Source organism: Athene noctua, chromosome 24, assembly GCF_965140245.1.
Source record: "Athene noctua chromosome 24, bAthNoc1.hap1.1, whole genome shotgun sequence".
In the NCBI taxonomy this organism is placed as follows: Eukaryota; Metazoa; Chordata; class Aves; order Strigiformes; family Strigidae; genus Athene; species Athene noctua.
In genome coordinates, this window is record NC_134060.1 from 3,596,238 (window position 1) to 3,667,108 (window position 70,871).

Consider the following 70,871-nt stretch of genomic DNA (forward strand, 5'->3'; position numbering starts at 1 on the left):
TAAAAGTGAGGGGAATTCAGACTGATGTGTTCCTTAATGTGTTGGATCTGGGACCATTTCACTGGCAAAAAAAAAAAAAAATGAGGAACACCTGCTCTCTCTCCTTCACTGCTCACTATTTATTAATTCATGTAAAGCTGCAACAGCTAATAACATTAATGTTATTAGCATCTCACTGATGCCTGAAAACAGCTGAATGCTTGTATTCTTCGGGGGGTTCCTTAATTCCTTATACACAGATTGGAAAGGTGGGCGAGCGTTGCTGTGTGTTCTTGCTGCTGTTGACATTCTGGCTAAAACCCTCCCATATGCTCCAATAAGGGATTAAGATCTTGATGTTCTGGGTCACAGATAATTGGAATTTTTAGAGGTGTCATTCCTCAGTTCATTAGATATTTGAAACTACTAGTAGTAGACTAGTAGTGAACACCTACTTATTTTCTCTTGTGTAGGCAGTATCGTTAACACTTGTGAAATTGTTTGCTCTGTGTCGATCTCGGAATATAGGAGGGTGCAGGAAGCTGGGTGCTTGATGGCTTTGTTAATCTGATGTAATGACCCTTGTGATCAATCTGTAATTAAGAGCTAGAGCATAGTTGCAGCATACGTAATAATGTATGAGATTAAGTATGACTATACAAATGTAGACCATTCTAATTACGGATCTTGTCAAACAATTTTATGCAAAACAGATTAGAATTCAAAGATCTTTATCTGTTTTGCAACAGACTAAATTCACCTACTGCCTATTGTGTAAATACACATTTAATTAGGCAACCATGGCATTTGAAGACTGGCATTGTTACAGTTCATAAAAGAATGTTGTCTTTTGGAACAAACTCTACCAATAAGACGTGTAACCCATTGGCTTGGAGAACAACAGCCAACATACTTGAAATCAAATCGCGGTTTATGTAGATGAGCTTCTTTGCGTTTTCATTACTGTCATTTTTTCTTCTATCCAGTCATTTCATCTGAATTGCTTTACCAAAAAATAGGAATGTTTTACCTCACAAAACACCAATCTTCCTCTCCTTTAAAACTCGAGGAAGGTATGTGTTTGATTAAAATTGCCCCTCTCCGAAGTCTGTTGTAAACCTTGCAGAGCAGAAAATAGCTTGGTTTGTGTATAATTTTAATCCAGATAGCTGCAGTTTAGCAACAGCTGTAATTTTTCTCTCTATTTCAAGAAATAAGTCATTTTGGATTTCAGATTATAACTAAAAGCTGTGTTGAGGGGTACAGTTTCACACTGTTTAATCTGATCCAGTTCGGACTGCTGCTGACCGCAGTTCTGGTCCTCCTGGCAGAGCTGGACATTCCCAGTTCCTTGCCTTGGATCTAGCAATCGTGTCACTGCGTGATGACGGAGAGGTGGTTTTGCTGGATTAGTCCCCTGGTGGGTGGGTCAGTAACCTGGTCTGGCTCATTAGGTGATCACTAGGTTCAGTGCAAGGGAAATGGAGGAAATGAGCTCTCGGGAGAAGAAAGTGGGAGAGAGCTGAGCTTCCTCTTTGCCTACAAGATGTGAATAGAGCAGGTTAAGCAGAATGCGAGATTGTCTCGTGACTGCTGTGGTGGGCTCTGGGGATTACAGTAAAATGATGAGTTGTCTCACTCTTTAGGAAGACGAGTATATTTTTTTCCCATCTTCTAATAGAATTTCATTTTGAAATGCATGAACAAAATGATTTTGTGTAGTGACAGCAGAAGAACAAAAGAAACCCTCATGGCTCAATTGCAACTTTTCTGAGATATCCCTTTATCTCTTTAGTAGGAGGAGGAGAAGTCCATCGCCCCCCCCAGCGAGGCGGCGGCGCTCTCCTTCGCCTGCCCCTCCTCCCAGGCGGCGGCGGTCACCTTCCTTACCTCGGCGAAGGTAGGGTAGTGTATTTTTGGTATGAAGTGGTTGCGTTTGGTTTGTTGACTTCCAGCTACAACATGTAAAAAGAAACACCTTGATACCACTTCCTTGATTCACAGCTTACTGAGGGGAGGGCGGTTTTGCTCGTGAGATTTTGGGGTGGTGGGTGTGTGGCCCCAATATCAATTGATTGCTGTGTCAAATACTGCATAACACCCATTCAGCTGATGGTCACTTTGGTGTTAAATGAAGTTTTAAAGCATTTTTAGAGGAGTTTTTTCCCTCCTTTGGGTGAATTGCAGGACACTTGTGACTGTTTTCTTTGTAGGTCTCCATCACCACCCCCGCGCAGACGCTCCCCTTCTCCACGGAGATACTCTCCGCCGATTCAGAGACGATATTCTCCTTCCCCACCACCGAAGAGAAGAACAGCTTCTCCTCCTCCCCCACCTAAACGAAGGGCATCCCCTTCTCCGCAGTCGAAGCGCAGAGTCTCCCACTCACCACCTCCAAAACAGAGGAGCTCGCCCACCGCCAAAAGGCGTTCGCCTTCGATATCTTCCAAGCACCGGAAGGGATCTCCTCCCAGTAGGTCCAATCGGGAAACACGTTCACCACCACAGAACAAAAGGCATTCACCTTCACCACGGCCTAGAGCTTCTCATACCTCTGCAAGCCCACCACCACCACGAAGGGGAGCTTCAGCTTCACCCCAGCGAAGACAGTCTCCGTCTCCGAGCACTAGACCCATCAGGAGGGTGTCGAGAACGCCAGAACCTAAGAAGACAAAGTAAAAAAATCCATCTTTGTTGGTGGGGGTTTTGTGAGGGGGATTTTGTTTGGTTTGTTTTACTGCAGTGGGTATTATAGGTAGGGAATCACATTAGAATGATTCTCGTATCTTGAGATTGCTCAAGTGTTGGTGGCTCTGTTTGGCTGCCGCCATCACAACATTGATTTTCAGAAGTTTATTAGATTGGAAGAATCTGTTAAAGTGCAACACGGGGAGAAGCTTTAAAGAGGCTTTATATGTAGAGTTTGTGGGGTCTTACAAGAGCACAACAAAGCACTGGGACTGAGCAGGTGAAAAGAACTTTGAGAGAAGTTTTGTTACTACCTTTGTTTAAAGAAAAATCAGCTTTTATTTTAAAGCTAACTGTGGAGGGGAACCAACACTTTTCATTAGCTCATAAATCATTTCATATGTGGTCATCCAAGATAAAGTGCTAAAATTCCAAATGTTTTTTTTAGTGTGATGCTGCTTTTCTGAGCAGTCAGTCAAAAGTATGGTGCTGGCTTGTTAATTTTTTCAGAAGGAAACTGTAGCTGAGTGTAATGTCTTGCACTCTTTCTTCATTGGATAATAACACAGCATTGCTATTCTCTTGACTTTTAATGTGTTTATAAATTAGTCATATCAGAAGAAAGGGAGCAATCCTTTCTGACCAACAGTAGCAGTATTGTTTAACAAGCTATCACGTTGCAATATCCTTTTGCATTACGGATCCACGGTGGTGTTAGATTGTTTTGCCTTTTGTAACATACGCCAGCAAAGTAACTAATCATTTTTTAAGTGGCAGCTGAAACAAGTTATAGCATATCTGTTCATCTGGCTTTTTTGTTTTTACTTTCTTGTTTTGACTCTTAACTGTGGCTCTTCTGTTTTTCAGGGCTTCCACACCAAGTCCACGATCTGCAAGACGGGTGTCTTCATCACGGTCTGCATCAGGATCACCCGAGCCAGCACCGAAAAAACACCAAGGACCTCCCTCTCCCACTCGGTCTCGTTCTCCTTCTGCAAACTGGTCACCTGCAAAAAAGGCTAAAAGCCCAACTCAGAGCCCGTCACCTGCAAGGGTACTTGTTTCCTAATAAAAACAATGCTACTTTGGGTTAGATGGCAAGTTATTTTCATTAAGTGTTAGCTGCTGAAAAGCTCTAAGCTTATTCACATGGGAAAAAAAATATCTTGGTAGTGATTTTTCACAGTTAAAAACTTCATAACGAATTTTTCAAACTTAATATCTCTGAGTCTGGAAAAAAAAGTGCTAGTGTATATAAATTTTAGCTTCTGGAAGAAGAAAAGGCTTTCCCAGTTCATGAGTCTACAAAGTGAGGTGATCTTATTTATGCTTAGCAGTCTCACATGCAAACTCAGGCTGTTCCTAATAGGAAGAGAAGAGATTGTTTGGTGTCCTTATCTGTTCTCGGAAGGTGTTTCCTAGGGACACTGCCACTCTTTGCCAGAGGAGTGTTTACGGAGTTAGGCTCCACCTGCAGCATTAATTTTAATGAAGAGGTTTGTGTGTCTCTGCTGTGACCAGCTTGGCGAGTTTGCGTGGTGGTGTGTTCTGTTCTCAACAGGCCCAGCACAGCCAGGTGTTACAGTATCTGTCTTCCAGGAGGACTTCTGTCAGTTGATGGGAATGCGATTTTCCCCCAGTTCTGACAGTGTTTGCTGAATTTCACATGTGCCTCGGTCCATTCAAATTCCCCAGGGTGGTTGTGGGTTTGTTTTTTAACATTTTGAAGCCTTAGGAATGAGCTGTAATATCTTTTGAATTGTTTGTTACAGAATTCAGATCAAGAAGGGGGTGGAAAGAAGAAGAAGAAAAAGAAGGATAAGAAGCATAAAAAGGATAAAAAGCACAAGAAACACAAAAAGCATAAGAAGGAGAAGGCTGCGGCGGCTGCAGCAGCTGCTGCTGTGGCTGCAGCAGATACCACCTCAGCACAGGAAGACCAGGAAGCAGAGACAGAACCCAAGAAGGTAGGAATTTGGTACCTGGGCTTCACTTTTTAAAGAGTCCAATATAAGAACTTATAAATACGCGTATATACCGATATACTCGGGATGCTCTAAACAGTTTTCGGAAATGCAGCTGAGTGTGTCGTGATTTTTACCTGGTGATTTGCAGTACTGGGAGGGCTGCAGCCTGCCTCAGCATTCGGTGTTTGAAGAAATGCTTTCTCTTTCTTTGAAGGAGACAGAAAGTGAACCCGAAGACAACCTTGATGATCTAGAAAAGCACCTGCGAGAGAAGGCACTGAGGTCGATGAGGAAGGCGCAAGTGTCACCACCATCCTAGGCTGAATCCTTTGATATAATGTACATTTTATTTGGTTTGTACTCAGAATTCAATTTCAAATTGCTAAATGTGTTTGAGCTTTAGAATATAACATTTGTTGTAATAATTGCTAGGTTGAGGTTCACCATGTACAAAGGGCATGGATTTACATTACAAAAGGTGTCCACAGTGTACTAGTGACATTCTTTCATTGACAGTCAACATAATTTCATTTAGAGCGAGACTTTTTAGAAGCAGTAGGAATTTGTTTTGAAGGTTTTAAACATGACCGCCAATTCCCTAGTTTCTTTGAAATTCAACAAAGCCTTTAGCATAATTTGTGAGGGTCTCATTTGACTTCTTTTGTATCCACTTACATTATGCTACTAACCTTTGTGGTTTGTAAGCTTGCCCAGAAGTAAAACCACTGCAGAATTAGGAGGAAGTACATATATTTTAATGCTTTCTACTGTTGCCTGTATAGTCTCCATTAAAGCGAATCGAGAGTAGCAGTTTAGAATGGTACATAAATGAAAGCATGTTGTTTACCAGGACACTGTGGGTTTATATTGATGTAACATGTTGATTTGGAACACTGGAATTTCATTTGTATTTTTATGTTCTTTTTTTAAAGGGCAGTTTCCATGATCAGCAGTCCCAGAAAAAAAAAAAAAAAATTTCCTTCAGTTACATAAATTTTGTTTGTGAGATGTCGTTGCCCCATTCATAAATCTTGTCTCGTTACGGTTCTTCTGAATGGTATAAGCAACTTTCAGAGATGTGGTCTTTGAAAGTTTGAGGAACCCGAACTTTGGATATTGTCATGTTTTCACTGTTTTTTGTTTTTGTTTTTTTAACTAAAGCTATATAAAGCTTGTGGATTAAACAAAATAAATTTCTAAATTTAAACAGATGTTGGCTATTTTTGTATGAACATTTACATTTGCTAATCAGCTTTCTTTTGTACAGGGTTAATGAATACACAGATACAAAATGTATTTGATCCAGTATGCTGGCTTCTGAAAAATTGGGGCTTTTGTTTTTAACTGTCCTGGGGTAGCAGAAATAGCCCTTTGTTAACTCAGTGATGCTCCTGTTGTGTCTGGATCGGTGTTCTTGCAAAGCAAGAGTAAAACAGTCTACCTGGTCAGCACTCTGTCAGGATGGATCAGCTTAAAACAAACACACACAACATTTGCTGGTGAAAATTGCTTGTCTTAGCAAGTAAAATGTTTCGAGGTCCTGCAAAAAAAAAAAAAAAAGAATGGCAGGTTTGCATTAACTTAGTTACAAGCTTTAGTCATGGAAACACTGGTTGGAATGCTCAGCTAAAGAATCCTGGTGGCTCGCTGCCTTTTTCATGATCATATTTGAAACTTGCTGGATTGCTACTGTCGAATTTTTTTAAAAAATCAAGCTCTGTTTCTGAAGTCTGAGGTTCCTCTGGAAGGAGGAATAGAACATGCTTTTGAAAATTTTTGTCCTGCATCTGAAGTAGATGTGATGTGCACAATTAAGTGTAGATATTCGATTAGTCTTTTTACTTGACATCGTGTAGGGGTTTTGAAATAAAACAGGTATTATGTAGATACTGGATGGAAGGGGATATCTTTAAAGTAGCTTCCTCCTGCACTTCCTTATATGCTGAATCTTTTGTTTCTTAGCATAAGTATACATTGTATGCTAAAGTGCTTGTAAACTTAGTTCAACAACACTTGAATGTTGAGTATCATCTGTTATTAAATGTGTATAATAAATTCCAAGAACTTTCTGGACAAACACCTTTTATAAAGTACATCTGAGTGAATTTGGTGCTTATGAAACTGTAGAACCTAACGACATATTGTGCTAATCTCTTTGCCTTGTTAATTTTTTTTTCTTTTCCTGTGATATTCCTCGGCAACACAAATGATTCTGAAATTCAATCTTTAAAAACCTGTACGTGTGCAGTCTTCACTCGGGAGTTACTGCCTCGGTCTTTATAATCTGAATCTTGCTTTCATCTGGGTTTTCTGACCTCTGTGTGCCTTTTAATCTTAGGACTAATAGAAGTTCTTTAAATACATTCAGTACCTGAGTCACTGACTGCTTATCTTCCCTCATACCTGTTTTTCATCTCCTGTCTCCAGGACTGTGCTTTGATAAAGGACTTCACCGTGGATTGTGGGCAGGGAGGAAGGCCAGACCTTCCCAAAACTCTCAGGTCTTACCCCATCTTTTTTTTTATGTTGGGAGTTTCTATTGTTAGGTGTTTCCTCCTTTTTTTTTTTTTTTAAGATCTATCGATAAAGCATGGTTTAACTTTCAAAGGAGCAATTAAATACCCGCTTTCAGAAGATTATTAGTATTTTAATTCCTTCTGATTTAGCCACTCTTTCAGACACTAACATGGCCTCTGGACCAGTGCAGTGACAGCCAGCTGCCTCTCACCTTCCCGGGAGCCCCTGGCTGCCCTTGCAGAGCTGCTGCGAGCCCCCGTCCCTCCGCCGCGCCGAGACCTTCAGCGCTCGTGTCTGCACTGAAACTCTGGCCTGGTGTTGACTCACATCACTGAATTCCTCTCCTGATCCTCTGTAATTGAGCTCCTGTCATCCAAACCCAAACTTGTCTGAGCTGTTCACCACTCGATCTTCTCGGTTAACCTCCTCTCTCTCTGTTCTCAACCCTGTTATTTGTAGTTGAGCTGCTGGAGTGGGGACAGTAACCGCGTAGGACGCTTTGTGCAACCTGGGGTGCGTGAATCGTGCTCGTGCTTCTTGTTCTGAATCTGCTCGTGCTCTATGTTTGCTGTTAATCAAGGCTCCCTTCCTGAACTGACAGGTACCTGGGCTTAGATAAGTGACTTGCTGGAATAACTCTATCTAACTACACAAAAAGAAATTTAATAAATTCAAATTTAATTGGGCTCTATAATTTAGATGAAAATGAGCCCACGGGAGTGAATGTAATGACGAAGTGAGTCACTGGCAGGTTGATATCTGTAGTTCCTAATAAAGAAAGATGTGTTTGTTGTGTCAACAGATGGGACAATAGCAGGTGTGTGTGCAGTAGTTTGAAGTTTATAGAAACTCTGTGTTGGATTATTAAATTTTTCCACTTGTGTGACTTTGGAAATTTGCACAGGGAGTTCTGTGGACCAGCTTCCTGAGCTTCACCACCATCGTTTTACACCCTGAAACTAATTTATGAATTAATTGTCTTAATGTTCAGGACAAAGACTCTTCTGCTGGTTTAGAGAATGTCTAGTAGTCCCCGAACGCTGACGCAACGTGACCGCTGATGCACAGCACCAAGGCAGAGCCCTGACTAAAGCTTCGACCGTTGCAGCTCACACGTGCTCAGCTCTGTGTTGTCTGACACAAATCGATCGAAGCAGAGGCCCAGACCTGGAGGACTGGCTCGTGCAGGCGATGGGAGGTGGCTTAACTTGGAGGAGCAGCTTAAACATCACCTGCATTTCTTAATTTTTAACTTCCTTCCTCAAACATCAAATCTACTACTGGGTGTGTGTTGGTATAACGAGGGCTGTTGGAAGAGCAGGGCCTTGAACTGTATTTTGATTGATTTTTCATTTCAGCTGTCGTGTGATAATTTATGTTTCAGTATAGGATCATCTGCTCATAAAACCTTGAATCCTCTGCTTAAAGCCTGTTGCTGCACGTCCCGTAAGCGCCCAGCCGGGCACTCACAGCGCTGACAGGACTCGATTCACTTCTCAGCCAGAGTCCCAAACCCTGGCAGAGACTGTGCTGGTGAGGGAGAGCTGCTGCTCCCTAGGGCGCTGTCTTCCATGTGGCATCCCAGCATCCTTCACTTGGCTGAATAGCAACTTGGTGTCACTCTTGTACAATATTTTTTCTTCCCCTGTCATATTCACAGACCTTTCCAGTGAAACTGTTTGTCTCTCTTGGTCAGGTCTCAGTCACTGTAATAAGTTACTGTAAAAGTGGTGTATCTCTTTAAGGATAAGAACAAGATTATGAAATCCAAGAACAATGGCATAGGTAGTTGTCTATTTCCAGACCTAAATCAACAGTTTAACTTTTGAACTTTACTTCCGCTCTCCTAGAACGGGTTCAGAGAGACGAGTCCGTTCACGACGGCGCGAAGCAGGAAGATGAAGCTCATTCCCCACCCTGCTGGCGGGCCGTAGGTGATGTCCTGTAACAGTGACTCTTCCCAGTGTTCTTTCTGTCACAGAAATCCATCAGCTGCCGAAAGTACAACAAAAACATTGCCTCCCTCCTGCTGTATTACCCTCTCGAATGCTTAACATACATAAACTGTTTATCTTGTAGCCCTGTCTTTGTTTCAGGCCAGGCTCTGGTTGAGAGCAGCAGATGGATTTACGTTTCTCTTGCTCAGGTTTAGTTCTGACTCGACTCAGTCCCGTTCCCTCCCCGTCAGAGCGAGCTGACATCCATCACGCCTTGCAGATCTTATGGTCCATTTGTGATAATTTCTGTTTGCTTCCTTGGTTGCCTGGCAGCAATCAGCATGCAAATACGTGGGCAGGTTGTTTATATACCCCATCCTGCGTGTGGATTAAGCCTTGGGAAGATGGCTGGGCAGAGTGGGATTTCATTTAATTGACCTTAAAGTAGTAGAAGCAACCGGTCCCCAGCTAGAGGTGCTCTGTGTTGTTGAGAGGGGTGGCCCTCGGTTATCTCCCGTGGATTTATCATGAACACGTTGGGCTCTTTGCAGGGGTGGGTGAAGGGAGCCAACACACACGGGGAGTTCTGTCGGACGCTCTGTGTGCCCTACAGACTAAGAGCTGAAGATGCTTCCAAGGAGGTGGGTTCACCTTGGGAAATCCATGTGTTTTTACCTTGAAAGGGAAGTATTTTAGGGTTTTTGCCTCAAATGCAAGCTGCGGTTATTGCCGGGCTGGTGCCTTTTGGGATCCCCTTGAAGAGGCAGAGAGGAGCTGCTCCCCCCCAGCCGCACTCTGCCGGGCCTGGATGCACCCGCAAGCGCCTCTCGCCAGGTGGGGCTGGGAGCAGGGCAGGGCTGCGCGGCGGGAAGGGCCACCTCGCCACCTGGATTCTGCCACCTAAATAGAAATTAAACATGTTTCAAGAAGAATCGCTGTTTAAAATTCTATCTGTTAAAGTCTAATTTATAGTTACCTGTTAAAAAGTTCAGTAACTTTCAGAAAAGGGCACTAGAAGATTGGCACGAAACCTCATTTTTAAGAACATCAGTGCAGAACTTGAGTCCGTGACCCAAACATCCAAAGATTTGGGTGCTGGATGAGAGAAAAGCATTGTTAGCATTGTAAAATAGTCTTTAAGAAGCAGTGGTTCTTCACTAAGAAAATTTTAATAGGGAATAGTGCTGGACTCACTTGCCCTGTTCACTAAAGCATCAGCTCTTGGTGACCGCTAATGAAGAACAGATGCGTAGCGTGGCAAAGCGCAGTAAACGTGTTTTTCAAAGAAAAATATAGAAAATAAACTAAACTTTACCAAAACTGTTTCAAACTCTGCATGCGTTGAAGGAAGAAGCATGCTTTCTGCTGTCTCAAACTTGGAAAGAGCCTCAAGAAAGTAAAAATGTAAAATTCCTCAGACTGATTCAATTCCAGGCAGTGAAGAAGCAGCCAGACTGAGCTTGTCCACAAACCTACCAAAGTAGCCTGGGAACTGCTCAGCTTTTGAAGAGGCAAAGGGCTGTTAAAATCATCAGCTGTTGCAAAAGAGCCAACAAAAAATATTCTCATGTTTCTTGTGTTTTAATTAACTTTCACCTAAAGGTCATTTGGCAAAAAGTAAAAATTGTGGTAGTCGAAAAAACCCAAACCCCAAAGAAAAGGACGTATTTAACAAAATCTGAACGCGTATATGTTAACTATGTGTGGCAACAGTTTAAGAGTATACAGGGGTGGTGTATCCAGTTCACAAAAATCAGCCTCAAATCTGGAGTCAAGAGATTATAGAAGGGTAAATCACACCCTTGAAGGTTCTACCGATTACCTTCCTTAAGAAAAATGAGACTACAAACGCAAAATAGGATAGAACTGACTAGTTGAAAAGATGCTCCCTGTCCGCTAATTTAAGCAAGGATTAGTGATTTAAATTAATTCAAGCAGGCTAATAAGAACCATTGGTTCCACACACCCCCCCTTTCTGGAGCAAGATAAAGCCAGGAGCTCTCGGCCTCCTGCTCGAACAGAGCCTGGTGTCTTCACGGCTGCTGCTGCTGGGGGGGACGCAGCAGATGATGGAGAGGGTAATTTCTGCATCTGGACTAGCAAAGCCAACCCTGGCCCGGCGCAGAGTGGGCCAGTGAATTGGATTTTATGTCTTCTCTTCTCTGCAAGCGGTTTCGCCTGTATTTCACCAGTTGGGATGAACTGCAAGCTGTTGCCTAAGGGAGAAGGATCACAACCAGTTTGTCATGGAGCTAAAAGTACTACTGGAAAGGAGGTTTTCTGGTTTTGGGGTTTTGTTTTTTGGATTTGTTTTTTCCAAGCTCGCGTTTACAAACACGAGCTGCGATGTGCTTCCTACGAGGTTTGCTGGTGTCTTGTATAGCTGAGAGGGGGCTGTGCCTGAGCAGCAAACAGGTATTGTGTGGAGCCAGCCCCAGTGTCCTGGGGAGGGGAAATGCTGTGAAAATGCTTCCTTAGCTGGGAGTGTCGTATTTTATAATGGGACGTGACCGACTCCCGGGGCAGGTGAGTCAGCGCTTGACGCCCTCATTTGCCTGGGTGAAACTGGGATTAGAGCACAGAGTGACTCACGCTGACAGCACCCGCCTTGTGCCATCCCTGCCCGTTGGTTCAGGAACGGTTCCTTCTGTTTTCTGCTAAAATTGTCCTGGATGACCCCAAAGATCAGGGCTACCAGAAAAAGCACCCTGGCTCCCAAACTGGGACCAGTGTCCGTGCTGGGAGTGAAGCTCCCCAGAGGCTCGGGGAGGATTTGCCACAGAGGGGGATGATTCTGAGCCTTCAGTGCAAGGTGTTTTAATTGCAGACTAATTATCTCTGGGAGTTCATATTGTGGCAGACTCTTCAAGAATGGTGTTTTTTCTCATCTGGGATCAATCCCTCGGGGGTCGCCCGGTTGCTGCAGCCGGTGGTGAAGGACTTGACCTCCAGGCCATGAGCAGGGACTGGGGGGGATGTTGCACAGCCCGGGGCTGGGGACAGGGGGATCATTTTTAACTCCCACATCTGTTTCCCCAGCCGGGGCACGCTGCGATGCACGAGGTAACGAGTTAAGCAGCAGAAGGGATGTGGGGTCCGGCTGCGTCCTTCCTCCTATACAAAGGCAGGATGCGGTTGCCCCTCGGGCAGAGCGCTGTAGGTAGCCATCGCTCACGGAATCAACGCTGCTTTTGCGTGTGGCACAGAGCCCACGGCTGCACCAGCATGAACAGGCATCGTGTGAGAGAAGGGAGATGAGCCGGGAGCCAGCAGGAGCTGGCGGCGTGGCCACGAGGGCTGCGGCACCGACAGCGATCCGGGCGGGTGACACAGCCTGTTTGGAGACAGGTCTTGTGCTTGCATTCGGGTAATAAATCCGGGGTGTAGGAGGTGCCTGTGGAGAAATGGAGACGGATGTTATCGAGCAGATACTTGAGTGCTCAGGTTGCTCTTTCCAGCTGCGGGAGAGGAATAGGGCTGGTCCAGCGCTCCTGAGCCGCGTCTGCTAATCCCAGGCAGGTGTGGGTGATGCTCTGAATGCCCAGCCTGGGAAGCTCTGAATCCTTCTGTTTCACTTAAAAGAAAACACGGAAAACGGCTCTCTTGGGAAAGTGACTCTCGGGGGGAAGAATTGTTCAATTCCTCCACAAAAGCTTTGTGTTAAACGCAGGGGCAGAGCTGCAGCTTCTGTAAATTGTTGTGGCTACACTGAAATAAATGGAGTTTTGGCTGCTGACGTCAGCCCGGGGAGGGCCCCTGGAGAGACGTTTCAGCTCGTGCAGCCAGACTCACAAAAGCACGTGCATCACTTATCTGCTCGGCCAGATCTTCCTTTGCTCTCTCTTCCCACCCTTGACCTGTGCTGATGCCATGTCCTGCTCCAAGCTGTCGCCAGGAGCACAAACCTCGGCTGCCTCCGTGGCGCCCACCGGCACGTGCAGTGGGAGAATCAAACGTGGTTGGGGCCTGGGCTCCTGGCGCTGCACAGAAACCTCACAGAAGGGTATTTTCCTGGGACGGCAGCGGCTTTTTGTGATTCCTCATTCAGGTTTTACATATAATTGGCTACATGCTTCAAAGAAAACTGAAGCCAGTGGAGCGGTTGTGAAAAATTTCAATCCCTTTTGTGAATAACCCCCACGTGCTTCCTTTCTCCAGGAGAGGGGAAGGTCCCATTAAAAATTGATAGTCTCTCTGTCAGCTGGATTTTAATTCAGTGAGTAGATTTGACTACTGATGTGAAAAAATTACCTTTGTCACTGCGATGATATTTTTTTAATGAGACAGAAATGGTTTGGCACCTTTCCAGCTTATTAAAATCTTTGCGAGTCCACATGCACTGGCACAAGGGAACAAGAAGGGAAAATTACATTAAGTGCATGATTGGCAAAACAAAATTGAGCTCTTTCTTATTTATTTATTTTTAATCTATTACAAGCATGTGAATGAATCCTTGCATTATTTATGTGGGAGGCTAAAGGGAGCTGTTCTCAGAGCTTCGGGAGGAGGCAGACTCCGCTTTCAGCTTCAACTCTTCTTTCCAGATGAGGAAAGTGGACACCTCACTGTTATCCAGGACAGAGATAAGTGAAGGTGGTTGTGTTAAAAGGGAGTAATTTGCATGTTTTGTGGGAGAACGGGGCATTACCCAGGAGGAGATCATCTCTACGGGCGCAGGGCTCGTGTCAGCGGTCTGTGGGTTCCCCAGGCCACTGCAGGGTAAATCTCACTGCTGAAAAAAAACCTTTCACCCCCCCCAAGGGCGATCAGGCTATTTCAGCTGGCACATCCTAGGAGCCAAGTCACCCAAGCGTCTCCTTACGGCTCTGGACTGACTGTCGGGGTTGCTCCAGCCATGGGCCTGAGCTGGAAGTGCTGCTCTCCATCTCCAAGGCTTTGCTACGGCACTCGCCCAAATTACACTCAGAGCACCTTGTCTCAAGGTCGGCCGCGTTGCCAGCGGGGACTTGGCCCTTCTCCAGCTGCTGCTTCCTTCCTCCCTGCCCTGAGCACAGTGTTCAGTGTCTTGCACTGCCTGCGCGGCAGCGCGGAGAAACTGCAGCAAATGTTAATCTAATTTACTGCTCGGTGTCCTTTTCTGGGTGTTTTTTGCTGGGGGAGGAGGAGGGAGATAATGCTGACTCACTGTGGAAAGCTGAGCAACTCATGGGATCTCTCCCTCCTGCCTCAGTTTCCCCGTCAGTACAGTGGGTTTAGCATTGCCTGGTGGAATAATGAAGGCTCATGTTGATGAAATTCTTGGCGATGCTCATGTGATTAACATCATTTTCTGATCACTGGGACCCTTGTGGCAGTTAAAGAGGTGATGTTGTTGCAGTGAGGCCAAGGAGCAGTACCCGTTTGTACTGTGGCAGGAATACCCCAGCACTTTGGGGTGCATTTACTCATGTGATGTTTATCCTAAAGCTCCCTGAGGCGGCTGGTGCTGGGGTCCCCCATGGCCAGATCCCAGCTCTGGTTGAAGTTCAGAGTGGAGCGGGAACAGAGGAGGGAAATGGAGCTTTATAGTTGAAGTGATTAAGAGCAAATGGAAATAAAAATACCCTCCTGGCTGTGCCATTCACTCCAAAACCAGCATGTGGCACGTGTGTGTGGGATGGGCTCGGGCTGGCTGGAGTCACTGCAGCTCCCAGCCATTGCCATGGGCCTTGGCAGCTCCCTTTGCCCACCTTGGCCTTGCTTTGTCACCGGTGCTGTGCCAGCTCTGCCAGGACCTTCCCTGCGCTGCTGTGGCAGGACCGTGGCTCTGAATGCCACTATTGTGAGCCTCGTGGCCACCTGGGAAGGGGCCTTGGCTCCCCAGCTTTTTGGGTAAGCTGTAATGATGCTGCGTATTAAAATTCCAGGGATGAGCTAATGAAGCCGAGTCCTGCATCCTTGGAGTCCTGGTGCTCACACCAGGCACCCTGCCACAGCATCCTGCCCCGAAGGTAAAGGTCTGCTCTCCAGGTTTTGGATTATCAGACATGAATAAAAGGTCCAAGTCCCCCCTGCTCCTTCCTGCACCCACTGCGGTGGCCATGGCTCGCCTTCGCTGTGGATGTGTTACACCCACCTGCCATCAACCACAAACCTCCTGATTTTTGTAAAAAAATTAACATCTATTGCTGGAAATGAGGCCCCTGAAGGAAAAAAAAAACGTTCTGAAGTTCCTGTCCATGTGAGCCTGATTTGTTTGCAGTAATTTTCCCCCCGTACTTTGCTGTCGTGGCTGAGAGGTTTTCCAGTGCTGCAGCTGGTGCAGCAGGAGCGCTAGGGGGGTGTCTGGGCTCTGGGACCCCACTTCTGCCTGTGCTGGTCACCAGTTTTCCAACTGGCTGAGCAGGTGGCCAGATCCTGGCGTGATGCCGTGGGTCTCCTCCGTACCAGGGAAGAATCAAGGTGGTGTTTGGATGCAACCAGCAGCGCCGGTTTGTCTTGGCCGATTGCAGGTGGAATTTGCCTGCGGAGCCCGGATGGCACCAGCCCCTTCTCCAGCTCCTCCCGTGGTGGCCTCTGGGCTGCATGTTGCTACCTTGGCCCATCAGTGTCCCCCCGTGGCAGCCACCCGTGGCTCCCTGCTCGTGCACTTCCCGGAGATGGAGACATCAAGGATGCAAAAGGGAAGGAGCTGAGTTCCCCCGCGCCCGGCGTGGGGGCCCCCGCGGTGACGTGCCATGTGTTGGACCTTGGGTGCTGGGACTGAGGATGGGTGAGCTGCCACCACCCTGCCTTGGGGTGGGCTTGCTGCTCTGGCTTTCTGTGGCATGTAGGAGCTGAGATGGAGCTGTGCTAACAGCCAGCAAGGAAATAACTTCTTGGAGCCTTGTGCTTGGTGGGATGGGGCCTCTTTGGGAGTGCCGAGAGCCGGGGGTTAAGTGGAAATCAGCAGGTCTGGATGTAACCAAAGCGTGCACAGGTTTGCTGTGCTAGAAAGAGGGACTTGCCCTGCTGGGCTGAAGCCTGAGCAGTTGTACACGTTGAGTTCTCCCCCAGATCGTGCCCATCGATGCAGAGCAAGGTGTCTTCTGACGTGACGAGTAGATTAGCAGCATGATGCCAAGGCAGATGGTGTGGCACGGGGTGGATGCAGCGGGGACCTTCCCTACAAAGAGGTGGGGGGGTTGCTAAGATGTTCAGGGAGCCTTAAATCTGTCTGTCCCCAGGGCGAGTCCCCTGGAGGCAGCCTGGTGGGGCTGGACGCACGGCCCCATCCTCCTGGCAGAAGGGGTGTGAATTCTGCCCGCTGCCAACAGAGGATTTGGGTTTATTGTCTTGAACTGCACATCCCTGCTATTAATGAGCAGCCAGGGTGTCATTTGAATTTAAATGACATCACAGATGCAGCCCTGCTAATTGCTCATTTGCTTACCAGAGTTAAGTGTTAAATCAGTAAAAGAAACCTGAATGATACAAACCTCTTGTGCATCTAATTAGGACGTTTGTAGAAAAGCAGCCCATGTGTCAGCCACCTCGGTGGCAACGCGTGCCCGCTGCCGTGCGCGGCTCCGTTTCGGTCCCATTCCTGACCTCGCAGTGGTGAGCAGCCAGGGGAGAGATGCAGATCACCTAGAAATACTGCGACTGCCAGCTAGGGCAGATGCAAAGGATTTGAAAGGGGAAAATCTCAACAGTGTTGATGCTCAGAGAGCTGCCGTGTGGAGGCTGGGTGGGCTCAGGCAGCCTTTGTGCTGGGCTGGGCTGTGGGGCAGAGGGATGGCTCCAGCCCTCGAATATCTGCCCAGTTTTGTGCCTAAACTTTTGGCTCTAAATGGCTGTTATCATAACATAGTAGGAGCCTGAAGAATGTCTTACAGTGATTGTTACATAGAAAAAACACTGGGTTAAAGAGGTGTTTATTAAAATTGCAAAATCAAAATACCCGGTGTTCAGAAATACCAGAATTTCAGCCTGAGCAGGTAGAGCGTGTGCTGCAGATAACCAGCTCTTGTGATGGGAAGATTTGGGAAACCCTTGCTCTGGTCCTGCCCTGCAGGATTGTTGTTCTCCCCGTCTGCAGGGCAAAAGTGGCTTCGACACAGATTGCAGCTGCTCCTGCGAGCTTTGAAGCTGTGACTCAGGAGGTTTATGTTCGGGTCCCTGTCCTGCTGTGGGCATCTCGGGGCTTTGGGGTGTCATTCCCTTGGCACCGCTGTGCTGCCTCAGGCTGCAAGGTTTAAAGAAGGTGGAGGAGTTTCTGTCGCTGTGTTTAGAGAGCTGTCAGCTCTATATGTGCTGCTTGCAATGCAAATAATTTTATCAAAAAGATTATTTCTGAGTCCTGGTAGAAGGGCAAGATCTTGGCCTCTTGTACTGATTAAGTTTCCTTTTCTTTCTCGAGGCCTTTGACGAAAAATCTGGCTCCTTCCACCGTGACTCAGATAGAGGGAAATAAAATCCACATTCATCATGTCCCCGCTTGAGTCAGATCAGTGTTTACGCCATTAGTCTGGAGCAGGTTGGCTGCGTGATGGGTGTTTGCTTTGTTCCTTGTGATGAAGGTAATTCAGGTGTGGACTTTGCCCAAAGAACCGCCTGGAAAGCTCGGGGGAATTCGGGTGCCTCTTTCGCAGGTCACAGCTTCACCCCATCGAGGGGGAGGTCAGTGCGGGGCTGAGCTGGGAGAGCAGCAACCTGCAAAGGCCTCGTGGTTCTGCGGGAGTAAGGTGGTGTCCCCGCTCAGCGATCACAGCGGGGCTCCCTGCGAGGCCTCATCCCGGCACGGTCCTGCCCCCGTTACCGCTGGTTTGGCTGGGATTTGTAGCCCTGCGGCAGCCCTCCGCAGGGCTCCAGTAACCCCCTGGCCTTACGTGATAAAAAGATAATTAAAGTATCACATCGGGATCTTGCTGCCTGCCAGGCTTGAGGTGCAGATGCACCCAGGGAAGCAATTTGGGTCCCTCACTGCTGCTGAGAGCTGCCCAATCTGCGGAGGGATTTAGACGGCGCTTGTCTGATGTTGGAGGCTTAGTGCTGCGGGAACAGCCAGAGCCTGCTGCCTGGGGGGAGGACGGGGAGAGGTGGCTGCCGAAAGGGCATCGCACCACAAAGGGTTTCTGTGCCGATGGCATGAGGGTGTTTACCTCGGCGCCACGTTCAGTTCTGAGGCTCATAGCGGGGCGAAGAGGAGGGCACTGATGTTTTCCTTACCTGGGGCAGGACATGAGTGATGGGGACACATCTCCAGCCGGGCTGGAGCAGGGACCTGCCTCCCTCTTGTACGTTATGGGGCACTGGGAATGGAAAAGTGCTCAGGGCAGTGAGGGGGAGCTGGAAAATCCTCCCTCCTGCATGAGGGTCTGGCATGGACCATCTCTCCCATGCCGTGTCCTGAACACACACCCCAGGGCTACACCAAGCCCCAGCTCCTTGACGTAGCTCCACCTGGACCACCTGAGGCTCCAGACGAGCAAAGGCCCTGCTGAGGTCAGGGGGGTTGTGCTGAGAATGGGGTTGAGCTGGTGTTTAGGGGGAGCATACTGGGGCTGGGCATTGGCACCTGGGGAGGAAAGAGAGACCGAGCCCGGAGGGACGATGCTCCTCGTCGTGGCTAGAAGTGGAAACGGCCCTGGGAGCTCACAGAGATGTAAAACTTCAGATGCTGACTAGTTTATACCTGCACTGCTGAAGGATCTGCTGCTCTGCAGGCGATCCTGGGGCAAATCACTTAACCTCATCCAGCCATTCCCCTAGGAGAAGGAATTAATTGAATTATTTTGTGTTGATGGGACCTCTGAAGCAAGCTGACTGCAATTGCTGCTGACACAACAACAAGTGCCAGGTCAGCAGAAGACCCTGCCAGGTCGGGACAGGGGCCCATTTTGTTCCAAGCATGCAGATATGGAAATAAAGAGATTTCAGACCCTGGGTGCAAGTTGACTCTTAGCATATATTGCAGTGAAACAAGATGGGGTCCTTGCTGGGGCCTAGAATGAGCTGTTTGCTTTGTCCTTTCTCTGCCCTTGCTGGCTCCGAGCGTTGGTGTGGGGGTAGCACCGACACACCTTCATCAGCTGCACATACTTGGCAGCTTCTCATGAACAGAAAGTAGCCCCCTGCTCTCCTTCAAGGGTTCCTCCTGTGACTGATGCTTTGCTGGGAAGCAAAAACATCAGCAGTATCTTTACCGACACAAAAACACACAGAGAGGTTTGTATTTTTAAAGGCAACAGTCTTGCAATAAATTGGATTATCAGGTGCCTACATTGATAGCATGGTTTTGGATCAAGCAAGCCTGAGGATGAAGAGGTTTTGGTGCTGGATTTGTGTTTTTCTTTTTTTCTCTGATGTTAGCCTGCGCTCCAGAAAGAAAACAGGCTGGCTCGGTGTCATTACTTTAATTGGACTGATCCTCTGCAGATGCCATTTGAGGGCTGATGAAAGATGGGGAAGGGGCTGGTGCTTCCACTCTCTGCTCACACACAATGGAGCTCACAGGGCACGAGAGGCTGCCGGTGCTGTGCGCTGGCTTTCGACACCACATCTTCCCCCGGGGTCTTTTACAGAACTTGCAGACCATTAAAAAGCCACATCAAACAGCATTTCTTCCATTTAAGCTTCATGACAGAAGCCAGTCCACAGTGTTGAAACCCAGCTGGGAGCTGCTGGGATATAATGGAACGAGTTCATTAGGGAAGTCCCCAGCTACCAGCAACTCGCAGGCTTTTCAGAGGAGAGAAATGCAGGAGGAAACCTAGGTGGTGGCATTTGATTGCTGTGCTTCAGGGTAGTGTGGCTGATTTAACCACTTACTCAACCAAAGCCAACGTAACTTGTATTTTCATTCTGAGAGAAGCAGCCTGCAGAGTTTTTTTCTTTAAACAAATCACATTATCAGTCCAGGTCTATGAATCACCCAGAGACTAACCTTAAAAGAAAACAACCAATGACCTTAATTTATTTACTTTCAGACAACTTCTATACTTAAGGGTAGGGAAATACAGATTTTTACATAAGCAGGCACAGGAAAAAGTGTCAATTCCCCCCCCCCCCAAATAACTTCGAAAACCAGAACTGCAACAGATTTTGGGTTATTCCTGAAGGAACTCCAGGTGCCTGGTGCGTGTGCGTCTGCGCGGTGCCGCTGTAGGGACGTGTCCCAGGAGCCTTCCCAGCGCCCAGACTCGGCTTCCAGCTCCCTTCATGCTTAGTTGAGGCTCAAACTCTGCCTCTTGGTCCTTTCCAGGTCCTTTTCCACAAAAGGGTGAAGCTGAAATCTTTGTTTCCTGATGCTCACAGTAGAAAAAGGATCTCTGAATTTTAAAGTAGGGCAGTGAGAAATACATGGAGAGGCGACAAGAGGCATGGCAACAGCCTCCCGCTGAAAGAGGAAAGTTGGGCATTCAATTGCTCTTGTTGTCTGTGTAGTCCTGAGAGCCAACTTTCCTTCTCCCCTCCTTGGATATCACCTCCAAATGCAGGGAGATGCCAAGCAGTTTAACTTTGCCAGTGTTTCAGCGACACTAAAGGAAGCGAGGTGAAAACTCTGCCTGTGTCAGCGTTCCCGTAAACCTGCCCCCACCGTGCCTCAGTGTAGGGGACCTAAGGCAGCCCAGGGAAACCTGCAGACAATGCCTGCTTTGTCTACCTCCCTTCTCCTCAGGCGCCGTGAGATGCTGAGTCCAAACATTTAACCACAAAATGCATTAATTACCGTCCGGCTCCCTGGGGTAAGGACCATATGCCAGTAACCGGGGAAAAAAAAAAAGCATGCTATTGCATGGAAAGTACATTGATTGTTAAATGACTCCAGGCTGCAATTACTGCCACTAAAAGTTCTTGATTAACATTTCCTAGAAACATTTAGTCCTCCAACCTCTGTGCTTGGAGCAGTGTTAACTTGGACCGTACAGAAGAGGAGTGACCCAGAAATTGTGGGGTGAAGTCAACTGCCCACATAATGATATGGGATGGGTCCTCTGCTCCCGTAATTCTGCCTCAGCCCACAGCAGAGAGCTGTTTTCCCCTGCATTTTTCACCAGTGGCAGATGTTAGCTCTGGGTCCGCTTCCACGCGGCGCTGCATGTCCTCAGCTGCTCACTTCAGTGCCTCGTGGGACCAGCTCCATGAGCCCGCAGTTAATGTTAAAATTTGGCATCCGCCCCGGATGAAAATGAGCTATCTAGGGACAGCTGGTTGGGAGCTATAGCAAACTGCAAACAGTCTGACACAAGCAGAAGTTTGATTTCCCCCGCACTCCCTGTAAATCTGGCGGGCTAACACCCTCCGATCAAAAACAAACACTGCTCAGCACAGGGGTAATAAAATATGAATGGGCAATATCAGCAGAACAAAACAGTCCATTCTAGGTGGCAGGTGATGGATGGAGCCCAAAATCTGGATGGGAGGCTAAAGGAAATTGGAGCTTACCGAGTTACTCTGCTAAAGGGGCACCATCGGAGCAGAGCACGCGGGACACGTGGTCTCTGGGCCTGCGGTCACTGCTCTTCCGCTTCAAGTCTCCAGGGAAGGACTTTGCAGCATCCCAGCCTGCAGACAAACCCAGGAACCCGAATTAGCATTGGAATGAGAATGCTGGTATTTTTAAACCAGGGTGTGTCGTTTCTGCCTTTCTTTTAATAGGTGTCCGTGGGCAGGTTCTTCACCATTGCTTTAAGGAGCTATAACCACCCCGACTGTCAGGCCAGGCTCTCGCTTCCAGCCGCAGCCGGTGCTGGATGGTCCAGCGAGCTCCCGTGCTGCCTTCAGCTTTCCAAACCTCCCTCAGCACCCTCTCTTCTGGAAGCAGTTTAATTACGCTTAAAAGCCGGGATGTTCGTATGGCACGCGGTCCCGCTGAGCTGCAACATGACAAGCACGCTGAGCTCCTCCAGTGCCTGAAAAACTCCCCTTAGAAATAAAAAAGCCATTTTTTGAACCCCGGGGTCAATGTGGCAGCGAATTCCACTGCCTGAATGTGCACAGCGAGGGCCGGGGCAGGAGAGCGCTCGCTTTGATATCTTTAACATCTGATGCCTCCAGTTTCAAAAGCACTTGGAAAGTTTGAGATGGAAAATTGTTGCATAAAGGCCAAAAGTGCTGGAGAAGTGAAACAATAATACGCTGTTTTGCTGCTCTGCCAAATGGAAATAAGCCTTCTCAATACAGCATAAAATAATATAGAGGGAGTGACCTACTGATCTAAGCATAGGTGGGGGTCTAGAATTGCTTTGTTCTGACGCCCTGACTCGGTGCAAATTTAGCTTTGAATAAGTCACTTAAATTTTCTGACTCATTCCTCACAGCTGTAAAAAGTGGGTAATACTTCCCTATGGATCGTTAGGAGGACTGGTTATTTATTTTTTAAAGCTTGGACAAATTAATTCTAAGTATTATTGGAAAAAAAAATCTTCCAGAGTAACATAAGCAACAATTACAAAACTGGGAGAGAATCAAACGCTTTCAATGTTGAAAATCATTCCGAGCATTGTTAGAGAAAGAGGTTACGTTTGAATGGGGAGGATGAGGGGTTTGGTAAGTAGCAGCTGGAAACCAGGAAAATGTAATCTAAAAGTAAAATAACTGAAAAGATATTAAGCAACAGACAAGGCTGGTGCAGCTGGATATAAATGAAATAAGCTAGCTATTAGCCGCTCTGCAAGATAACAGCATGTGAACTCTTTTGTTAGAGAAGAAATTCAGTGGTAGTGAGGAAAAAAACGGCCCTGGCAGCTCCTTTGTACGGTTGGTAAAACATAAAAAAGCACAGAGTGCCTTGCAGCCCTCAAATTTGTTGCTCTACACCTACCTTCAGCAACGCTGTGGGAGAGCTGTTTCTTTGTACTAAACCCACTGTCTTTTCAAAAGTAGGCTCTTTGCTTTGGGGAGGGGAGGCTTATAAAGTGTTTCAAGTTTTGCTAAACCCTGTGATTTTGAAAGTTTTGGCAGGGGAGGATGGCGAAGCACAGAGAGGAAGGCTTGGCCCTTGGCTCAGCGGGAGGTCTCTGGTTCAGCGTTCCTTATCCTGGCACTGCTCAGCCCCAGTTCAGAGGCCCCAGCTCTTGCCTGTCCCAGCAGACACCAAACAAGTGGCAGAGGGTAACGACTCTCCTCTGCCAGCATGCTGCAATGGCCTTGCAATACAAGCCCCTTGTTACCAGTTCCCAAAATCTACTGGGGACATTTGGCCCAACTGGTGCAAATTTCTTACTCTGCCATGTGGGAAAAGTGAACATAAAGCCCCAAAACTGATGCTCGTAGAAGGTCTCTGTGATAATCCCATTTAAGGTAAATGTTTTTCCCTCCCTTCTATCCTACTCGTGTTCCAACAACCACGTCCTTGTGGTACAGGCTGCAATTAATTTAGGGGTGATTATTCAGGGATGTTCCTGGAGAGGGCTGGACCGCAGAGTCCTGCCTTGCTCTCAGATCGGTTTGGTTACAGTGACACACCGATTTCCAATTTAGCCTGTCCCACCCCATGAATCAGTGAGATTCCTTGGACTCTCTGTAAAACAAACAGAAATGAATCTTTCACCGACTGCCAGGGAGCCTGCTGAGCTGAGGAGGGCTGTACACAAGCTCTAGAAATGGAAATGAAAAGGACTTGGGCCACATCAGTTGCCCAGCTCCATCAGCACCTGGAGAGGGGCTGACAGCAGTTTTTCCTGCTCTAGATGAACACTTCAAGGGCTTTCAAAGACAAAATTTACTTAAAGATATCCAGCTATGCAGAACTGAGGGTAGTAAAATGCCTGGAGAGACAGGAGGTTTTGTTATTACCATTGAATGCTCCGTTGGTAACCATTTCATCCGGAGCCATTTCTGGCTGTACGGCTGCATTTGGGTACAAATTACAGGGAGGTTGGTTCCAGCGCCGGGTCACAGACAATATTAAAGCAGGAGAGGCGGAGAGCTGCGTCTGCAAGTCGTTCAATGCCACCTCGGGGTATCCCACAGCCCCAGCGCACCCTCCCCTGGGAACGGCTCTGCCCAGACGTTCAGGTGCAGCTGAACTCAGACTATTAAAAATAGAGTCTGAGCTTCTGAAAAAAAAAAAAAAAGGAAGGACTGGGAGCAAGGGCGGGTGCTGCCGAGGCATAAAAGCTGCTCTGTTCACGGCGGCTTGGACTCCGCGGGCGTGAAGTCGCATGGGGAAAATGTGATCGCAAGGCTGTGTGCTGCCTTGTGCTATTTTGGTGAAAAGACTGGAAAAAGGGCAAACGGTTTAATTTCATTTCCGACGTTTCACCCAATTCTCCTGCCCATTTTTCTGTCCAGCTCCTCAGTCCCTGACCTTAATAGAGAGAGAGAAACTAGGCTGGAAACACTCCTCCCTGCCTCTCGAAATAGATTTTTTTCCCCCAGCCAGGAATGAAGCTGTTTCTGCAGCTGCGGCGCCATCACCCCCAGCGTGGCAGGTCCCGCACCCTGGTGCGTGGCGGGGCCGTGAGGGGGGAAGTTTCTAGTTTTTAAGTTTTTCCCCGCAGGCGAGGCGCGCTACAGCCCCGGGGGCTGAGGCGATGGCGGGGGGTGTGTGTGGGGGGTAGGACAAAGCCCCCCCCCCCCCGCCCCGGGCCTGGCAGCGCCCTCAGCGCTGCGGCCTCCGCTAAGGCCGGGCCCAAGCAGGCCGCTCCCAGACGTTAGGTCATCGGGCAGCGCACCCAGCCGCCGGCGTGGCCCCGGCCTCACCGCGGGGTGTCCCCCGCCGTCCCGGGGGTGTTCCCTTGGCCCTGCCCGCCGCGGACACCGCCCCCCCCCCCCGCCGCTCTCCCCTCCGGCAGCGCCGCGCCCCGGGACCCGCCATGGAGACCGCTGCCCCGCGTCCGCGCCGGCCCCGCCCCTTGGGCGCTTAGCCACGCCCACCCGTCCCTCGCGCGCGGCGGGGCGGGGCGGGGCCGGCGGGGCGGGGCCGCGGGGCGGGGCGGGGCGCAGTCGCGCGCAGGGCGAGCGGAGCGGAGCGGCGTCGCCGTCCCGGCTGGCAGCGGCGGGCGAGGCTGAGCGGCGGCGGGGGCTGAAGCATGGCGCTGTCCGTGCCGGTCAACGGCCTGAAGGAGGGCGATAAGGAGCCCGTTATCGAGCTCTTCGTCAAGGTGAGGCGCGGAGGAGGGATGGGAGGGGGGGGGGCGGTGTGTCTCGTCCGGTCCCGTCCCGTCTCGTCTCGGCGCCGCTCCCCTCAGAGCGCGCGCTCCGGCCCTTGGGCTCCCCATCCCCCAGCCGCCGTTTTTCCCGCCCCGGGGGGCTCCAGGTTTCCCTCGGCGACTTGTTCGGGGCCGCTTCTCCCCGGCGGGCTGAGGGGGGGGGGCGAAGCGGCGTGGGGGGGAACCCACCGTCTCTGGCACCCCCCTCCAAAACTCTCCCCGCCTGCTGTCGGGGCTCCCCCGCCACCTTCCCCTCGCCGTGCTGGGCGCGGGGATCCCCTTTGTGTGTGTGTGCGTGTCCCCCCAAACTCAGCGGGGCGGCGGCAGCTCCTCAGGGCGGCTCCGGGCCCGGTTGGAGGCGACGCCCCGTCGCTGGCCGCGGTGCGGGGCTGCCGCGCACAAAAGGGCCCTTCGGCGGGGCGGGAGTGCGGGGAGCCGGGGCTGGGCGGGTCGCTGTGTGCGGATGGGGCGGGTGATAAACGCTGAACCGCAAAGAAGTCACTTTTGAAAAGTGTGCCTGCGTGCGTTTGCTGGAAAATTCTTCCCCCGGAGGCAGCGCTGCAGCTGGGGCATAGCAGGGCTGGGGGCATCGGTAGCAGCGGGGAGTAACTTGCTCTGTGCAACCGCAATACATCACCCTCGCCATTCAGCTCCGCATTGTGTGCGCAGGAAGGCAGTACAAACCCCGGTTACTTTTCCCTCGGTCCCCCGCCGAAGAAGTCGACTTTTGTGTCACAAACCAAACATGTAAATACATCACCAGGTTTTTTGTTTTGTTGTGGTTTTTTTGTTTTTTGTTTTTTTTTTTTTCTTCCAGGCTAGAAGAATGAACATGTGTTGTACTGCCCTTATCTGGCAAAGATACCATATGGTGTCTCCACATGTTTTGCATTCATATATTGCAGTATGATGCAATATTATGCATCCTCCGGGGCTCTAGTGATGCAGCATCTTACTTTGACTTGATATCAGAAGTGCAGAGAGTAAATGGTGTTACATCTTCTCCTTCTGTGCTTAAACTCACTTTGAAGCGAGCCTCTGTAGAAAAGTAGCGTTTTAATTCCTTAGATGAAGTTTCTTTCTGTTGCAGTGAGAAAATAATCTGAGATCTTGGGAATTGCTTAGTGTAAAAACCATGATGACAAACGGGAAAATCTCCAGCAGGCTAGGTAGAGCTTTGAAAATAAGTTATTAAATATAAATTTTATTCCTTAAATGCTCTAAAAATGTTGAATTTTTTCAGTTTTGGACTTTTTAGCAGCTTTGAGAGGCAGTAATGGGACCCAGTGGAGGATTTCAGACCTGATTTTCGTCAGAATATTTAGGTTCTTGGTGTAGAGGTTAGAATTTACTAGTACAGCAATTAAGTCACAGATTACTTTGAATTATTTATAGCAGTACTTATCTAATATAACATGCCACCTTATCTTCATTTGTCTTAAAGTTCATTGGCTCATTTTTCTTATTTTTAAACAAATTAGAGCACTGATTGATGACAAAACGATTGGGGGCAGGGGGAATAAGCTTTGTGGGTCTCTTTAAAGAGGGTATTTCATGCTTGAGGAGTAAAATGAAAGAAGGTGTAAGATTAGTTGTGAGGAAGATGTATTGGTTATGATTAAATTGTTATTGGACCAATAAAGATGTGAGACTGTGAAAGGGAAAAAGCAGATAATTTTTCTGGCCCTCTGAATTGAAACTTTTTTTATTGGCATGGATTTAAGAAGGCTATATTTGGAGTTATCGATGAGTAGTATCTCCCTCAAGGAAGCCTTTTCCCAGTGTTATGAATGACTGCTGCAAGCTGTATAGTGTCTGCCTTTAGGACAGAGTTCAGGTTAAAAAAGAAGTTATTCTTGTCTGCCTTCATGATCTTCAGGTAAAAGTTATTTCCCTGTAAAATCCTGCAGAGGAAGAACAGCCCCCACCCCAGCAGACAGAGCAAAACAGTTGTTTCATCTGGGTGTTGGTGCCTGTCCCACACTTTACTGAAGCTCTTAAGTATTACTCGATGGTGTTTTTGTGAAGCTAATAAAAGTCTTGTTTGCTACCTGTCTCATTGAGATGGTCACTTCATAAAATACAAGCAGAATGTTTATGGTTATTCAATAAAACTATTAATGTCTGTCGAGAAGAGCACTAGATTTTGATTTAGCCATTTTTTTTCCCCCTGTAAATGGGAAGCTCAGAGTCTGCTTTTGTGTGTTGCACAGTCTGTCTCACCTGGTTATGGGTGCAATATAGAAAAAAATCTGAAGTTCCTGAGTGAATGTTCGGAGTATTTTGCAACGTAGCTAATCACTTTGCAAACAGTGTATGGGGTCTTGGTTCTACCTGTGCACTGTTAGTCAGCGAAGCTCTTAAGGTAGAGCTAGTGGAAAGACTTCTTGACCAAAAAAGAAATCTCTGCCAAGTGCCTGCGGCTGAAGGGCGGTAACTGTATGACCTGCGTACAAAGGATTGTAGCAGCCAGACTTAAGATGAAACAAAGGTATGGATTAAAGCCTGAGAAACAAACCTGTGAAGCAGGAGAAACTGTTTGCCTTCATGCTCAAAATCTTACGTTTGAATCTTATTAAATTGTGATCAGTAACAAAATAGGATGGGCACAGCACGGGGAGGAGTGCATGCACATGGTTAGGTTTCAGTCATGAATAACTATATAGGGCTGTTTGTCACCAGCAGATTGCTTTGTTTTATTCAAAAAGTCAGCGTATTAGTCTGCTTTAGCTTGTATTTTCATAGTCTGTGAAAACGTATGTGTGGAATTACGATACTTAGGTTAAAAAAACCGCGTTACAGTGCTGAAACCGAGGTGAATAATCTGTTTCTTGGTCTCATATAATGAGTAGCTTCAGCAGCTTTTCCATTACAGTGCTGGTGGGCTGCCTGCGGTCTCTTTTAAACTCAGCGTAAATATTTTTCAAGACCTTCCTCTGAGAGCTGATTAGGAGAAACTAGTGATGTATCTGATTTCCTTTAGTTTCCTCACATGTTCGTATGTTTTATTAATGAGGGAGGCCCACTTCCATTGTCTAACAAGAATATTTTTATATGCCCTAGTGGCATTTTAGAGTAGTGAAGACTGCATTGTACTGAACATGCACGCAGAAACTCGAGCGTTGTGATCTGAATACAGCTCGTATAGGCTGCTTGTAATGGCTGCAATTTAACTGATCATGTATGGATTTTTATTGTACATAGAAAGTGTGGAGGGCCTGACTTGGCCAAATAGAACCACTCACCAGTGGAAACCACAGGACAGAGCTTACAAAACTACTTGTGGATTTTCTCTAAGACGGTGTGCAAAGGAGCTGGAGATAGAAGCTGCTCAGAGCTCAGCCCGTGGTGTTCTAGAGGGCAGTCGGTGATTGCGTTCTTCTTGCCATAGCAAGGTGAAGACACAGATGAGCAACAAGTTCGGTGTTAAAGAAACGCTCGACAAAGAAGAAATTCATAGTTGTGTATCTGCTGGCATGAGATGGGTTATAGTAGATGTAGGTAACCATTAAGGAAGGTGCTCTCCAACTGTGTAACGTGTGTACGCTTGCAAATTAATTAGACCTTGGATTTCTGGCAGCTTTCAAATGAGATGTCATTGCGAAATTGGGCACCTGTTTTGAAAATTAGATAGTGTCTACTATCTGTTTACCTGTGAATTGTACTGTCAGCAAGGAAAAAGCTGTGATTTCACATTTAATAAATACCCTACCCTAAAATGCTCCCAATGATTGTACCAGAAGCTTGTCTACATTCTTGTATATCTGAATTAAACACAAATTTGGCAGGTGAATTGTTTGCCTTCCGGGATCTAGGTCCGTTTTGTGCAGTCAAATGTTGGGGCCCGTGGCAGGAAAGGGATGTGTGCGTCTGCGTCTCTAGCAGCAGACTCGGTGCGAGCTCAGGGCTGGGTGAGAAGAGTGTGATTTGTCTGAATTGCACACACTCAGGTCTGCCTTTGTCTTGTGGTTTCTCATTGCCCGTGTTATCCTTACGTAAGCTCTGGTGTGTCATTCTGGGGTAGTATAGCTGTTGTATATTGGTTTGTAACGAACCATCCTGTGATCTTGTTTGTCATAATTGTTTTTTTCTTTTTTTTTTGGCAACTACAATATAACTAAAAAGGAATGTTGATATAAGGAAATAACAGGACTAGAGACAACGCAACATTGCTTCTCAGAGATAGTCTTCTCAGGGGCAGGCTTGTCACTTGATAATCTTATTAGATAAGTCTCCTCCTTATGTACTAGGTCATCCTTTGGAGGTTTTGGAGTAATAACCTCAGCACCTGAACTTTCTCAGTCCCCCTTTGACACACGTTTGGTATGGATAGCAAAATTTCATGGGTGTCTTATTTCTTGTGAGCAAATGCTGGAGTGTTGTGAGGGATCCCTTTGTAAACTGAGGTGTAGCCATCTTAATACATCCTGTGCTTAGTTGTTGTATATCAGGCCTTCCCCTTGTTTGGCCAGCAAACTGTATTCCTTAAAATTTTGCTTGTGAAAGTTGTCGTAGCCAGAAACCTTGTCTTTTGGTTTGACTGATTGCTAATACAGAAACTGGTGCACCTGGTACAATATTGTTTAAAATACAGAGATAATCTCAAGTGTAATTGTAACTTTAGTTTTGCAAAACACTGGAAAGTATGCTTAAAAACTCCTAGCAATCATTTTCAAAGGGATTACACAGATGAGTTATCTTTTCTTGGATCAGAAATTGCTCTGAATACACTTAAGCAGTAATGGGTTTATCCACTGGCGTCTATCCTCCTCTTTCCAATGATTAACGCCTAGACAGCTCAGATTGTCCAGAGAGCTTGTGTTTTACTTTTCAGTTGAAAGATACGTGAAACTCATGCGCTTTTCTTCCTTTCCCCACAAAGTGGTCTCAGAACTGGTCACGTTGCTGAATTTCAACCCGCTGCCCTTCCCAGCCGCTGGTCTGCCTGCTGGGCTTGGACCGTCATCTCCTGGGGTGCTTCTGAGGCAGTTGCTCCATGCTGCATGCAGGTGGTCTGTGCCCTGGATGCATTCTCTGAGCATAGATACTGCTATAAAAGACAAATCTGCCCTCAGTTTTCCCAGATGGGAAATGGCTCAGGCTCTGCCTTGAAGGCTTGAGGGGGAAAGAGAAGCCTGTGGATCAGAGCACGTGCTGTGGGACATAGTTTAGGGTCTAGAACCTATCAAAAGTGAGGAGTAAATGCCCATCAAGGGTCTGAGCAGGCTGAGTCTCATTCCTGATGCTTTTTTGTGTCGGTCTGTGACTGTGTGTACGTGCAGCGAGGAACTCCCAGAAGCAGGGAAGAGCATACGTAACACTAAAGTTCTCCTGAAAATATTTGAAGAGAATGAGAATCCTCTTCAAAGAGATGTGTTATCTGTACATAAAGATAGTTGATTGTTGGGAAATAACGTGTAGATATCGGGAATACTTACGTAAACTCTGTTTCAGTTAGGAAGTGGATAATCTTTCAGTGGGCAGCACTGTGTGACGACGGTATTGGCATCCTATGTAGTTAGTAATCATCACCCTCACTGCCTGAAGTGACTCAGTCTCACTGTCTAGTCTTCCACTGGTTATCCTGACCTAATCTTGTGAAGGAAACAGCGAGAAAAGAGTTCTTTATCTGGGGAGTATTACTGTCTTTTACTGTCAGTAGGATGAGCAGAGAAGTCGTTGGTTCTGTCGTGGAAGCTGTGGATTTTTGAAGGCTGTGTTGTCTCTTACAAAAATCTGTGTTTGGAAGAATCTAGTTGGATAATTCATTGAACTTCTAGCTAAATAGTAATCTGTGTGCTTTGCAAAATGACTTTTGTACTCTGAAGTTGCAAGTTTGATTTTTAAAAGTGTACATTAATTAAAAGGCACAAAAAGAGCCCTGGGCTGTCCTTATTTTCTCATCAACGTAAGCATCTTCAGATTCTCTTTTAAATGAGACATTATTGTGATGTGACTAACAAGACCTACACACTTTTATAACAGTGCCTACTGTTATATTCCAAGTTCTGGCTGGGCCAGAGGTACCACTTAGAAATCCACAAGAACTACTTTTAAGACTGGATAACTGTACTGGGCAGTAATTGGATTTGTTGTCTTTTTTTTTTTTTTAATAGATGTTATCTTTTGTCCGGCAACTGATAACTGAGCAGTGCAATTCTATAGAATCTTAACTGGACAGCATGGAAGAAAGTAAGATGGTTTTGTCTGCCAGGTAGACACTTAGTTTGTCTAAGATAACAAACTTTAATTCAGATGGTGGTTGGTTGCGAGTTGGCCATCCAGGAAAAATAATGTATATCTCTACTTGTTATCCATCTAATTTGATTTTTATCTTCCAAATTCTTTGTAAATAACCTATAACAAAGAACTCACTGTCCTAATCAAGTGGTGGGTTTGGTTTTTTTTGCATATTTTTCACTACAGAATGATATAGTTTTACTATTAAAATAGATGCTAGGTATTCATTCTGTGCTCATTTGTTTTATGAGGAGTTTGTGAACATTTTAACAGTTCAAACACTGAACCCTCAAATCATGTTTCAATAGGGCTGTGACTTCAGGAGCTTTAAATCGTTTATTTGGAATATTTTCCTAAAAAAGATAATTTTTAAAAACTTGTTTTGAGCTGTTTTGTTTTTTTTTAATTCAGGTCAAATGTGCATTTATGGCACAATCTGACTTTGGGCTCTGAATGCTGTTTGTTTATGCTGAAGTGAAAAACCTAAACTGAACCGCTATTAATGACAAATGTCTTTGTGTGTGAGTTCTCTGAGAGTTCAAACTTATTCCTTGTATTGTTGCCTAGACAAAGGGCAAGGAGCTTTACACGAGGAAAGGAAATGACTTAGTTCTGTACACTGAATATCCATATTAGGTATAAACTAAATATAGGAGTGTAATCCAGGAGTGAAGTCATATCTCTGTATTTTCATGAGAAGAGCTAATGAGATTAGTCAGTGCTACTGGATCAGCTTCAGAGTTTTTTGGCTCTGTTAAGCCATTACTATTTTGGCTAGAGTTTGACGGTCTGTACTTTGGAGAGCTGCTTTTCTTAAATAAAGGAAATAGTTTTTTACGTGGTTTTGTCTAAAAATAAAATCAAAGCAAGCATATTTCTGTAGTCTTTCAGAGTGATGCATTAGCTGCCCTAGTGAGACATGCTGTACTGGAGCTTAATGAGGTAAGGCAAAATGTCCCAGAGGAGGAAGTTTGACTGCAGCTGAAGAACTCGGATACCGTCTCCCCAGGGAGGGGGAATGCAGTTATAGGGGTGCCTTTTAATAACGGAGTTGCATGCTGCTTGTGTTGGAACCAGAAGCAACAGAGAGCAAGCCTTCCACGAAACCTTTGTCCTCTAACGGCTCTAAAATAAAAATTCCGACACCATTTTCTGTCTAAGATCATGTTTTTCCTTGCCAGAGCTTTTTAATATGCTGCTAACAGGGGGTACAGGTTCAAAACCTGCAGCTCTCTTTCACTGAGTTTTGAGAATTTGAGCGATTTCTTTGTTTGTTGGCACATTCTTCTGTGGACATTGCTGTTTACATTCTGATTTGGAGGCAGTTGTGGTTTTAGCTGTATTCCTTATTTTATCAGAATTTTGAAGCTCCCAGGGGGCTGCTTTTGGGGAACGTTTTGACATGAGACTCACTGGGGCGCTTGATGTGGGCTCTCCTGCTCCTGGTAGGGTTCCAAATCAGCCTGGTGACTTGGGTGACCTGGCTGTTGGTGGAGAGGGAGCAGTGCCCAGGATGAAGTTGGAGCAGCTCTTCATCGTTCCTCTCTGCTCATCTGTCCAACTCGTAGCTCATCGTAGCTCTGTAAATCGGGTTATAAAATGCCATAAATGGAGTTCTTCATTTTTCTGTCCTGCAGAAGTGATGCATGTTCAAAGGTTTATTTGAAGAACTCTTAAATGCCGAAGATAAAAATTATACTTGATCTTCAGAGCCCTGGTGACAAGGTTTGCAGTTCTTTCCTGTAATTTTTATAGATGCTTCATTATTCTTGGGGGGGGGTGGTGGTGGTGGTGTGGTGTGGTTTGGAAATAGGTCTCTCGGGCTGTAGCCAAAGCACACATTGTACTTCGTTAACGAATTTAGTAAGTGTTGGGGGAGAGAAACATTGTCACATACAATGCCTATTCCAAATTCATGTGCTAGGTGCCCCAAGGCAAGTTTCAAGCACTATAAAAGAAACCCTTAGTACTGCTTCTAGTTTCCTACCAGAATGTTGCAAGAAATGTGTCAAGCTGTTAGATGGCAAATTTTAGTCAGTTTGGCCCTCTGTCTTGGGAAGGTTTGTTAGAACTGAACCACTCTGTTAAACTGTAGTTTAACGACTGGAGTAAGAGGGAGAGAAGAGATGAGATGCCAGGCTTCTGCTGTTAATGAACAACTTCACTTGTCCTGTGTCAGGTGAGGAGGTGGTCGTGTGGCTGTCCACAATAATCCCAAGTTTTTGTATTCATAGCATTAAGCTAATTTCTTCACTGAAGAAAATAGTGGTTAGTATTTAATGCAGATTTCAATTCTGACTCTTCATCTGATTCTCCCAAAGGATGAACATGGGATAATTTCTTTTCTCCAAAGAACTAGAAGTGCTTAATTAATTTCTACTGAATTGCAAAGTGATTTTTAATACATCATGAAGATCCCATAGCTTTTTTCCAAAAGCTCTACATGAAAATGCACGGCAATGAACAAGAGTTGTGGGAAGGTGTACAAGATAAGTCTGCTAATTATTTTGTTAAGAATAGCATCATCAGGCTAAAAATAGCATCCACCTAAAATGGTCCGTTGCTGTTACAGTCCAGTGTCTGATACAGTGGGGACTTAATCAGAAAGGGAATGACTTAAGAGGCTACTTGAATGGGCTGACAAACATTCCTTTCCCTGGTTTAATAGCCAGATCTCAAGTGAATGCAGGGAGGTCAGTTAATTATTTTTTTTTTAAGCTTTTTGAGTTTACAGGAATTTCAGCTGATCTGGAAGGTGAATTGATTACAAATTGTGCACAGGTGATAGAGCTTGTCAAGAGGCAGTAGTAACTAAGGCTGCTTTTTCCCTGCGTGGGGTTGGTGTCAGCATACAGAAAATGTAGACTAACCATCTTGCAGTGAATTCCAGGCATAAGCACTGCCTTATGCTTTTTGTTTTCTATTTTTCCTCTGTTTTTCTTAAAGGTAGATAGCAGTGATTATCTAAATTGTTCTACAGAACTAAAATTATGGTGGTTGTGATTTGTGAGTTTAAGTCTAACTTGGTGCGGTGTTACCAAGCTTTTCGAAGTTCCCTCATAAAGGTCAAATAAAGGGGCTACACTAGTCATCAGTGTATTTCATGTGAAGATAAGGGTGTGATACAGGTGCTCTAAGCTTGATTTGGAGTTTTCTGAGGTCAGCTGTCTTCAGTTTGGAAATGAATATATATACACACTTTTCCTGAAAGCCATTTTCTTATTTCTAGATGGCATGCAGTGAAGGATTTGCCTATCTTGTCACTTCCTTTATGGAAAAAGTTACCTTCTGAGTTCAAAAGCATTTGAAAGGTATTGGGGAAACCTATAGTGAAGCTTAGTTAATATGACATTGGAGAAGTAGTTTACATAGAAAAGGCGTGCTGCAGTGGTAGTGCCCTTCTTGCAGGGCTCATCTACTGACAACACACAGCATGAGGAACAAAGGTGAATTTGAAGAGATAACTAAATAAGGTGCCAAACTGCTGACCTTTGAGGTGAGGAGAAGGATGTTGGATGTTTTATTTAGAATCTTCTTAACATTGTGAAAGAATTGCAGGAGTTCACTTGCTTGTCAGAGACCTTTAATAATGTAAATAAATCTTCTTGCTACAAGCTTATTTTGTTCTTCGACTCAATCTTTAGTGTCTTTTTAACTTGTGTTAGCAGTAAATGAGTAGGATAGGTTTCAAAATACACTGGGCAGCTTTGTTAAAAAGCCGTGCTGTGCTATCAGCTGGAATACCCATGACCTGTGCCCTGACACAATACCAGCAGCCTGAAGCTGGCTGGAGACTTGCCTTTGCTCCTGTCTCTTTCTAAGAGGTTGACGTGGATCTTTAAATCTGCAAGAATTTTTTTATCTATTAAGAAAAACTTTTAAAGGAGAGAGACTTGGTTCATAAACATGACAATTGTCAGCTGTAATGAGCTCTCAGAACTGAAGGAACTTAATTAGTACGTTAGATACTGAACAGCCTTGCCAAATGTGATTTCTAACATAAACATGAGGTCAAGACAAATGTCATCTCTGAGCCTAGCAGTACTATCTTGGGGAAGCATTTAAAGTCGTCTTTATTCTATCCTTTTTGTGTGTGGATTTTTAAATGTTTGTTTTTTCTCTTTTATGAGGTGGTCCAGACTTTTCAGCTGGGATCCACATCGCAGTTCTTGGACACCTCTGCCTGCGTGGCTGTGGGCTAGTAACATCCTGCTAGGCAAGGTGTGTGTAGTCCCTGCTCCCCTGAATAAGAAATCTGGTTTGCAGGACTTTTTCATTCATCTTTCACGTGGATGTGGTGATAGCAGCTCTCACTAGCTAATTATTAAAGCAAGAGGATGTTTTTGCAATGGATGTTTATGCTTGAACACCCGTTGGTATGTCTGGTGGGAGAAGGGAACAAACACGCTGGAAGGAGTTGTCCAAAGTTGGGTTTGTTCTGGCATAGCTGTTTTATTGACATGTGTGAATAATAAAGAGCCTGAGATTTCATTTACTTTCATTAGTTTGTCTATCCTTACAATACTGTTCATTATGTTTTCTGTTAAATGTCTTTTTTTCAGTACTCCATTTTATACTTACCAGGATAGCTGAATTTGAAAGAAAAGTATCTTATAGCAGCATGTGTCAAGAATCTATAAACAATTTTTCAATATTAAGGTCAGAGTAATGTTTCCTTGCTCACTTCCAGTGCTATTAAGACAATGAAAATGAGTATTTTAAGTTCCTGTATGTCACGGGCAGTGCCTGCTGCTGCCACTAGCTGTAGGTTTCCATTAACAGTAATAAAATATTTGACCTATATTGAAACATGGCATGAAGGCCCTTCTAGTATTCTGAATCTTTTGCAGGATGAAATTGTCTTTCCAATTCAGTTTTTTTTTGTTTTTCCTTTTTCCTAGTTCTGACCTTCCTTGTCTTTTGCTATTGTGGCAGGGAACTTCTTTAGGCTGTCGGGAATAAGAGCCTTATTTATTATAATATGTCACACTTGTGTGTTGCAATGCCCTGTTAAGTTTTGGTCGGCCTAGTGGCATAAGGACACCCCACGGAAACAAAATCTCTCACGTGGAAGCTGGCACTAGCTGTCCCCTGCCCTAGAGAGGTGAGATCAGAGGTGAGCTGACAAGTGGAAGTTCCCTTTCCTCTTGTCATCCCTCGAACTAAATCTGGTTGAACCAGATTTAATTAGCATCAGAGGTCAGGGCTTGACTTTAGCTTGCTCCCTGACCTGTTCCTCCCATAAAAACCCAAACCAACTCCCTTCCCACACTGACACATCTGAAAGGGTGAATGAATTGAACACTCTGTATGGCAGACAACACCTTTTCAGTCCTGATCTCTGCAGCTTGTTACCTTGCCACCTCTTCTCTTCTTTTGAACGATGCTTCGTTGATATTGAGACGTTGGGACCCTTTAAGATACATTTTAGCTTGCAGGATGAATGCTTACATCTAACAGCCATGAAGCTCATCCATCTCCTGCCTGAACAGAAACACAAAACAATCGGTAGAGAGGCACCGTCCAGAGGAGGCGTTTGGTTGGTGTTGCATCAGATACTGTTATAGTCCTTTCATGGATGTAATTCTCTACATCTTATCTGAAAACACAGCTCAGTAAACAGCATGGAATTCTGTTTATTCGGTTTGGCAAGATAAAGGTCTGAGCAGACACTGCGAGGATCTAGACTGATATTACCAGACCATTCGCAGTATTCGTGTGTGGAACAATAAACCACTCCTTTCTGTATTCTGTGTTCTTGTATCTGAGGACTTCTGAATTGCTGCATGTTTTTCACTTGAATCACTTTGTTAGTTTACCTTGAACCATTTCCGTTCAAAACAGTAATCCATATATGATTATTATTAATTTACTCCTTTTTGGAATAAGTTTACTGTTCGTCAAACGTGCAAGAGTGATTGTTATCTGCTGTTTCGAGGTAGTGGGTATGCATCATGCTGTTTTTCTCATGTAGTTTTCCAAGCAGATTTTTTTTTTCTATTGGAACTGAGATAATGTTTCAAGATTGCTGAGTTCAAAATTTGAACATACCCTCTGATTTTTTTTTTTTTTCCCCAATCTGTTTATTTGTTGGAACATTAATCTAGGCTTTGCAGATTTCTTATTCAGGGAAGTGGGGACCTCCTTGATGATATAATCAAATAGCCCCAGTAGTTGTCTTTGGCAAAAGGTATTCTGTGAGATGTTTCTAAAATGCATTTTTTCCTTGTTCATCCAAACTTTATTTTTTCCTGCTTCTGGCATGTCAAATCTGGGTGATATTCCCTTGATTGTTTTGGATAAATTAGGAAATGGTCTTCTGGTGTTCTGCCCTTTTGTTTTATTTACGGAGGCAGAGACTGAACTGTATTACATTTCTCATCAGATGCACTTTGACTTTACTACGATTTCTGCAGTCATTTGATCCAGTTTGGAAAATGTATAGTGTACTGCTTTTAACTGGTTGCTGTTTGAAAGAATTTTGCAGGCTTCTGTGACCAAAGATTTCTAGAATTCTCTTTTACTCTTGAGTCTTTAAGATCTATACTATATAAAAAGGGCTTTGTGTCCCCTTAAGTGTTCCTTTGTGTGTCTATTTTTCTTGTTGGTCTCTCAGTAAACTTCAGCACTACCTTGGTAAAGTAAATACAAGCAGATTCTTGTGTTAGGAGTCAAGTTAATTTTTATGCAGCTGTAAAGACAAACATTTCACAATTAAAATGGATTTGTTTTTCTTCCCTTAGCTTGTTCAGCCTTTTAAACAGATGTATGGTTTACTCTCTGGGTTTTTTGGGAAAAACAATCTCATTTGAATGAAATCACTGCTTCAGGGGAAGAGAAAGGGAGGAGGTGGCTTCTGCATTGGCTGGATCAGCTAAACTCAATCTTCCAGACAGTGGGATAAGTAGATTTTTTTTTTTTTTTTCTTTTTCAAGTAGCTGGCACTCTTGCATGGGCTGAGCTACTTGGCATTGGGAGTTGCCAGTAGCTTTGCTGTAGCTATGATAAACCAGCTTGACTTCTCAGTGAGCATACTGATTTGTTTTACTGACTTGTAGCTCTTTAATTCTTATTTGAACTTCCTTTCTTATTTAGGTTTCTTTAAAAAGTAGCCCTGTTAGTTTTTCATGTAATACTGTCGGGTGAGTGTTGTGGTGTATGTATGCCCAGCTCTTTCTCCATGTCACATCTTACAATTAATGAGGTCCATTCTGCCACCTTTTCAGAAGTTTTTTTATTTACAGTCCGTTTGTGGTGGATAACACAACTTTCTTGGAGGCAGCTGGATATCTTTAGTTTTTTCTTACTGTGATAAATCCTCTATGGCAGCTGTTAGCTTTTCAGACTGCTTGATGGCATTTCTAGCATGGCAAGAGTTGGCCATGGGTCATGGTCAAGTTAAACACTGTGTTTGGCAGGGTGCTTTCCCTGATGGTAAATTAAAGCCAGGCTCTTCAGAGCTAGTACTCAATCGGTATAATCCTTAAGCAAAACACAAGTGAAAATACCATGTTTCCTTGCTGTGTGTGGTGTTGCACTTTTTTCTGTCTGGTCCTAATCCACACAAGTGAAAACCTGTCATTCAGTGAAATGTGAATGTATGATGATGTTATTGAGTACGTGTCCTTCAGTGGATAATGGTAGCTTGATTCAGTAGTGATGACTGAAAATTAGCCCTAATTGTAGGACGGCTGGCATTATTTAGTAATAGAGATTTTCAGGCTGATTTTAGAAAGAATTTAATAACTCTAAAGCTTCTGGGTATAGAATGAGTATAATCTTGTTGAATGAACAGATAATCTAGGCTGATGTTAGTACAGAGAAGTCAACATTTAATACTTCCTTTACTGTGATGGTGATGAGGATTAAACACTGAAGATACCCATGGCCTGAATTCAAAGACAAGGCAATGACAGGTTTCCGACTTCTAATAGTGGGTTTAAGCAACAACTATTATATGATTAACCCCCTGCATGACTAGTCATGTAGAATTTCAGAATATCCTTGCAACATTTAAAGGTTTAATTTAAAGCTTTACAGTTTACTGCCAGCACAGCTCTCTTCAGTGGGGAAAATCGGCGTCAGAACCAACTCTCACAGAAACGTCTACCAAGCTCTTCTCCCTCTGAAAAAAATTCTTGTGTGATTGAAAGAGAATAATGTGTTACATTGCCAGCATGGTGTTGCTCTTGATGCCTGGTTGTAGCAGATCTGTGCTGTAGCTCTCCGCGTATCAAACACCAGAAGATAGAAAACGGGCCTCTCGGGCAAACAGTTACATAGCAGAATTCCTTGGCTCAGGAGCACTGAAGCCAAAAGTTTCTTGGCATTCTGACTGCATTCCTTTTCCAGTATGTGCTCAGAATAACTTGGGACTTTTTGGAGCAGAAGTGGGACAAACGTTTGAATGTAGACATAAAAGTCTATGCTCGGTTTAGCCATTCAACTGCAGCTTTGAAAATGCATTAGGTCTTGTTCAAAGCACTGTATGTTAGTGGGATATAATCCTTTTTTCTGATTCAAATAATCCAAAAAGCCTGTCTTGCTTAAACAAAAGCAGATGCTATTCGTTGTATGTTCATTTTTTACGCTTGTGTTGGGAGAGAAGAAAAGCTTCGTTACAAGTTGGCATTACAGTGTAAATGCATTTGGCCTTTTTTGGTCGTCATTGGTCGCTTTGGTTTTGGCTTAGGAAAGTGGACCTTAATGAAAGCCACAGTTCAGAGCTATGCCTTAAATTTGAAACAATTTTTTGTTCATTTCTTACTTAAAAGTAGCTTTGCTTTGGGTTCCCGATGAGCTAAGATTTTTTTATTTTTTTTTTTTTGGTAGTACAATAAATGAGACTGTCTTCTGAATTTAAATTTAGTTTATTTCAGTTGTAATTTTAAAATCTTCCAATAGAAATAATAAAGCTCCATGGTGGAATTATATGAAAGAAGGCATGGGGTTTAATCCAATGCCCTGACTTTCTTGTAGACTGTATTGTTGTAGCTGCTAAGTGCCAAAGTCTGTCTGATATAAAAAAGTTTAGCATCTCAGTCATTAACATTAATTTTTTTTCCTGTACCCTTGGAAATTTGTTTTGCTGATGGAGAGCCGCTGCTTTTCCCTGTCGCATTGACAGGTATCAAAATCCGGGCAGCCAAAGACTTGGTTGATGTTCTAACTAACTCCTGAGTTCAGGAAAAGCCCTGAAGTTTTGTAATAACAAATTGTCATGTTTGGTTCCATCTGCAAAAAAGAGTTTTTGTGCATAGGGTAACCATTTTGCTTTTTCATTTGATGCTATCACCAGAAATATTTTAGTTCTCGGCTTCTGAGTAACTTCTTATTTTCTATATCTGGTGATGGATCGTAAATCTTTAAAGCTCTTAGCCCTCTGCGATCAGTTTTTTAAAGTCATGTTTTGCAACTTGCAAATTGACGAAGTGACTTGTAAAAACTAGTCGTTTGCTTATTGTCCATTAGGATGCTATTCTTGGATTTTTCAAATAATTGGTTTGAAATTAGGGGAGCTGATTAGTGCTTATTTAGCTTAATAATCTCCTCGGGAAACACCTCGGTTACACTTGTTGGGGTTGCAGTACTGTAGCTAAGCCCGTGGACTTCACTTGGTGCTGAGGATCAGCTGTATGTTGATGGCAGGCAGCTCCATCCCAGTGATCCTTCCTGTGCTTCCATGCCTTTATTTTTGCTGTTTAAAGATTTCCTTAGTCTGTGTGAGATCTCAGTGTATGTCATACTGTACCAGCTCTGGTCCCTGGTTTTGAGGTCAGAAGTGCTAAATAAAAGATGAAGAGTGAGAAGAGCTAATCCTGACTAGGTCATGTACAGGCTCCTGTAAGTGCAACTCGTGGGAGCAAAGCAGGCTGGAGATCAGTCGCCTGAGAGCAGCAGTGTGAACAGTTCCTGTGAGGTGCCTTGAGGTACGGCTTTATGCTCTTGGGGTACTTTGGTAAATGCCCAAATCCCTGCTTTTACTTACACTAAGTGTGTGGTAGTTTGTCCATCAGGAGAAGCAACGTAAAGCTTGGATGGGGGCGTGCACGCCTGTTACTGCAGCATAACTCGTGTGCTTTGGTTTAAGGGGCATTACTGAAGTTGTCATAAAACTTGGCAGAGTGAGGTCAGTTCTGAGTTAAAGAATTGTACTGCCCAGACTAATTCACACTTTGAAGCAGAAATAAAGTATGTATTTTCATTACATGGGATGAAGTATTGTCTCTTTCAGTATTATTTTTCAAAGGTAGATAAATTTTGCATGTAAAAAAAAAAAGGTAAATGAGTGTATATATATATATATATATATATATATATAAATAAAAATCTACACTGGCATAATTTACCTGCAGGAAATGTCTGTTCCAGTGTAAACACAGTAATGTAACTGGAAAATTCTGCAATATACAGTGCTGTCTGGAGGGATGGCACTGCAGTTAAATATTAACATCCATAAAAGCATACAGCTATTGGAAATAGACTGCAGAGTGAAGTCTGTCTTCATGTAAGCAACTTGTGAGGTAGGAACACATTAATCCATAGAGTAGCTGGAATCCTTACAGCAGTTAGATGCACAATAGAGTACTGTGGATTGAGCTAGTATTAAGCAGAATGCTCAGAGTAACCAAACGGACTCTCTTATTCTTCTTGTAGATGATTTTAGAATTTAGTTCCTGAACACTGACTAATCACATGACAGTTTTTAAGACAATCTAGTGTCATTAATCTGCTGCAAGTTTTTCTTTCTCAAGATAAAGGAGATGATTTGTAATTTATGGCAGAAAGACAACTTTTTTCTTTCAAATCTTCATTAATGACACTAATAAAGGTCTGAAGAAAAATGGCTCTGTATATTCTCCACACCAAAGTATTCGGAAGGATAGTCAGCTCTGACAGGAGGGATACTTGTAGAAATGAGACCATAAGCTCAAAGCAACATAAAGCAGTTTATGAATCCTCATGTCCTGGTATTTATCAACAAGTATTAGAGGAGTCTCAGCCTTATCTGCAAAGACACCGTGAGTTTTTAAAAAATCAAATAACTCTCTGGATTTAAGACAGTCTCATGGGAAAACTTTCTGTTTTCCTGACTGAAAATCTTACTGTCAGAAAATCCTACTGCTACTCTTCTTAATTTGCAAAGTCTTTCTTTATTCTCCCCTCTGTGGCCCCCACGGTTGGGAACTGGCAGAGAACTGAAGAAGCAGCAGTTCCTTTGCCTGAATGTCTGAACCTTTCTGTAGTTAGTTCTGGTCCTAAAGCTTAGTTCTCTTGTGATGATACTTTTTACTGGCTTCTCTTCTCTCTTTCCCAGCCCCTCTCACCCCTTCTTTTTTAAAATGCTGGATCTCTGCCAGTCAGTGCTCAGGCCTTGTGTTCAGCCCTTCCACTGCTTCTAAATACCCCGTGCTCAGTGAGCATCATTGTCTTCTCTCATTTCTCTGAGGGGTACAGCCAGCATATTCTACAGTATGTTAAAAATGGCCTAGGGAATAGTAACGATGAACAAATTAGCTAGGTTTTGAGAATTGTACTGATTAAAATTTTTCTTGGAAGTACTCTAATAATAACAAGCAAAATCCTTTAAAACTCATCTGATGTAAAGTACGTGTCAAGATAATCTGACATATATGGCTGTTTGAACTACTTGAACCAGTTTTCAGAGGATTGAATTGTATAACAAGACTCAAGGTTTCCCATGTCTAATTCTAGCCCACTAAAAACTAAAGTTTTCCAACTCAGCAATACATACTTCATTGTTAGAGCAATCATGAGATGCATGCCATCACTGGGTGCCCTGGAGTGGTTTACTGTTGCTGTGTAATGGACCTTTGTTGTGGTAGGACAAAGACTTATTGATAAATTGCCTATAAAAAAGTGGCTTTGGAATATTACTTTATTGTCAGTGAAGTCTCTATGTACTTACAGTTATGTCTTTCCTTACAACACCTGCAATGCAATAAAGATTCATAGTTCCCGGTTGCAGTTGGCTCGCTGTAGCACTACACAGTGAGAGATATAAGCAGTAAACTGGAAGATGACTACAATTAATTAGATATGCCTTGTAGAAGAAGGAAAAAAAGAATAATAAAGAACAAAGAACTATATTAACGTTGGAGAACTGCCATCAAAAAGGTGTGGCTGCTCAGACGAATACAATTAGCTGCATTTCTTGACTGTTAAGAGCAGTTGGATCATCTTCAGTGTGAAAGATAACTTATTTGGTTATCCGAAATCTTGTTTTGATAGATTTTATGAGCAGCTGTTAGAGGACGTGACAAGTAAATAGGTTTAGTTGACTTCATAAATGTGCATATTTCACTGTAATAAAATCATTGTCATGTCTGCAGCAACAAAAATTATTAGAAGGCGCAAGTATTTAAAAATAAGAAAACCAAAAAGAAACAAAATGATGCAAAGTCCATGCATACCTGCCCAATATATGAAGCATATTTCGTTATCTGGAAGATGCTCATCTTTGCATTATATGGAGATAGCTTCAGGATATCTGCTCCAGGTGTGTCAGCTGGACTTTGAGAGCAAAGGAGTGTTCCTACAAGATGATACTGAGCTTGACTGTGGGCTTGTTAGCTTTTGGGAAAAGTTAGTGATACGGAGACTGTACAGGCAATAAAGCCCATGATTCGTTACTGAGTCTGTCTTTATTTAAAGATCTTTCAGTAATTGTGAGCGTGTGTTGATGGCACAGTCCTACCTTGTAATTAATGATCTGTTCTCTTCTGCAGGCTGGCAGTGATGGTGAAAGCATAGGAAACTGTCCTTTTTCTCAAAGGCTGTTCATGATTCTTTGGCTGAAGGGAGTTGTGTTTAGTGTCACCACAGTTGACCTGAAGAGGTAAGAAATACTCAGTTTATCTGACAAAGAGTATAGTACACTTAGTGTAACAAATGTTTAGTACCCTTGGTGTAACAAATGTTTATCTAGGGCGTCTAGATCTTGCATGGCCTATTTTCTGAAATTAAAAACAGTCCTCAAACACAAGGAGTCAACCTTGATGTAAACGATGCATTCATTGAAGGTTATTTTTAAGTATCTGCAACCAAAAAGAATGGGTCTGATAAATTCTCTTGAATTTGTTAAATGATGCTCTTCTGTAAAACTAATAGCTGACGTGAAGTCTCATAACTGGATACTGAACCTTGCTAACTTCACATCAAGATCCCACAAGTGAAGACTGCTGGATGGATATTTTAGATCAACTAATCTTTGATGAAATCTCCAACACTTAGTGGATAACTGTCACAAATAATGTGCAGCCTACTCCTCTTTTTAAAGATTTTTGAGGTAGTATTGCTTATTATGCAATAAGAATAAAAACAATGTGAAAACACCTGTCTATGAGGTAAATCCGAGTGAAATGGATAGGAATAAAATGTAAAATGTTCTGCCTTTGTATAGTCAGATATGTCATGATGCTATGTGTCACCTAAATTGCAACTTCTCAATCTGTGAAATTAATATCTTAGTGGCTAAGAAGGGTGAGATGTGAATCCAGGAGTCTTTTCCTAAGGTTGGCTGCACTTTTATTAGAAGTGGTAATGCTAAATTCAGCAGAGGCCTTATGTTTGTTTTTGGTGTGAAGTAATGTTTTCACAGCACTAATGTAATGTAACGTTAGTCACTGAACTCTCTGGAGAGAGGAGAGACTGCCAGTGCTTACAGACCTTATTTTCAGAAATAAAGCCAATAGAAATACAGTGTTCTCCAATGAATCAAGTGTAAAACATAAGAAAGAAATCACCCTGCTCAACTTAACCTCTTCATGTAATTTTTTTGAAGGAGGTGACTTGTTTTTAATTTTTAAAAATCACGGAAGTTGCTGCTTCAGTGCTGGCAACTAGTGTTAAATATTTCCATGTGTAGTAAGGCTGAGGCAGAGCACTTGAAGGGGGAGAAAGCAGCTTTTGTCCACTCTGTGTGCATTTGTAGCAGCTCAGAGGTCTTCTCTGGCCGGTGTGGGATTACACTGCAAATACAATTGTTGCTGCCAGCACATGTAAACCAAATACATCGTATCTTCCATTTAGTGCTGCACGTGGTTTGTGGAAACCTCAGGAGTAGGATTTGTGTTTGCGTACTGTTTGTAGTTTTGGACTTCCTTTACTTTTAATGATGGTGTTATTTAACCTATTGTAGTTACTGGGGTGGGGATGAGAAGAAGGTTGAAAGAGATATTTTATACTTGGAAGCATTCTGAACTGCTGAACCAGTCTGAGAGATATCGTTAAAATGCCAAAGGTGCCTGATGAATTGGCTTTATTTGTGTCCTTTTGGCAACTTTGAGTTAATTGGATGGGGGAGTGGGATGTAAGACTAACTTTTAGAATATAAATTAGTTGCAGATGTTTAAACTTGTCCTTTCTTACAGAAGGAGAGCTTTCTTTCAGTTTTTATACTGGGAAGGGGAAAACACAAAATAAGTGCAAAATTAAAAAAAACGCATGGGAATAGGTCAAATGAACTCTACTTTTTTTATTGTACACTGAATGTATTTTCTGGTAAAGGGAAAAAAGGACCACTGAAGCTAGTTCAGATGTGAATCCGTGTTGATACAAACTTACATTCCTTTTAGGCTTTATTTAAAGCATCATAAATACAAATTTAACATTCTGGGTTGGCTAATACATAGTTGTGTAGCTTGCAGAATATCAAATTCAGCTAACTGCTCAAGTGGAAATGTTTTTACACCAGATGGTGTTTTTTTTCCATTGGCATTACCAGAATGATAATAGGTGCTAGATGTTGCCTTAATACTTCTAATATTATCCCAAGAAACTGCTTTTACATTATTCAGGCTGATTACCCTCTCTTCTTTTTGTTTCTGGTAAAGACACAAACTTGTTGAAGAGCTGGGTAGTAATGGTTTTAAGCAGCTGAATTTATTTTGCTAGCCAAAAAAAAGAAAAAGGGTTTACTTGCAAACCATGCTTCTGCCTCATAGCGTAATTTCTGTCTGCCCAACAGTAAAGCAAGCTCTGTCTGTTTGTGAGGCTTAAAAGGTCATGGTTGGGTACAAAAGTTCACAAGTAATTTGGGGCACAGGAAAAACCGAGTCTGATTTGACTGATCCTGTGGCGTGTATTTTTTCCCTTCCATGCTTGCATTGGACATCATACTGTGCTAACAAAAGAACATTTTGCAGTTCTCAGTTCTACTCTTAAGACAAAAATATGCACACAGGCAAACGAAGTGGGACATACCACCCTTTCAGAGAAATCATGCATTTCTTGCTTCCCTTCGGTCAGACAGAGGCTTTATTCTTTTCCCTTTTCAGAAGCAGCATTTCAGTGCTCAGAGATTTGACTTGTTCTGGTGACGAGAGCAGAGTTGCAGTACACGAACCATTTGTTGGGCTTGTAACAACATTCAGGGCCAGCTTGCATTCAGTTAAGTTTTGAAATCCTATTTTAAACATCTTGACTGTGTGGTTTTTACAGTTATGTTGACAAAGATTAAATAAAGAGATTAGTAAATATTAAAGACTGCCCAGAGGTGAATGCAACTTCAGCGGTGTAATATGCTGCTTAGGAACAGGGAGACAGGGGTTTTTTTTATTGCTGGCATTTTTTTTTTTCCCCCCCATGTTACTCTTCAGACACTCATTGCAGTACTTCTGTAATTTATACATCACTGTTGAGCATATTACATTTGGCTGTTGGCTTTTGTCTGATCTTCAAGAAATGATTTGAATGCTAATTGCTATTCTGGTTTGTGGCAAAACCATGAAATATTAATACCGTAACTCCGGTGTCAAAAAACCTGCCCACTTTATTAGCTAGTGATAGCCAGATATTTAAATATGTGGCCCTACCTCCAAATATCCAGGTAAACTTTAGGGCAGGTACTAGCTATCATGGAATTGTTTTGAGTGGTTACAGAAGCTTTTTGTGTGTGTTTTTTTGTTTGTTTGTTTGTTTTTTAAAAAAAAAGCTGTCCACCTTTATCTCTGAAGTAAACTTCACTATAATATTTTTAATTGCCTTCTTGTTTGACTATTAAGGGAAGCTGTACCCTTAGCCTGCTAAGGATGCTCCTGTACTCATGGTGCTCTGAACCCTGTGGCTTGTATGTGGTAAACCAGGGTTTGTTTATGATCTACTGGCAAGGGTAGTAAACTGGAAGTCAAACCCTGTATTATGTTTGGGCTTTGGCTGTGGGATGTTAATCTCTGCTTTCTTTTTCTTGAAAGATAGAGGTGGTCTGACTGGAGTGGCAAGAGGGGTTAATAAAATGCTCTGGGATCCTTGAGATGCACTCTGACTGCTTTGGAAAACTTTTTTGGTTAGTTCATTAGATTAGTCTGTGTCTGAAACAAAATCTTTCCTTTGATAGTATTACTGCAAATCCGGTGGTCTTGCCTGTGTGTGTTTATAAAATAAGATTCCTTTTGAGGAATTTTATCTAGCCAACATGCGAAATTGGAAGTGAGCCACAATGACTTCCTGTAATTGTTGTGCGTTACAAAGCTGTATTTAAATGAAGTGTTAAGCTACTTACAGCATTAACCGATGACAGACTTTAAATCCTAAAAATGAGAGGGTGATGGCAACTACTAGTGAGAAATAACTTCTCGGAAGCTTAAAAATTGAAAACGGTTACATTCTCCTACTAACAAGACTTGTGTCACCTGGCTAAGAGCAGGGTGTTTAATCTTCTTAAGTATGAAAATCAGTTTTCTCTTTCAGTTTTACATATAGTGTCAAGTGCTTGTATCTGTTGCAAGTACACTTTGGCACTGTATACTGTAGCTGTTTGCCCTGCTTAAAAGGTTCAGCAGTGGGCAGGATGTGGAATTCTGGCAACGGCTCTTAATTTTGTAAGAAATGGAAAGCAACGTTTTTTACAGGATAAACTTGTAAACTGAGCTTAGTTTACAGAGCCTGAGTGCTATCCCTGAAAACCCTGCTTTCTCATGCGAGCCTGAGTGATCATGTTTGTGGATGTTACTAATCTAGTTTTCCTGTCCAGTACAGTCAGGAGGCTTCTTGAACTGTAAATCCAGTTCCTGGATGCCTGGTGCTAGCTCAGAAACGTGGCAGTGTTGTGCAAAGCACAAGCCCAGTTCAAAGCTTACAGTCTAGTTTGGATTTGTTCAAACAGTAACAAAGGGGCAACTTTATCCTGGCAAACTTTCTGCTGGGTTGGATATTGATTGTTGTTCCTCATCCAGCAAAAGGTGGTGGTTATGCTGTAGTGTGTGCTCCGGTCAACGTGACAGAAACCTAATTGTACAGTCGTGCCTCATCTGGACTGTGCACAGGGATGGTGTGAGGAACGAGGAGCTGCATACTGTCCTCCAAAATGTGGAGAGGTTCTTCAAGAAGTCGGTTAGACTGCATCCTGAGCGCTCATCCTGGACTGGAGTCAATAGCTTCATCAGAGGGAAGTTTTAAGTGCTGCTACTGAAGAAGTGCCAAGCAGCACTGTAATTTTATTTCTGCTTGCACTGAGACAGTTGTACTAGCATGGGACTAACTAACGCCAGGATGATTTACTGGGGAAAAAAATTGGCTGCAGCTTTTTAGATGATGCTTTGGATTTAATAGCTTGTAATGGATCCCCATCTCATTATTGACTTCAGCTTTGCCTCTGAATCTGCTGACGCGGCAGATGCGAGAGCTTTACATTAAAGAGTAAGTTGGGCATTTGGGGTGAACGAGTAGGTAGGTACATGTGTACAGCTGATGTACTGGCTTCTAAATAAATGCCTGAAGTGTTGTTCCTTGTCACTACAGCACCAAGCCACAACTAGAGGAGAGAGAAGCTAATTGCTTATAAAATAGACCAGCTTAGCTTGATACGGATTAGTGTGAAAGGAGCTGGAGTAAACAGCAAGAAGTATCACCAAAACTGATCTCAGATTTAGAAATGTCTGAGTATTTTGACATGATGCTGTTTCTCTTGTGTCTAGCCATGCTAATGTTGGGGTTTTTTCCTCCTTTTGCCCAAGTATGCTGCTCCTATTTGTAAACAGTTTTTTCACTGGAGGAAGCTTTAAGCATGTTTTTTAAACACGGTGTTTAAGCATCTGTCAGCTTGTCTAGACCCAAATTCTGTGTGCACAGAACAAACGGTTTATGCATACTGCTCTATACCAGACTTGCTTATTTCCAGAGAAGCTCTGTGTAAAGGAGGAGGATTATCACTGATAGGAGATTACGCTATATATAAACTGTGTACTGCAGATCTTGGGAAGGAGAGAGTGTGTTTGTGTGTGTGTGTGGGGGGGGGGGTGTGGGGGTGTGCATATATATATCCCCTCTGCTAGTCAACATTGACTTGAGAAAAAACATTGCCAGAGTTAGGAGGAAGCAGTTGTCTTTATTTGAAATTGTTATCCAGTATATATTAAAAATGCCAATCAAGCTGTAAACTCACTTTTTAAGAAAAAACTGGTGTGATGCCTTTTAAAAACCACAGGGATGTGTAAACCTCAGGCAGTGCTTTGGTGATTGCAGCGGTGAAAGCTAGGCGCATAGATGACCCACACTTACTCTTGTATTGGTTTGTATTTCACCCTAGAAAACCAGCAGACCTTCAAAATTTGGCTCCAGGCACTCATCCACCCTTCATAACTTACAATGGTGAAGTGAAAACAGATGTGAATAAGATTGAAGAGTTCCTGGAAGATGTTTTGGCTCCACCCAAGTAAGCGTTAAAATGATAATTTGTCACCTTAGATTAGACAGAGTGTTCTCAAAGGGGTTTTCTGCACTCATTAAGATGTTCTTCAGCATCAATAAACTGAAGATGAGACACTGAAAATAGCTTGGAGTTCTTGCTTGTCATTCCTTTCCTCCCTCATCTTAATATTAAAAACTGTTTTCTTTTAAAGATTATTTAAAAATTGTCCCTTTGTAGAGTCCTGTCATCCTTCCTGCAGTTTCCAAAGCAAATGACCTTTCCTTCTGATGCCTGGGGCATGTTCTGATGACGTCTTCAAATACTGTAAATGAATATGATCCTGCTATACAAAACTTAATCCTGACTCTGTAATAAACTATTGTGGGAATCTGTTTTAAGGAAACATGCAGTATCCTTTTAGAGACTTGTATTTACAATCATTCTTCTAGAAGGTGTTATTTAAATCTTCAAGAATCTGTCATTTCCTTTTTCTCACCAGGAATATCAGTTGTATTTAATGTGTGGGTTTTTTTTTTTTTTTAATTCCTTCCAGCTTTCTATAAGTAGAGTAACAGTTGATACTTGTACAGAACCAGTGATTACTAAATACAACTTGGAAATAATTTTTTAAAAAATTAATCCCTTCATACTAGGCATGATGATAAATCCTAGAGATTGATTATTTAGTAATTGGAAATTATGGTGAAAAATACTGAACACTTCTAAAAATAATTAGATTACACAGCACAGGCGTGAGAAAAGTGTTCAAGCTTTCTCTAAACTGTTGGCTGCTTTCTCCCTCAGCTGGCAGGCAATGGCAAAATGCAGACACTGCCCTTAGCAGGCTGAACTGTTCTGTCTTTGTAGTGTGGCAAGACTACGTTTTTGTTAAAAGATTTGAAGTCCATTGTGTTCTGGGACAGCTGATATTAATTTAAATTAAAAAAAATTTCCAGTGAACAGAGACCAGACAAGAGTGTTTAATTTGTTACCTGTTTGACCCCTAACTATATTCTTGTTCACAGAACTGTGATCTGCCCCCTTGGCAGCACTGAGGGAGCTCACGCCTGTGACCCTGGGCTGCTTGAGACACTCTGTGCTTGAAACAAATGCCTGATTTCAGAAACCAGAAATATATCCTGTGGAATCCTTTTTTCAAAAGGGCTGTTTTGTGCTAGCTAATATATGATGAGAATCATTCTGCTAAATGTGCTGTAGATCTACTCCTTTCTTCTTTGTAGGTACCTAAAACTTTCACCAAAGCATCCAGAATCAAACACTGCTGGAATGGATATATTTGCCAAATTTTCTGCATTTATCAAAAATTCGAGACCAGAAGCTAACGAAGGTAGGTGACTTGAGGGCTGAAAGCTGTGTGCACGTTGTTTCATTGTCTTGTGTTTTTCAGAGTGACTGTGAAGTGTCTCATTGACAAATGTTGATGGACACTTGAGGGAGTCTCATGAATTAAACCTGTGGTTTAGAGTTAATGGTCACAGACAAGAATTTCAAAACTTCCACAGAGAACTTCACCTAGATAGTATTCAATCAAAATTTTAGCAGGATATGCATGTTTTGTAAATATCCCTGGCACTGAAACTTCCCTGCTCAACAGCCACTCAAAACTCTTAAACTAAGTAGAAATGATTTTAACATCCAGAACCAAATTCCATGCAGGGTTTGTGTCATGCCCTCATGGTTGAGTTTCCATGTGTTTGCTGCGAGGCCTTTCCGCACGCTTGATCGTTTGACCTTTCTGGGATTGAGGGCTCCCATTCAGAGTTCTGAGTTAAGCTTAGTTCATGTTACTATCTTTAAAGGATTAAGACCTTTCTGTCCAGAGAGAACACAGTAGATGGGAGGAGAGCCATCAATAGGATAAAGAATGCACAATTAGATCTGTAAATAGTTTAGTACAGATCTTTTGTCCTCAGTGTACTCAAGTCAGGGAATCAGAATGCCTTTCTGCTCTGTTTCAAATAGAGAGATGCTAAATAGCTGTAAACAGCTGAGAAATATTTTTCGATTTTGTGGGGTGTGCTGCCCTCTGCTGCTGTGTGCATAAACCTCCTCGGTATTCTGTTCAGTCGTGGCTGTAGCTGAGCATGTGACATTAAACAGATTACATTTAAATGAATATAAACCCTAGCATAGCTTATTTCTAATTAGTTTAAGCCAGTTAGGAATAGTCTTAAACTGACATAAGCCACTTTTTAAACCAAAAATAAACATTTGTGGACAGTCTTAGAGTATTCTAAATTAATGCAACTCCTGTATAAACCAGCTTTTAAATAACCTGCACCTGTGTGATATTTAAAGGGATTTTAGTTCAGTTTCAGTGTTGCTAGTGACCACAAAGGCAGCTCCAGCAGCAGTGTTGCCACAAAAATTGTACGAGGGTTAAAAATCCTTCAGTATATGGCCTGTTCTGGGTAGTACAGTGACGTGGATTTTGTTTTTCAGATCTGCTACTAATATCAATATTCTAAATAATAATTTGTTTTGAAATTTTTGTGCTGTGGTTTGGCTTTCTTTTTTTCTTTTTAAAACTGTTCCTTCCTCTGTAGCCTTAGAACGTGGCCTCTTGAAAACCCTCCAGAAACTGGACGAGTATCTGAACTCTCCTCTTCCTGATGAGATCGATGAAAATAGCATGGAGGATATAACAATTTCTACCCGCAAGTTTTTGGATGGTAATGAGATGACATTAGCAGACTGCAACCTGCTACCCAAACTACACATTGTCAAGGTAAATGCCTTGGATGTTGTTATGTGGTAGTGAAGGACAAAATGCTTGTAGGTTATGACATTCTGGAGTCCCAGATAATTTCAGCCATTTGCAAGCTCCCCTGTGAGTTTAACTACAGCATTAACAGCACACGAAATTGTGTTAAGATTTGGGTAATGCACAAGGGCTTTAGGGATAGAACAGCTGAATTCAGTGGAGGTGTGAACCAGCAGACAAGTTGGGTGGCAGATGATAAAATGGCACAAGCCACAAGTCAAAACCTGTTTTACTGCGCTGACCAGTTTGGTCACAGGAAGTTGCAACGCTTAAAAGGAGGAGGGTAGAAGAAGGAACGTGAACAATATGTGACCAGTTAATGTTGGAAGTGGATGTCTTCTCACATCTGTAGAGAAAACTGCTTGATTAGCAACCAAGTAAATGACACGGTGTGAAATGCAAGGATTGTCTTTAAAATTAAAAAAAAAAAAAAAAAAGACTAGAAAGAGGTAGCCTAGGATAACTGCGGGAGTGAAGATGTGCCTGTATAATCGTGGCTTGATTTCTTTTCACTGTCTCCAGTGATCTCTGTCAGGTTTGTACTGCAGATGGAGCCACAGATTAAGTTTCTGCCTGGGTGCAGAAGTACTTCGGTGAGCACAGGGATGCAAACTAAGCGAGGCAGTACCCTGCCAGGTCCAGGCATATCCCCGAGGAGCAGCCTCTACTGACTTTAGAAGAGACTGAGTGTTGGAAGGGTGGCTTAATGAGAGAGTGACAAGGGATGGAAAAGTGCTTTAAGTTGAAGGATATAAATTCATAATCTTAATTCTTTTGTTCTAGGTGGTGGCCAAAAAATACCGCAACTTTGAGATTCCCAAGGAAATGACAGGGATTTGGAGATACCTGACGAATGCTTATAGCAGGGATGAATTCACCAATACCTGTCCTGGAGACAAAGAAATTGAAATAGCTTACAGCGATGTAGCCAAGAGACTCACTAAGTAAACGGCACTTGCAAAAGAGATGACTTCTTGCATATTCCGTAACAATGCTTCTAACAGACTGCTCTTTTCATATAAGATAGCAATTTTTTTTTTTGCATGAACTTGCAGTTATTCAAAGTTATGGTGGATAGACCAGGTACAGTAATTACCTAAAGTTTGCAGACTTAATTATAGGCTTGTTTTTCCTTACCTCCTTTCACAGCAAGTTTGAATATCATTAATGCAGTTATGTTAATATTGCACTGGGGTAACTCTAGATCCTTCCGTACGAAGGGTTATCTTGCCCCTACTACTTTTCTTTGCAAACATTTGGTCCCTCCTGTCTACAAATTGGTTTAGGATACTGTCTTGCTATATGGTACAAGGAATATTTATGTATTTTGGAATTTATTGGTTTTCCAGAAGTTCTACACGATTGTCATATCTGTGACACACTGAACTGTACCTGCTCGTCTATCCTATTTACATACAGAAGGGAACTTATTATCCAAAAGAGCCATTTGCAGCCGATTTGACAATGTTTTTAAAAATAATTTCTCTTGGATTTGAAATCACAGTAATGGTTGAGAATGGACTCAAATGTGGAATTTGGATTTGAATGACCTCAGACATCAGGGAAGTTTTGAATCTAGGCTTGAGCGCTGTAGCAGGAAGCTCACAGTTCAGAGTTAGTATTTAGTTGTGTCTTTAAGAGCTCGACGAGATTAAAAAACCCACTTCTTAAAAAAAAAAAAAAAAAAATTGGCAACCTACATTTGTCCCAAATTCTGAGTTTTGCAGCAAACAAATAATTGTCAGGATGCCTTTTACCATCATGAAACCAGAAGAATTGGATGCTTGCCATCTGTTCACCTTAAAAATTGCAAGTGGCTTTCTTTTTGGTAGTTAAGAGCCTTTGTTTTGTATAGATCTTTCTGGTGATATTTACTTACAAAATCTGTGCTGTCATAAACAATGTACATGTAAACGTTAGTGTCCTAGTTGATAAATAGCTACTGTATATGGTGAATAGCAGTGCAATGATTAGTGATGCAAGACTGAACACTGATAGCCATTAAAGGGGGAGTCTTTCTGGGAACTTTTTTAAGCTATTTCTTTCCTGAAGAAAGCTAAAGTGACCTTTAAAGATAACGTTTGCCTTAAATTATAGTATGCATTTTTTTCCTGAAAGGAAATCTATTAATTACTCTTGTAAAGAAATGGTGCATGAAATCCAGTCCTTTACATTGAATTTATCCTAATTGCTTGTCTGTGCACCTGGGCTGCAATTTTGCATAATCATAATCATTGCACTACTATACATAATCTTTTTACAGCAACACTGAGGAATAGCACTACAATTTTTTTAAAAGCAATTTTCAAATGTTTCTAAACCAGGGAATAGCTTTCTTGTTTAAAAATTAATGATTTTGATGCATGAAATAAACTGCTAGGTTATTTTTAAAAGACCATCATAAACAACTCCAAAGAATGCTAGACTTATATGCCTATTTTTTTGTAAAGATACTTTTTATATTTAACTGATTTTAGAAGCTGGAAAGTGCTATTCCTGGTAGGTTGTTCTTGGAATATTTAACATTCTGCAATAACATGGAAATGCTCACGTAAACACTTTTATACACTAATTTTTTTGGTAAGCACTGGCTTTATGAAACCAGCCTGACTTTTCTAAGCATCCTGCTTTTGCTACTTTATATACCCGTGAAGTTAGTTTGACATAGAAGAGGTAGAGTTACAAGATCCATATTTGTATACGTGGCTTGTGGTGCCTTGTCTTGCCTTCCTAGAGCTAGAATTCCAATATAAAGGCAGTTAGCAATCCTGTTACATGTCTTTTGAAGATGACCATAGATACACTTAGACCCTATTATGATTTATTTTATTACAGGGGTGCTTAGGCACAGAAAGAAAATTCTGCAGAGCGACCTGGTTAGGAAAAACTTAACTGTAGCCTTTTAATAATTACTGTATTCTAATGTCACGTTCTCATCCTGAATAAAGTTTCTCAGCCATAATAATCTTCTGTAGGGGTTCAGTCTTTGCTACAACGTGACATCTAGGAAAAGGAGGTATGTCCTTTTTTGTTAGATAACAATAAGTTTAAGAACACATAGGGTTAAAAAAATAAAACAACCAACCCTCGTTGGTTTGTGCTCTTTGCCATCATTTAGTTAACCCTGGAAAAACAAAAATATAGGAACCAGTGTGATTGTGGGCATATCTTTGTTAAGTTTTTAACTCTAAAACCTAGATCAGGATGGTCCTTGGAAGTTGTTTGAGGTTGTAGTAATCAGGCCTCACTCCTTTTAAAAGCAAATTAGCCATTGCGTGCACACTTCAGTACACCAGGCAATTTATGTGCATATGAGCATGAAAACTCTTCCATGCAGTTTTCTAGTGTGCACCCTGCCTGCATGTCAATGCACACAAATCCCTAACTTGTTAAAATACCAGGCTTGTTGTCTTTTATAGATAATATATTCCCTTTACTTTTTAGGCAATCTTCAAACAATTGTAATACATTATATTTGGCATGAAGTATTTTAATGATTGTGTCTGAAAGCTTGTAAACAAAGTTAAAGCTCTTGCTGTAACTAATGTATTTCTTATCTCAGTACAATGGAGTATTGAGCGTCGGAGCCTTTCCCTTAGAGGTGTAATTCAAATGAGGACCAGGTTAGCAATTTCGAAGGCGGTTACTATAGGATAGCTGTTAACTGTCCTGTGTGAAAGGAGTTGGTATCTTTTAGGCTTCCTGTTGCACAGTTTTGTTGTGTTGTGGCAGAAGCTGGCCGGCCTCTTGCTGTGGCTTCAGCAGAGGCCAGGAATCTAATGGGGAGCGAGCGGCTTTCACCCGGGTAGGTGATGCCTTCAGAAGAGCAGAGCGTAGCTGGGGTGGTGCGTAAACGGCTGCGCGTCTGGTGTGGGTAGAGCACTTTCATCTGCCCCAATCACCAGCCCGACATTAATTAAAAAAGCCCTTTCATAACTATGTAAATTCTTGACTTCTGTCAACTTGTTTACAATCTGATCTTTAAATGCATTTTTAATTTCATCAAACAGCAATTAATCTACCCCCTGTTTAAATTTAAAATGATGCTTCTAGCCCCTTCTACAATTTAAAAACAGCAGTTACCCTTTCAAGTAGGCATTCCAGTTTGCAAGTTGGTTGCATGTATTAGCATGCTGAATAACTTACTTTATTCTCAAGCTGAAATATGCTTAAATTCCCATTAAAACAGGTGACTTGTGTATTTCCTGAACATAAAGGGAAAATCCATCATCTTCACCCTGGTTTTGTGTGGGAGAAGAGATTATAGTATATGCATGGTTCTTTTTTTTTTTTTTTTGAATCTTAACAAAGCTTTCCTTCTTGAAGAGGTTCCTTATGTGTAAGAGCTGTCTGTTGGACAAGAGGCATGTGAACTTCTGAAATAATTTCATGCACTCCAAAGCTTTTCTGTCCATCTACTGTTCACTGCCAGTCTGTGTAAGTGTCCCACACGGACAGTCCCAGCCATGTAGCTTCTATGTTTGTATTTTCCCATAAAATTGGTGTTTTTTCCGCAATGGGCATGTCTAAACTGATTGAGAGTTGCGTGCCGTTCCATGATAAGAAGAGAGATGTAATCAACTTCTTATGCTAAAGTAGCAAATTAGCATTTCGTATCAAAGGAACACAGACATGAATAAGTTGAAGATGCTTGAGCCAAACCCACTGATGCCTATCTCAGTATAGAACAAAAAGTGGCTAAGTATAGTCAACTTTTTTTTTTTCTCTTTGCCACTCGGAGTACTATCAGAACACATTAATATTTTCAGAAGAAGGCTTTATCCCAAGTGAAAAATATTTAATCTGCCTCAGAACTTGTGCCACCAACTATTACATTTTGTTTCTGGAGGGGGTTGGGGGGGTGGAGGAATAGTGGAGTGGAATAGGGTATCAAGACTCCCAAGACAGGACATCAAGAATTGGAGCATTGTTTGCAGAAATACTTGAAGAGTTGATACAATTTATTGTAGTTTGCTTATGTCTTTCACTCTCTGGAACATCTTTTACAGATATACCAGTATACTGCTGGCAGCTATTGTTAAAAATAAAATTATATTTTCACTACCAAGCAGATCTTTCTCTTATTTCTGAAGACTACAGTTCTTGCATGCGTAAGCTACGATTTGAATGTGGTGTGCTGAACTACAGAACAAAACTTTGTAGTAATCATGTTTGCAGTTTTGGGTCTTCTGTTTTTTCCTGTGGTGGTGTGAATTAAGGCAGAATCTGTGTTGTTTCTAACATTCTAACTAGCAGTCGTGCCCCTTAACAACATTAAGAACTTTCTTAAAACTGAGTTGAGAAATAATGATTTCTCCTATAGAAATTACAAGGAGTGGGGTTTTTTTTTCAGATTTTAAGTGGAAACTCTTTAAGAACATAAATTCTGGTAGCTCGTTTTTCTCTGGGATACTAGGTTTTCAGAGTTAAACTGTGAAAATTGATTCAAAAGACATCAAAAATTCTCATGTTTGGTTCAACTTGTTTCCACCCAGATAATCCACTAAAGAGCCATTTCAGGAGTTGAGACTGAATTGATCCCATCTACAGAACTCATGGCTCTCAGACTCAGTGCTCTTACTCTGAGTTTTAGCCGTGTTTCCTTACTTTTGCTTTCAAGTCTGTCTCAACTAGCCGTGGTAAACACCATACACCCTTGCTTTCGTTATGAGTATATTAACTAGGTACTTGGTCTTTAGAGCAAAGACCACCAGCCACTAGTGGAAGTTTTCTTCAAAACTGCTTAAGCATTATCATGTCAATCTCCTGCCTGTCTGATGAGTGTTTGAGGTGTATCTGGGGTCTGATTTTTGTTTTTGAAAGGAAATTTGTGGAATCCAGAAGACATTCCTGGAGCCTGTAATCTGGGATGCCATCATCTGAGTTTGAGCATGTGCGGGGAAGTAACAGACTTGCTTGTAGCAGTAGCAAATCCAACAATTAAACCCTGTGTAGGGTTACATACTTGTATCCAAGGTTTGCGATCAGAGGTGGGTTTTGCAGTAAGATTTGCAGTTGTTTTGTTTGAGTTTGGTCACACACTTCCATGAAATGGAACTGGGCAGACCAGAGGGTAATGTAGCACCCTCTTTGTGGGAAGAAAGGGAATACTGTTGAGCTGCAGAGATGATGCTTGCCCTGCATGGCAAAGGCAACAGCCAGGCTATGTGATAAGTATTTTATATAATTATGTTTTGCTGCAAGAGCTGCTTTTTGACGAGCTAATAATTTTTACACTTTTTGCTGGATTTTGTTTTGACAGCTCAAGTGACTGCCCAGTCTGGTGTGGAAGGTTTCTTCTAGATGTCCTAGCAAGAAGCAGCTGGATTTTGGCTTCAGTGAAAGCTATGGAGCCTACTCCCAAACAGTTCCGTGTAGCTGCTGACCATGAGCAATGGAAAGAATTTCAGAGCTTGAGGGAGCTAGGTGAGGCTGAACGTTTCGTACTTGCTTCTGATCACTACATTTTCCCTTTTCTCTTAGAGGGGACAGCTCTTATCCAAATAATTTTGAACTTGGCTTGAATCCAGGTTTCATAGCTCTGCCTTACCTCTCCAAAAATGGTGCCATGTTCTCAAGGAACACTGGTCTAGAGATTTGTAATGAACTCCAGTGGTTTGGGATCTGGACCATCTAAACTGTGGTAAGTATTAATTGTGAAAGCAGCTGACATCTGTTCACCTCAGCTGGAAGGACTGAGAGCAGTGCAGTGACTACTGGGAGGTGTGTCACCCTTCTCCTCTGTCCTGCCTACCCCCGCAACATCAACATGCTTTAGATAGACCCCAGTTATATTTAATGATTTTTTTTTTGTTTGTTTGTGCTCCGTCCTATTCCACCTGAGCCTAACAAATGTACTGGAAATTGCTGTCAGTCTCTGGGACGAAGTCAAGGGAAGATCTAGTGATGTTGAGAGCTTGTTCACCTTGAGATGTGTCTTTAATGGCACTGGTCTTGTAGTATTGGCACCTTGTTTGAAAATACTATTCCAGATACTCATCAACTTATTTTTGTGATGTTTCATTAAGAAATTCCTAAAAATAAGCTAGCATTTTGTTATCATAGTTCCATATTTTACACAGGGTATTGCACACATTTCAGAAGATTGATCAGAATTGTCTTGGTTCATTCCTTTAGCAATTCGCATGCTTTATTGGAGCTCCAGTTTTCTTATTGCAAAGAAGCTAAAACATACTATTCGCCAAAAGCTTCAGTCGTATTAATTGTGCTGTGGAAATTCCAGAAACAATTTCTAGTTACTTCCTCAACTCAGTTTTCTTATAAACGGCAGCAAAATACAGTAGCTAAAAAGCTGAGGAGACCCTAGAAGTATCTCTGTTGAGTACTTGCTGGTGTAGGAATAAACCAATTTGTCAGAGGGTAGTTGAGATTTTGATGGAAGGAGAAAGAAACCTGGACAAACCTTTGTGTTCAGTGGGATGGAAAAGGAACTCATTTGCCGTGGTTGCCTGAGGGCTTTTGGACACTCGTTACAATGAAAGCTAAGTATGAGCTGAATGTCTAAACATTTTTGCTGTCTCTGAAAGTCTCCAGGAGAAAGGGTGGATGTAGTGACTCATTAATCAAGAATATATTTAACTGTAGTGGTTTCCAAACACTTCTCAGTGGATTGCAGGTGGTCCAGGAGGCCAAGGAGAGCCTTCGATAGGGGATAGTGTTACCAGGGTGAGTGGTCCATGAGAAGTTGACTGACATTTTAATCACAAACGTTTAGGAACTGCTGCTCGAGGGCTTTACTTTCTTCATCAAATTTGTTCTGCAAAAGCAATATTCACCTTGAACTGGTGAGTAGTTCACACCCAAATGCTTGGGTTTGTGGTGGTCTCCTGAAGTCAAGTAGGCATAGTGGTGAGACTTAAAGCAGTTTAATGAAAAAAATGCAGCAACACTGGCAATAACAAAGCTCTTTAGTCTGGGTTAGTATTTTTCTAAGACTGCCAAAAGTGTGTGGTGGCTGAGCAGCTTGCGTTGTGATTGCAGTGTTCAAAAGTAACCAGAGATTGGGGGAGGTAAGTCAAGTGTCATGAGATAATTTCTGAAGAGTATTAACTTAAGGCAACTTAAAGAGCCTGGCTTTTAACTGTGTGTGAGAAATGAAAAGTCCGGGGGTAAGCACCCCTTCTCCCTGCAGATCCTACTGCACTTGGTCTTGCTAAATTTCTGATGAGCTCTCAAAGCTGATGCTGGATGGTTTCCAGAGCTGGAAAAAGAGAACTCATGATTCTTTGACTCAAGAGAAGAACTGCTGTGTTCTTACCACTGGACAGAGAGATGAAAACAGTTGCTAAACAAAGATCAAACATGTGAACTTTATAAATAAACAAACAAAATTGATGCTAAGGGACGTCTCAACTCGTTTGCCTACGGCAAAGGGCTTGGCAGGACCTAGGAGAATGACTTTGTCAGTTTGCACATGGAATTCTTATTTTAAGGAGTCTGATTAAAGTGATACTGCTGCTCTTAATGAGTTTGAAGGTTATGCTGGTTAAAATGGCCACCTCTGTGCATGCATCGGTTGAATGCAGGGTAGAGGAGAGAGTATTCACGGTGCTGAGCTCTGGACGTAGAACGTGTAGAAAATTTCAAGATGTGTGATTTAAAAAGCTGATCGTGAGAAGCTGTTGTTAATAGTAAAACACTTAAAGGCAGCAGGTTTGATAGTGTGCTGAAGAGGGAGCTTAGCTGCAGGAGGCACCTTCGAGGCAGAGCTTGGTGGTGGAGGGGTTCCTCTGCTCTTCGTGTCAGGCCTCCGGTTCCAGTCCTTCCCATCTGGGACCGCGGGTCACAGAAATGGGTTTGCTCAGTATCTTACTAGTTGGTGGCTGGAGCTGGAGCAGAACCCAGCAGCAGATAGTCATTATTTTGACCTTGTTTTCCTTCTCTTATCAAGTTTGAAGGGTGGCATGAACTGGGAACGAGAAGCTTGTTGGTCAAACTCTTGCCCAACATATAGACCTGCCAGCCTTGACTGCCCCTTCCTGTTCCCAGCATTGAGCATCTTCCATCCTTGGCAGCTCCCGTTTCTCCGCTGGTTCAGTACCTCTGCTGCCGGCTGCAGCCTCTGCTGGGTGATGTGTGAGCACAGCTGCAGCTGGCTCCTCTTAATACAGAGCAGCCCCCCCAGGCTCCTGGCGAGGCAGCCTGCCCAGTGCCCAGTAGCTCGGATCACAGCCTTCTCCCGGAGGCCCAGCTGCTCCATACGTGTCACGCTGTGTGCACGCAGCTTTCCGAGGAGAACTGAAACTCCTGGATACTCCTGCAGTTGTTGTGGGATGCCAGGCAAAAGACAAAGACTATGGTCATCTTCCTAACAATTTACTGCCTGAGGCTTGAGTCTCAGTATGTTTAAAGGCAGTAAGCCTCTAAAGCATAGAGCTGGGGCCTGTCAACAGCCAAGTGGAGCTATTCCTCTGTAGCTGCACCATCGTTGGGGGTTATTTCTGGGGTGAGGCTCTTGTTGGGAAGAGTCTAACGGGGAAGAAGAGTGGTCTAGACAATAGTTCCCAGGACTTGACTCTAGGGGCTGTGAGTTCATTTCTTGTCTGTGTTGGGCAAGCTGTTTCCATTTGTAGTGTCTCAGTTTTGCTTTTTTAAAAGGGGCACAATTTCCTTGAAAATATTTTGGTAGCGTGTTCCATCTGTAGCTACCAACGAGGAAACTTTAAAGAAGAAAGTATCACAGGCAATCATCTCCCTTTGAGATCTAAATGGAGACCCTTTGGAGAGCAGAGCTCAGCTGATGTACTCGCTCTCTGGCAGCAGAGCTGGCCTAAGCACACGTGTAGCTCCAGACAAGTCACGGCACTGCTGCACCTTGCCTCGTGTCAGGAGGCTCGTGGGGTGAAGAGGGGAGATGAAGTTGCAGCAGTACAGAGGGGTGCTTGAGGACGAGAGCATGTGCCCTAAGGAAATTAGCTTGTATCAGCTCTGCTGGTCGCAGTGACTTCTGTTTATCTGCTTTACTGGCTCACTGGGAATGAAGTTACATCAGTGCAACAAAGCTGCGTTAGCGTTCATACAGATCCTGTGGCTTGTAGCTGATTTTTTTTTTTTTGTTTTTTTTTCATTTGGTCTGGATGGGTTGATCTCTATCCATGGGCTCCTGCCGTGGATATGTTTGAAACAAACCTTAATGATGAAGCTTGTCCTTCTTGTCATTCAGGGCACTTGGGACAACTTACACTGCTGTTTTCGTCACAGGTAATGCCACCCAGCACGAACTGAAGCCAGGATGCACCGTGCAAGGATGTAGGGCAGGAAAATGCTGAGAGCTTTTACAGCTCCTGCTTGTGTATGTGGGTTTAAGGTGTAGGCAGGCATTTGCTGCTTCAGCTACTTTTTAGTTTTAATTTCCTCAGGCAATATTTCTTATAGGGACTGGGAGTTCCTGTAGTTTGTGTTGTGTGTGGGTTTTTTTTTTTTTTAAGGCAGTGGTTGGCTCTTTGTCTTGCTGCACCCACTCGCCTAAGAATCAGATATACAACAGCACATGCGTGTTTACTGCGGGCATCGTGCAAGGGGCTGGTGGATTTGAAGTGTTCAGAATGAGATTTCTTCAGGGGGGTTTAACTAATTTCAGAGCATTTTGTAGACTTTGAGCCAGAATCAGCTAATGCAGTAAAACATGCCGAGGGAAAGGAGTGTGAAATAACGCTGCTCTGACCATTGGGTGAATTCTTCTCAGCTAGATTCCTTGAGGAGAGGAATTTTGCACACTCGCAGGCAACTCCCAGGATGGAGATTATCCCTGGGTCCCAGCTACCTGCCCTCCAGGCACAGTGTGTGACAGACCAGTTCAGTTAGTCTAAGATCCTTTTGTACCAGTGGGCAGTGAAAGATGCACATGAACAAACTTTCTCACAGCATGACTAGCCTGCAGGGTAATGCAATCCCTAGATATTAGTGTGCAAAATCCCTTCTCAGGCTCGCTCTGTCCTTCCCCTCCAGATGGGACTTTCCTTACGGTTAGTTGCTGTTACAGCTCAGCTTTCCCGTGAAACTCCCCGCTGCAGACTGGGTTTTGTAGAGGCTGCTGCATTGGTCTGAGCCAGTTAGTAGATTGTAGCATCTTTGGGAGGGAAGGATTTGGGGAAGGCTGGAGTAAGGAGAAAGGTGCTGCTGTGTAATGTGCTGTGGGCGATGAGAAACCTGATGGGAGCAACTGAATGGGGGCTCCTCAGGGCAGAATCCTGCCCATGAGCCTCGAGAGCTGAGACGCAGGTGCTTGACTGTGGGTCCAAATGGTTAAGCCTCTGCTTAGGGAGGGAGAGGCTCCTGAAAGTGTTGGATGGTTGTAAGAGAAGGATCCCGAGTATCATAACGCGACTCAATGTATTGGAAGTCTTTGAAGTCTTCTCCTGACATCCATCCCGTACCAGCATCTTTCATCCTTCGCCAGCGCTTCCCCAGCTGAAGCTATTAAAGGGAAACTACAGAAGCCATAAATCCTGGCTGTTAACATCTCCAGTGGTAAGATTTCACAATGAGCCCGAGTTGCTGCAAAAGATAAGAGAAGGCCTTGAAACCGAGGCAAGTTGTGACTGGTTCCCGAGAATAGCTGAGCTTCACAGCTTCGTTGGGGGTCCCTCCAGGTTACTCGCTTTCGGGCGCAGAAGCTGGCTCTGCTACTGACTCTCCGGGTGCCCTTGTGTGAATCACCCAGCGCGTGTCTACGTGGAGCAGCGCAGCCTGGAGGAGAGATCCCCAGCTCTGACCTGACCCAGAGGGGTGAAGCTCTATCTGGGGTGCTGTGTATGGGTTAAACAGCCCAGCTGCAGTGCTGTCCTGCTGCGGTTCTGCTGATTCCAAGGATTGATCTTATCGTGTCCGCGGGGAGCTGAGCTTATAAATGCCCCCGTTTCAGTGGGGTGAGGACACACGTCAGGGCCCCCCCTCTGCGTGCGGAGGGTGACGTGCCTCTCCCAGTCTTTGCAAAAGGGCCAGGAAGGAGTCCAGGAGTCCTGATTTCCCAGGATCCCCACTTTGGCCACACTGTCTGGTTGGCACAGGCAATGAAAGGCGAGGCCTCTTTGTACCTTTACACTGGGAGAGCAGCCGGAAGGCTCCCTGCTTTATCAGGAGTGTTGGTTCAACAGAGGAGAAAAACGCAGCCTGAATTGCCAGACAGCAAATAGGAGCAATTCCTGGGAATGTTTCCTTGAGTGAATGGGAATGTTGTTAGTGGGCATACTGGAATCAACGTTAGACTCATCATTTTATTTACACCCTTGCTGTGATCCTGATCTCTGCCCAGCCTGGAGTGCGTATCTGTACAGAGTTCACTTCAGTATAAACATGTGGCTCTGCAGAATGTGTCGGTACATCAAATTGTCTGCCAGGCGCCTTCCTGAATGATTCTTTTCATGGGAGAATTTTTTTCTCATGTCTTCTTCACAGCACTAGTCTAGCAAGTCTCCTCTTTCCAGCAGCAGGCCAGGAAGAAGTGATGGGTCTGCAGGGCAGAAAGTCCAGTTACCCACATGAGAGTCAGAAAGGCTTTGCCCTCTCCATGTCAAAGGCTCTGTTTTCCCATCGGGTTGCTTGTTCCCACAGTGGCAGCAGGAGAGAGACCACCTGCTTCTCTCTCTGCTGCATGCTGTGCTGTGGGCGCAGCTGCTCCTGAGCCCCCTGAAGGAAGGGGGTTGCCATCTCGGTGAAACAGCCTTGGGTAGTTGTGAGGGAACCTGCAGCATCAGTGCTGGAACAAAGGGCTCGGTAAGACCCCAGAGGCTTGGTCAGGGCGTGGGTTGGGCTCAGAGGGGAAGCAGTGGGGTGGAGGGACACAGAGCAGCTCATGTCACATCTGCCCACCGTCCTCATGTAAACGTCTCAGACCTGCAAACCACTCAGTCCTGCCAGTTTCGTTGGTTTTGCTCTGCTCACTCTCCTCCCCAGGGCATTAAAATGAGCCTCTGAATAATCTTCCTTTTGATTTTTCTTGTTCTGAAGTCCTCCCCAGCATCACCAGCTTAAAAACTGCCCTTCTGTGGGGAAATTGCCCACTGCTCCGGCCACGCACTGCTCCTCGGGGCCACGCTTTTCCGTTCCCATCACATGCCGTGCTGTGGGGGAGCTGGTGGCTGCTGGTGTCTGCGGAGGGCAAAGCAGATCCGGAGAGCTCTTGGATTTGGCGCTAACACCCAGACAAACCCAAGGCTTTGAGGAGGCAAACGCTGCGTCTAGGAATTCAGATCAGCAGTTGTTAGTGAAAACCTCAGTAAGGCAAGAGGCTTCAGAGCTGCTGTTGCCCTCCAGGGATGCCTTCGCTCTTTGTCAGGGCGTATGCATTGCTCGCTCAGACCTTCTTGGAAAAGGAAGCCTCAATATCAGCCACGCTGATGAGATTTTTTTTTTTTTTTCTTTTTGAGCTGAAAACCAAATCCTCAGCATTCGCTGCCCTACTGATTACCTGGAGATAGGAGAAGCCCCTCCAAGCACTCTGTTAGTGCAAAGGTGTCAACAGTCCTTGCCTATCGCCACCTCTTCTGAGCAGATGATGTGGATCTTGGAGAGTCCTGGGTCTGCTCCTGGTCCTGAAGTGTGCAAAAGGGGTCCTTGGGGCCCTGGGAAGCCCTCTGGGACCAACAGCTTAACGAATTGCTGTGAACCTTCTGTTTCTGTAGCGTCCATGTCTCTTACAACTCGTTAATTTCTGGAAAAGGGAAGGCAGCCGTAGGAGAGATGCACAGAAAGAAGCCCTGGCCATGTCGGGAAGATGGAGAGGAGAAACAAGGATATGGAGCTGTCCTTGCTGGGACATAAGGCAGGCGGTCCCAGATCCCGTAGGTGTCTGCTGCTTTGGTAACACTGGGCTGGTTTTGGTGGAAAAAGGGCCTTGTCTCTGTTTTGCACGGTTTGGAAATATTTTCCAGGTGCTCCTGGTCCCGAGGAGGAGCGCAGGGCTGTTATGATCCAGCTGGCCTGTGGAGGTCAGCCTCGGCTCAGGGAATCTCCCCCGCAGCTCCCGGGGAGCAGCAGGGTGGCCCAGCTCCTGCCCCTCTGCACCCTCCTCAAGTCAGGGGCCATCTCTGAGGCTGCACTTCTCCCCCACCCAGAGTTTAGTGGCTCTTGCCACTCACCTGCAACATCCCACTGCTTTTTCTTAAGCGGTGCAGAGGGGAGAATACAGGGACACAGGGATGTTTGCTTTCTGGAGAGGTAGAAATGTTTGTCCCCGTGTTCTAGGATCTGTGCCACATCTCCAGTGTGCTGACCTGTGCCTCAGACTCCTGAGGGTGCAGGTCAGAGATGACCACAGATGGACATCAGGACTCTTTTTGGGGTTTTTCTGTGCTTTTGGTGTCTTTCAGATCCCTCCTCATCCAACAGGTGAAGAACACTGGAAGTGAATGTTTGCTGTTGTAGGAGTCTCCATTCTCTGAAGGAAGGTGGTTCCTTCAGAGTCTCCGTTCTCACAACGCCACAAACCACTACGACAGCTCCGTAGCCTGGACAAAACAGAGCTTTAGATGCAGGATAGTTTTCGAAGGACCCTGGGGAGCTGAAGGCTGGGTGATGCCTCTCTCCAGACCCTACCAAGCAGGCCAGTGGCACCAGCTCTTTCCCACAAGGCATTTCCTTGGCCCATCCCTAATGGATCCTCACTGAGCATCCCGGAGCATGGTTGGATACTTGGGTGGTTCCTCTTGCTGTGTGCTGTCTGCACGGTGCCTGGTGCTAATTAGCAGAGTTTAGGCTCCTGAAATGACCTCTGCTGCTGGGCTCCTGTCCTGCCCAGGGGATGTGGTTTTTATGCCACTTTAGTCACTAATGACAGTGATTGTGGTCATCACGGGAAATCGGGCTGCTGGAGCTCTGAAGCAAAGAAGGTTCCCATGGCAGGTGTGTGGTGAGGCTTTAGCGTCAACAGAGAACCGATGGAGAAGAAAAGTACCTCTCACTCTTTGATCTCTCCCTTAGCACTTGTCAGCCCTTTCTAGAGAAGCTGCAACAGTGAGATCTGAAGGGTTCGTGTCCCTGTTTTCCTGGCAATAGATGGGACGGTTATTAAACCCAGTTTTCTTGAGTTGGTGCCTGGTGCTGCACCACAAGCCCTTGCTGCCACCTCCACCTGACAAGGGCCCTGTGGGAGCATCTTCCATGCAGAAATACATTTCCCTTTTTTTAATACAGAATTAGCTCTGTCCGTGGCAATACAGAATTAATCTGATTGTGACGAGTTTTGCCAAACCAAGGGTGAGGAGTCTCTCAAGGCCTTTCTTTGAGTCTGTTCAACGCTGGACACTGATGGTGCCCTCTAGTGTCATACCACGGGGGCTCAGGGCTTGGTTTAGGATGGTGTTGAAGGCCCTCGCCTTGCTAGCCCGTGTGGCAGTGGTTGCTGCCAGTGCCCTTTGCTCTGACCCCAGTGATGATTTGGGACAGCAAGTTTTCCTCTCAGGTGTGTAGGAAATTCCCGTGGTGAAGGTCTAGGAGATTTGCTGGAGCTGGGCACCTCGGGTGTTATCAGAGCAATAATTCTTCCCATTTCCCACCTGATCAAGCAAGCAGAGCTTAAACAATGTGGATGCTGTTGGTAACCACAGCAGATGCTCAAAGACTCTGCTCCTCTCCAGCCGGGTAACTGTCCTCACTTTGTGTTCCCCGGGCTCCATCACAGCCATTAATGTGCGGAGAAGCTGGAATCACATTTTAGACGAGCTCATATTCTTTGCTATTAGCAGGTTTCTATAGATGCCGCAGAAAGCATGTTATTAAGGCAGATGAAAGGCCAAGGAACGAGTTTGCTGTGCTTGTGCATGCCCATGGGGTAAACTTTCTGCCCCTCCCCCGTTTTTTTTATTGTAGCCGTTCTGCATCAAAGTTGCTTCGAGAAGCGAGCGAGCTCCCCAGAAGGGCTCTGGGTGGTAAGGGAGCAAAACCACAGTGTTTCACTGCTTGTGAAGTACCGGACTGATCGCTGGGCTGAGCCAAGCTGACAGGTTGATCTTTTGCTTCCTGCAGCCTGTTCTACCAAAAAAAAAAAAAAAAAAAAAGGCAGCCCCCCTCCTTTCTGGAGACTCCTCCACCTGCCCCGCTCATTTGCTGACTCGTGCATTCCTCCTTCCACATGTTATAAAGATTAATCGCTCCAGTTGGAGCTTGGTGCGACTGGGCAAGGCGAGACATTCCTCTGTTGACATTGCTGCTTTTGACTGAGGGAGGCCAGAGGTTTTGGGCTCGCCCCGGCCAGTTGATGTGTGGGCAAGCTCCTTGTGGAGTTTGGCCACTCCTCGTCTTGGGCACAGAGGGAAATGAGCCCCCAGCATGTACGCAGTCCCTGGCAGGAGGGATTTCTCTCTGTGCTGCCTGTTGCTGTTGCAGATCCCATGGTTTTGCTCCGGAGACCAAAGGGGCAGCCAGGTCCTGAGCTGTGTGGCAGTGGTCTGGGCAGGTTTGGACATAAACATGATTCTGCTTCCTGCCTCAGGAATGGGAAAGTGCTGCTGTGCCGGGGAGCAGGAGTAGCCACGTTCAGGTAGCAGATAAAGCAACGTGTCTGTAGGACAGTGGGGAGCCCTGGTGGAACCCCGGTCAAGGGTCATGGGGCTGTTGCCTGTCCTCTGTCGCTGCTGGAGTTCTCAAGTTCTCAAGCACTTTAGATCTCGGAGAGTTTTTGGCTGAATGCACGTACCCTCTCTCCAGACCCAAATCAATCTCCCAGCCACACCAGATCTCCCTTCAGATCCATCCATTGGGATCCCCAGCCCTAAAGAGAGAAATGTGGCTCCTGCCTTGTCCAGCTCCGACCGAGCATGGGACGAGATGGCCGAGGCTGTGCCAGAGCTCCGGGAGAGCGGAGGCTTTCCCCGGGGTTTTCTCTGCCTCGTGCTGGCCTGTGCAATGTCTGCCCCGGGCTGGGAAGTCAGGGCTGGAGGCTGCAAGGTCAAACCTCAGAGGTAAGTGGGTATTTCTGGAATTTCATAGAAGAGAGGAGAGACAGGGAGCCTTGAGCAGGATGCACGAAGGGGAAAGGGTGCATCGTCGAGAGAAACAAGGACAGCGAAGAGGCACAAACCTCCCCCGTGGAGATGGGAGCGGTGAAGGGGAACTGCTGTCCGTGGGGGGAGAGGAAACAAAAAGTGCAGATTCAGGTTAGATGTTAGAAAAAAATCGGCAGGAACCACCACCACTGGGGGTGAAGGACTTGTTAAAGTGCTCCAGACAGATGTTTGTCTGTGGAAACACCAGCGCGCCTCGGGCGGGGGAACAGGTTCGGCGGCTCCCTGGGCTCCAGCCCTGTCTCTGGGTGATTTGGATGCACGCGCTGGCTGGGGAGCGCCTTCGCTCCCCTGTGCCCTTGGCCCACCCTGAACAGGCGTTCTGGAGCTGGAACAAAAGTTCCCATACGTGTTGCTTTTGTTGTGTTTTGTCATTTATTCCTATTCTCGTTGGGCACTGTAAAACAGCTTCTGGGTATGAGAAGGATTATACAAATGTAGCTGTTGTAGGACTGTAATTTCAGAGATTTCTTTTTTGTTCTTACCATTAGAATTTTTTCTTTTCTTTCCTTTTTCCTTTACTAAAAAAACCCTTCTTTTGTGCACTTTGGACCAAGCTTGTCATATTTCTTAGAGTCTCCAGTGACTCCTTCAATACTACAGACTTTCTGGAGTCCTCCTTGTTAGACCAAGAGCTGCATGATTCATTGTGTGCTGGAGATTTAATACTGCACGTAAAACATTCCCAGTTCAAATTTGTTTTCTTTCTTTCCCCCCCTCTCCTCTTTTTTTTTTTTTTTTTCTTTCTTGGCTTCTCACTTACATCCTGGAATTTTTTCATGAGATATAAAATAAATACATTCCCAAATATGTCCAGTAGGAAATGATCCTCTTGGATTTTTCAGCTGCTGTTTTAAGGCCTTTAAAACAATTTGGTGCTGTTCAGCTTTCTGAAGGGGTGGCTGTGTGACGGGAGGACAATCTCCCATCCCTCGTGGCCCTCTGAAGATGCACATCACTCCGTGGACAGCTCAGCCTCTGCGTGCAGCAGGGCTCCTGCATTTGGACA

General features: G+C 44.3%; 2 protein-coding genes across 5 annotated transcripts in view; both read left to right on the forward strand.

Moving 5' to 3' along the window:
* The window catches only part of SRRM1 (serine and arginine repetitive matrix 1), an 18,537-nt gene extending 12,692 nt beyond the window's left edge, over nt 1-5,845 (forward strand). For all 4 annotated transcript variants that reach the window (XM_074925939.1, XM_074925942.1, XM_074925941.1 and 1 more), the window contains 5 exons: nt 1,775-1,879; nt 2,193-2,654; nt 3,535-3,721; nt 4,440-4,634; nt 4,849-5,845. In XM_074925939.1, the coding sequence (XP_074782040.1) occupies nt 1,775-1,879; nt 2,193-2,654; nt 3,535-3,721; nt 4,440-4,634; nt 4,849-4,953 (1,054 nt within the window). In that variant the 3' untranslated portion in view covers nt 4,954-5,845. The remainder of the gene's footprint in view (nt 1-1,774; nt 1,880-2,192; nt 2,655-3,534; nt 3,722-4,439; nt 4,635-4,848) is intronic.
* Nucleotides 5,846-24,968: 19,123 nt separating this feature from the next.
* Nucleotides 24,969-57,909, forward strand: CLIC4 (chloride intracellular channel 4). The gene is made up of 6 exons (XM_074925993.1): nt 24,969-25,119; nt 44,157-44,266; nt 49,955-50,080; nt 51,298-51,404; nt 52,624-52,805; nt 53,625-57,909. The coding sequence occupies exons 1-6, from the start codon at nt 25,048-25,050 to the stop codon at nt 53,787-53,789; spliced, it is 762 nt and encodes a 253-aa protein (XP_074782094.1). The 5' UTR covers nt 24,969-25,047; the 3' UTR covers nt 53,790-57,909.
* Nucleotides 57,910-70,871: the final 12,962 nt, after the last annotated feature.

Bases quoted from the DNA above. Each gene is read 5' to 3' on its own strand.
- CLIC4 (XM_074925993.1), top strand. From the start codon at position 25,048: ATGGCGCTGTCCGTGCCGGTCAACGGCCTGAAGGAGGGCGATAAGGAG. The intron at 50,081-51,297 runs GTAAGCGTTAAA...TCTTCTTTGTAG, and splicing joins GATGTTTTGGCTCCACCCAA to GTACCTAAAACTTTCACCAA. The intron at 52,806-53,624 runs GTAAATGCCTTG...CTTTTGTTCTAG, and splicing joins CCAAACTACACATTGTCAAG to GTGGTGGCCAAAAAATACCG.